Source organism: Dendrobium catenatum, unplaced genomic scaffold, assembly GCF_001605985.2.
Source record: "Dendrobium catenatum unplaced genomic scaffold, ASM160598v2 fragScaff_scaffold_178, whole genome shotgun sequence".
Taxonomy (NCBI): domain Eukaryota; kingdom Viridiplantae; phylum Streptophyta; class Magnoliopsida; order Asparagales; family Orchidaceae; genus Dendrobium; species Dendrobium catenatum.
The window spans coordinates 235,294-307,382 of NW_021318640.1; the positions used below are offsets into that span (position 1 = coordinate 235,294).

The 72,089-nt window shown below is 36.5% G+C and overlaps 3 protein-coding genes across 5 annotated transcripts in view; 2 read left to right on the plus strand and 1 right to left on the minus strand.

The window, feature by feature from the left end:
- Positions 1–3,063: 3,063 nt before the first annotated feature.
- Positions 3,064–11,536, plus strand: LOC110112168 (GDSL esterase/lipase EXL3). Its single transcript, XM_020844278.2, has 5 exons — positions 3,064–3,413; positions 4,645–4,775; positions 5,917–6,150; positions 8,993–9,248; positions 11,176–11,536. The coding sequence occupies exons 1-5, from the start codon at positions 3,122–3,124 to the stop codon at positions 11,364–11,366; spliced, it is 1,104 nt and encodes a 367-aa protein (XP_020699937.1). The 5' UTR covers positions 3,064–3,121; the 3' UTR covers positions 11,367–11,536.
- A 5,194-nt stretch (positions 11,537–16,730) lies between these two features.
- On the minus strand, positions 16,731–35,835 carry LOC110112196. The gene is made up of 2 exons (XM_020844332.2): positions 35,369–35,835; positions 16,731–18,004 (listed from the first exon to the last, which is right to left on the minus strand). Exons 1-2 carry the CDS (start codon positions 35,696–35,698, stop codon positions 17,186–17,188), a joined length of 1,149 nt encoding a protein of 382 aa, XP_020699991.1. The 5' UTR covers positions 35,699–35,835; the 3' UTR covers positions 16,731–17,185.
- Positions 35,836–54,691: 18,856 nt separating this feature from the next.
- Positions 54,692–72,089, plus strand: part of LOC110112195 (cell number regulator 13) — a 42,828-nt gene continuing 25,430 nt past the window's right edge. The window contains exons 1-4 of one of the 3 annotated variants that reach the window (XM_028692873.1): positions 54,692–55,870; positions 58,981–59,390; positions 60,632–60,639; positions 70,679–70,690. In XM_028692873.1, coding sequence (XP_028548706.1) covers positions 55,463–55,870; positions 58,981–59,390; positions 60,632–60,639; positions 70,679–70,690 — 838 coding nt within the window. In that variant the 5' untranslated portion in view covers positions 54,692–55,462. Of the gene's footprint in view, positions 55,871–58,980; positions 59,391–60,631; positions 60,640–64,645; positions 64,756–70,678; positions 70,691–72,089 lie in introns of all 3 variants that reach the window. The other 2 variants (XM_028692872.1, XM_020844329.2) reach the window with 2 other exon arrangements.

Here is a 72,089-nt window from a genome sequence, read left to right on the forward strand (position 1 = left end):
ATATTTATAATCTTCACTACAATATCACAAATGTGTTAGGTGCGTAATGCCGGCCACTTTTCTTAATATTTTATGGCTCTTTCTTCACATGCACTAGTCACTGGCCAACCTGGAAGATAAATAAACCAGATCCAATACACAATTTTTTTGATTATTCTCTCTCTCTCTCTCTCTCTCTCTCTCTCTCTCTCTCTCTCTTTTATTACAATTTGTCATATCCTCTTTCTTATTTATTCGCAACTATCTCATCAATATTAATATCACATTGTCAGCTGCAAGAATCAATACAAACTCCATTATTCAAAGCATTTCAAGCAGTACTTGACCTGTAAAAATCTTCCTGTGTATTCCTATTTGATCATATATACAGCTTGTGAAGATCAATTAGAAATTAGAATGCTGAAATTAAAAGAATATATAGGTGAGGTCCACTTGCTCATGCAGTAATTGCAGAACACAGGATTGGAAAACCACTCGATTGTCTAGCTTACAGTGTGCATAACTAGCTACAGGTCACTCGTTGAGAAGGCTTTAATGGATGGCTCATTTAAAGCGTGTGAAACTTTGGTGGCTAGCAAGCTCTATGTCCATCTTCCTCTTTAAATAGGCAAATATATAGTTTGCTATGAAGTTTAATATATTTTTGTGATGTGTTGTGACCTACTTCACTCACGTGTTTTTTTTTTTTTAATTTAAAACAAAATTTAGGGTTTACGAGTTTTATATATTTAAATTTCTATTTTTTTTTTTGGGAAATTAAATTTCTATTGAGAGTTTGATAATTTTGTATTCAATCATTCTTTCAGGACTTGAATAGGGGTGGAACCAACTTTAATTTTAAAGGGGGGCAAATTTATAAGTAAGTGCAGTGATTTTTTATTATTTTTTCATAAATATTCTTTCATCCAAAATTTGTTCTGAAGGTGCTACCTCTCGATCACTATTTGTTCATATCTTTGATCGTTGTATGGTTCGCAAATATGTCGGGGGTCCAAGGGTGCAGCGCCCCATGGCGGGGTTCGACCTAAGGGGGTTTCCGGATGCAGCGCCTCCGAAACAAATTTTGGTTGTAAGGATATTTTTTAATTCTCTTTACTATTTTTCTTTGTATTTGGTTCATTGTTCCCTAACAATAACATCTATATACATTGTGTTAATTTAATTATGTTGGAGCAATTGCCTGAAGTTTAGTATTTTATAACTTTTAGGGGTGGGGAGGGCAATTGACTAAAAATCTTTATAATAAAGACTAAAAAATAATAGAGGAGGACAAATTACGCAAAGAATCGAAATTTTTTTTTTTTTTTTTTTTTTTTTGCTCCCCCTGGGCAGAAGGTGGATCTGCCCTGAACATAAAACTAAAATCAAATAATATCACACGAGTCAAGGTATTTTTGTTTCGATCTATCCAATTTGTTCTTATTTGCAAATGGAAAACATTTTCATTATTGAAATAAAAATATAAAATAAGGTGATTTTTGTCTAAGGAAAATGAAAAAATTCCCACTTAAAAGGGCTGCTATACCAGCCAAACGGCCATTTGAAAGTTTTGAGGGAAATGAAGGTTCTTCTCGTAATGTTTCTTTTTTGCTTCTGCCACTTTAAATAAATAATTTCATGAAAAAGACCAAAGCTTTCAGGGCTTATCATCTTCTGCTATGATTACCCCCCCAAAAAAAAACTTCTGCTATGATATTTTCATCATTGAGTGCTAATCTTCTATGAGATACCTATAAATAGAAGAGAACTTAGAGGTCATACCCAATCAATGATGGGAATATGATGTGTGCTAGCTAGGTGTAGTTAATGTAGAAAAGAGGACAAACTTCAAATAGAAACTTTCATGAAAAAAAGAGTTTACCTAGGTTTGAAGTATTGGGCGCATCTCTATCAACTTCCATAATTTGATAGGGGATCACAATGCCAATATTAACTCTAAAAACTTCTATACTCCATACGGGTGGTATACAACGGTGAAAATTATTGCATATATAAATCTATAGTTGCGGTTTACAAACCACTGCTATAGAAACGTTATATTTTTGTTATGTATGTGATATATCCGATGATTGAACCACAGAAGCGATAAAGTTCGTTGGAACTTCTCAAGATGTGTGACTGGATAGTGCTAAAGAGAGACTCAGGTTTCGTTTGGGACAGCTTTCTTGATACTTCTTAAAGTAGTTTTTTAGTAGACAAGTTTTAATTTTTAAATTAGAATGTTATTTTAAGAAGCAATAAACAAAACCGTCTCAAATGAAGCCTAAATGTATAAGTGAATCTGAGGTTTGGCTGACTTTAGAACTTCGACATAAAATAATCTCGATCATATCCAGATAAGCTCTTTAAGATATTCTATGTTTTTTAGTTTAAGATGATTACTTAACATATTTTTATAAAATTAATGGCTAAGGGCATCTTCAATCGAAAAATCTATTTTCCACTCTAAAATGCATGTAGTAAAACTTCATAATATCGTAATTCATCTCCAATTAAACTGCATATCTTTCTTCTTTCGCACACTTCCTACGAAGATAACCACCTTTCTCCTCTTTCACGCTCTTATCTCCTCTTTCGTGCTCTCCTTCTGCAAATTCTGCAACTCAATTTTTTTTGCTTAGGTGAACAGTTCGATGCCAATATTGGTGTCGGACTGTTCACCTACCAAATTTTGGCGAGAGATTTGGAGTTCGAATTCAGCGAACCACGAACGGCATATAGTGGCATGCAGTTCGGTTGGACATGATCTAAAGAACATCATCAATTATTTTAAAAGAAAAAAAACAACAACATATGTAGTCACGTTTATCAAAAAACGACTATCAATGAGTTTATCCAACTTTAAAAGAAAGACTAATTTAGCCCCTACATATGAATCCGGTGATTTTAAAATCTATGCATATTTTTTTCTTGGATTGGACAAGTGGCGTACTTCTGTAGTTCTCCTAACAGAAGTTAGAATCCTGTCAACTATCAATTTCGCTTTCAATGCAATAAATTCCTCTACTTTTATTGTTAAACTTGCTCTGCTTTTCTCCCGCTTATAAAATGACTCTTTGCCTTGCCATCTTCAGCAACTCAGTGAAAAAATAAACAGATAGATAGATAGAGAGAGAGAGTAATGGAGAGCAGAAGCATTTTGCCTGGCGCTAAACAGTTAGCCACACTTCATCTTTTAGTGGTGATTTTGAGCTTCTGCTTCTGCTCTCAAATCCAAGCCTTTGCTGTCAACCGAACGTCGAAGCCTATAGTTCCTGCTGTAATTTTGTTTGGTGACTCAATAGTTGATCCTGGAAATAACAATGCGATTAAAACTATTGTGAAGTGTAATTTTCCTCCATATGGGAAGGATTTCATCGGCCATGTACCTACTGGCAGATTTTGCAATGGCAAGATACCTGGTGACCTTATAGGTACTTTCCTCACGCACCTTATTCATATATATTTATTGAGTACTCATAAGATTCTTATATATATGTGCTACTTAGGGTATATACGAGATTTTTTTTTGCAGATGATTTTGTTTTATTACAGAGAATGAGCCTTTTACAGTAAAATTATTTTCATTGGTTGGAGTAGTTTCAGTAAGAGATAAGATTAGAAAGAGTTGCTGTAGATGATTTTGTCAAATAAAATATCAATCTTCTAATGACCTGATTAGTAGAATAGATATGTCATATCTTACTTATATATGTTAGCAACAGTAGAGATAGACCTAAAAAGATTTGGTTATAAAGTATTAGAAATATCGGTTCATGTTAGATTTAAATGATAATTTTATTCTACATAAGAAACATTGAAGAAAATTGATTTATGTAGCCGACTTTGTTTTTCTGAAGTGAGGGATTTAGTTTATCTCATTAGCTCAAATGCTTATGAAAAAGAGAGATTATTATGATTTACGCGCAGTCACTGGACCGTTCGGATGTCAATTAGGACGTGCCATTTCACCTCATACACAATGATAACGCAGCGTATTTGTGTCGTAATGCGTCTTAATTGGCCTCCGGATGATGTAGAGTTACTGCACGTAATAATTTTGTCTTAAAAAATAGAGGGAGTGAGGCCCACCGATCCCATTGATACAGTTGATTTTTTTTTTTAATTATCAATTTCGAATTTTGATGGCAATTAACTGCACTAACAAAATGTCAGTGCGATCAAAAGTTTTGCAAAAAAAAGGGTGTTCCTCTTTAATGAAGCAGAGGTGGCCGCTTCTGTAAATATTGTGCGCCAGCTGTGTACGATAATGAGCTAAATGACGAACATGTCGGTGTGAGCAGAGAAGGGACAGGAGCACACCGCTCAATTAAATTTGCAAATTTTTTTTTTTAATAATAAAGAGGAGCTGCATGGCTAGCTAAATTAGTTATTATTTTTATTCCCATGCCTCATAACTCAATGGTACTGAATCTACTTGATTTATGATTTATAGCTGAAGAAACAAAACTACTACGTGACATGTAGCGTTAATCAGGATATTTTGAATGTATTAAATTTCGTTATGAACAGTTTTCTAATTTTTTAATTAGAATTTTTTTTTATAAAATAATAAAAAAACTGTGCAGGTTTAATATTTTTGAAAAAAAAAAAGTTTATTTGGTTTATTGATCAGTTTTATTAATTTGTCTGAAATTTCATCAGCCTCAAGTCTGGGAGTGAAGGATACAGTGCCAGCTTATGTCGGCCAAAAGCTAGGAGCTGAAGACCTACTCACTGGAGTCAGCTTCGCTTCCGGAGCCACTGGCTACGATCCCTTGACCCCTGTTATTGCAGTACCTTCTCTCTCTCTCCCTCCTCATCCACTTCAATGCTAGCTTTTAATTCTCTATCTAACAAAAATTAAGCATATCAATGGTGATTGAGAATCTTCAACCTATGTTTGAATTTTTTTTCATGCGGTACAATCTCTTAAGTGGGCAAAATTATTAGGTACAGAGTGCGGACGGGAGAACCGTCTGCACACTAGTATAAAACAGTGTTCGGTACCGTTCGGTACCACTCGGTACCGCTGGGTACCGCTCGGTACTCTGTGTCTGTGCAGACGGTTCTTACCCCGTCTGCACTCCGCACCTAATAATTTTTCCTTAAGTGGAAAGAAAATAACTGCGAGTCTTGTACCTGTCAGACTAATTGCTCGTAGGCCAAGCATCTCCTAATGGAGAGATTATTCCATGCGGACACCGGACGGGAGAACCGTCCGGTTATGTTTGGTACTGAGCTCGGTACCGAGCTCTGTACAGAGCGCGATACATTTTAGGGCGACATGACGCATTTTTATTAGTCTCCGGACTCCGCATAGAATAATTTGCCCTCCTAATTAATGGGGTGGCAGCGGATAGATACTCCGCCCCCAAAAAGAATTAAAAAAAAAACACACAATTATATTGGGGCATCAATGTTATCTGAATTTTGTTATTTATTTGTTGGAGTTAATATTAAAATCATTAAAATTTATTTAGATTATGCTATGTTTAGAAATATGTTAAGAAAGGTAGGGATAGGCCTAAAAAGAATTGATTAGAAAATATTACGAATGACCTTTTTTTATTAGATTTAAACAAGAATTTGACTTTTAATAGAACACAATGGAGAAAAAGGATTCATGTTGCCAACCCCACGTAGTGAGATAAAGGCTTGTTGTTGTTGTATGCTATCTTTGGAAAAGTTTTCTTGCTATCAGTTTTTCAGAAATCAGAGTTAATTTCATATTTTTATCACCGTTTATATTTTCTTCTCATATAATTAAAGAGATGTTCATAAAAAAAATTGCATAAATTCAGCAATATAAGAAACCAAGAACATTTCACTAATATTGTTAAAGAAATAATTTTGATTTTATTTTATTTATTGGCTTTGTTAATTATATATCGATGATGAAGTAACAATTATATGGTAATTAATAAATGAATGCAGTCGGCGATATCGATGCCGGATCAGCTAAAACTATTCGCAGAATACAAAGAGAAGATAAAGGAGATCGCCGGAGAAGAGAGGGCTAATAGCATAATAGCGGAGAGTCTCTACGTAGTGTGCTCCGGCTCCGACGATCTCGCCAACACCTATTTCATCACCCCGTTCCGCCAGGCCCATTACGACGTGCCCTCCTATGTCAATTTGCTCATCGGCTACTCTTCCCAATTCATCCAGGTAAATTAAACACACTTCTCTCTCTCTCTCTGAGATTTTACGGGAATATTATTTTTTAAATATTATAAGTTGTTATACAAAAAAAAAAATTAATGTCACTTTGACCTATCCGAGAAGCCAAGAGTCGAAGTCTTTGAAACTATCATCTACAAATCATGTTGCATGTAAATCTGAATGCTTTAAATGAATATAAAATTATTGTTTAATAGTTTGGCAATATATTAGACTACCATTTTTCTACAAAGCAGAAAAGTGGATTATATATATATATATATAAAGAAAGGTCAAATGCTTTCTTAAAGATATCACTCATTAATCGCTTAATCGCTCTTGTTAAATATAATTTCAAAATATATAAATTTTTAGAAAGCAGTATTCAAATAAAATTGTTATTATAGTCTGAAAAATAAAACAGTGAGAAAGTTGTCCTAAACAACCCTTACAATCTCTTGAGAGGACGACTGAAATGTTTTATAAAGTTTATTGAAAAATTACTTTGAGAAAAATTAATTTAGCAATTATGGTCATAAGAAGTAGTGCTCCATCACAGAAATTTTTAAAAAAATAATAAGAAATCAATAGCCAAAATAAAATTATTATTATTGTCTGAAAAATAAAATAATAAGAAACATGTCTCAAATAGAAGAAATTATTCTATGTGGAGTCCGGACGAAAAGTTTTCATTCGAACTGTGAGTGTACACAATATTTATACACACTGTGTACAAAAAAAATCAAATTGTGTACAAATTAAATTATACAGTGTACTGTGTATACACATAGTAAAGATGGGAACTTCCCGCTCAAACTCTACACAAAATAATTTCTTCTCAAATAGACCCTTAATGACATCGACATAGCAATAGGAAAATTTAAAAATTGCACATGTATATCATCGTGCAAAACAGTAAAAAGTAGCTTAGGCCTACATGTTAGCTAGAGATTGCACCATAAACAACAAGAAGATATTTCAACTTCCATAAATGTGAGCAATAACCAATATTTAGTACAATTTTCTCATCAAATTTTAATAGAGATATTTAGTACCCTTTCTGTTCTATCTTTACAAAATCTTTTAGTAAATTAGAAAATTTAGTGATGTACGTATCAATGCTCTTTCCCTTTCTCTCTCACATCAATTACTTATTAATTTAGTTGATGCATTATAAATATGGTTGGTTTCTTCTTTAATCTATGACCGAAACAGACCATTTTCATTAAATAAAAAGAGAGAACGGACAATAATTGATAGCTGGTTTATATAAATCTTTCTCCCAACTTCCAACAAACAACAATAATGTTAGCTAACGCTAATGCTTAAGTGTGGATAAATCATATATCATAAATTATTTATAATTCATTTTATATTAATTGTTTAAACTTTGATAGTTTTAAATTAATTAAGAACTCATTTGGTTGCTTGTAAATGAATTATATATTTTAGAGATTAATAATTTTATTTTTAATTTGTTTAACATATTCAGCATTTAAATTTTTTTAATAATTTAAAACACATTTATTAAAAAATTTTAAATATTCAAATAAATTTAAGGAAAAACATATTAACAGAAAAATCAGAGAAATTTTGTTTCTTGCTAGTTGCTAGGAGTATAATCTAATAATTTTAAAATTTTCTCCCTTTTTATTTTTTGGAATTTGCATTGGCAGTTTATTTTTTTATTATAGCTTTAATATAAAAAAATTGCAACAGAGATTTAACTCAATATTATATTAATTGAGTTGAAGGTAGGTAATAAATCAGAAATATTAAAATAGCATGTTCTAGTAATATTATTTTATCAGTATTCTTATTAAAATATATAATTAAATCATAATTTTATGATATTTTTATGTATTTCAAAATATAAATTTATAATATTTAAAAACAGCATCAGTCAGAGAAAATTAAAATAATAATTAAAAATTTATGTCAAACAAACCAGTATTTGTAATAATAAATTATATTAAACATACATTGTAATCAAGCCAATTAGAAAAAAATAATAATGTAAAGAAATAATAAAACATAAAATATGCTCTGGCTGACAGAGATTAGAGTGAAAAGCACAGGAGGTGGTAGGTGAAATAATTATTCAGTAACTTTCATACATAATAATTATCAGCATTAGATTAAAAAAATAAATAGTGATATTTGGGATCCTTTCAAGCAAGTTATGTCCATTCATTTTAAATCAAATCCAACACATAGCATCTGTTTGTGATGACTTCAAACTTTCTATAAAGTTGATTATAAAATTGTTGTTAGAAAAATAATTTAAGCTTTAAAATAACTTTTGAATTTTTTTTTTGAAATTGTTGTTGAAAAAGAGCGTTTAAAACCAAAAATAATAAAGCTTATGGCTTCGTTTGAGACGGCTTTCTTAATGCCTCATAAAATAGCTTTTTAGTATAAATTTTTTAATTTTTTTACTAAAATGCTGCTTTATGAAGCAATAAGAAAGCCATCTCAAATCAAGCCTAAATTACCACAAGTAAAACTTTAGGCTTCATTTGGGAAGAATTTTTTTATTACTTCTTACGCAGAATTTTCATACAAAATTTTAAATTTTTGTACTAGAACTCTCTTTTAAAAAGCAATAAAAAAAGTCATCCCAAACGAAGACTTAATTATTTTGATTATAAAAAATAACTTTCAATGACAGTAACTTTAACAGAAAAAGTGAGAAAATAGGAAAAAAACTGTTAAACAAAAAAAAATATTTTTATTTAAAAATAAAATAATGAAAAAATTATCTCTAGCAGACTCTTAATTAAAAATTAAATCATAATATTCTGAGCTAATTTTTTTTCCCAGATCCTAATACTACTTTTTTTCTTCCCAGAAATTATACCAAATGGGGGCGCGTAAAATAGCGTATGTGGGGCTTCCTCCTATAGGCTGCCTACCTTCACAGAGAACTCTTGGAGGAGGTCCTTTAAGAGAATGTGTGCCAATTCGGAATGAGGCAGCGATGCTTTATAATTCGAAAATTAACGCAGAGATCAACAGACTTGGCAGGATTTTCAAAGGCACTAAACTGATCTATCTGGATATCTACACTATAATTCTGGACCTTGTTCAGAGACCCTCAGTTTATGGTAACTACACTTTTAACTCTTTCTCAATGCTTCTAAAACTTTTTAGTTATCATTTTAATTATGCTCTCTTATAGACATAGGTTTTTGTTGTGACGATTTTTTTATTACTTCTTAAAGTAAATTTTTAGTAAAAAAATTATTTTTTTATATTAAAAAATTGCTTTAAGAAAAAAAAAACCGTTCCAAACGAAGACATAGTCATTCAAATCCTTTTCAACTAAATGCTAACATAAAATAGAATGTAACATTTAACATCTTTTTTAGCATTTATTTAAAATAGTTTTTTTGACTATTTTCTGGTAAGAAAATAATTTGTGAAAAATAATGTATGTTTGGTAGATAACTTTTAATTTCAATCTTTTTTTTTTTTAATTTTGCCTTTAAAAACTATTTTTGAAGAACCATTTTTGAAACTGTATATTGGTTTGATACGACTTTTTACTACTTCTTCAAACAGTTTTTTAATACAAAAAAAGCTCTTAAAAACTATTTTAAGAAGCAGTAAAAAAGCTATCTCAAACAAAGCCTTCAGCTAAGAGATGAGCATGCAGAAGTAAAGTAAAATAAAAAAAGACAAACAGCCCAAATGAAACATTAAGCTCTCAGTTTAATGGAATTTCCATTGTTTTATTTTTCTTCTTCCACTCATTGAAAGAGAAAATTCACAATATCTACTTTGGTATGTATAATGTCCTATTTGCTAAAATAAGATACTCCCCCATAAAATTTTGAAAGTTTCTGATTTTTCTTTAGAAGGCAAAAGTGATACCATGTGACCAATTTTTTCTTATTGCAAACTCCAGAAAGAGCAAATTCATGAAGTAAAATACAACAGTGCGATATCACTTTGTTCGCCTGGCCACATACACTAAATGCTTGGCTCCATTCACGTATATTAATGGTGGCAACTAATTCCTTACTTTCCTGATTTGAAAGTTAAACCAACTGAGCCTATGCTTCTGCTGTGCTTTAAATGCAGTTGCAGGTTCTTAGAATCCATAGCCATACACCATTCAATATTGCAACCTTTAAAATAAAAAAATATATTATAGCTATCATGTTCACGATGGCATTTATACCATATGTCCATTTCATAAATAGAATACTAACTCTTTCAATAAAAAAATGTATATCTTCTCTAAGCCTTTTGCTGTTAGGAAAATAGAAAACCTTAATGAAAGTATTAAAACAAGTTGAATATTCTTTTTATTTAGAGGTAGTATAAACTTTTATATAGGGTATTTAATCATATATTATACTATTTTTATTCTGATTCAATTTTCTCTTTTTATATGCAACCACACTTCTCTCTTAGTAAAAGGCATGATTAAATCCACCGATGTTTAGTTTGGTTGGTAGGCGAGTACGGTTGGGAACAACCCAACCCATGCTCGATTCCCCTCGAGAGGCAGCGCTTCTTAAGTGGGGTTCAATGAAGTGAGGGTCAGGAGGCTTCAGGGGTGGGTGCCTATTCTAGGTCAATCGAGGATTAGTCACGCCGTCAATCGCTCTTTTGAGGGTGGCAGCTTGCTATGGTGCATAACCCGTTCCAAAAAAAAAAGGCATGATTATATTTTTAGTAAATAAGTTCGACTTTTATCATAGTCCAATTAACCCAAATTTGACCTATTCATTTATTAAACAAGTTAAGCAGGTCGATTTGAACTTTTTTGAATTAGATATATAGATTGGGTCATTTATTGACATCCCTAGCTGCAGGTTCCCTACCTGTATGGGGATGGAGGCATTCTGATAAGCATTTAAAGTAATCACACTTCAGTAATAAAGTAGTGGAGGTTCGCCAACATAAGAAAAACAAAATGCTTCATAGCTTCAAAATTTAGCTTTCACATTTATTTTAGTTTTTTTCTACAAAGCAGTTCTGTTCCTTTTCTAAATAGTTTTTTAATGGCTATTATGATTGCAGGATTTGAGGTCTCAAATAAAGGTTGCTGTGGCACGGGAGCTATAGAGGTTTCAGTACTGTGCAATCCGAAGCTACCAACATGCCCAGACGATTCCAAATACGTATTTTGGGATAGCTATCACCCCACAGAAGGAGCTTATAGAATCATAGTAGATTATCTTATTCAACGGTACCTTAAATATTTGAACTAAATAATATATATGTAAATACATCATAAATATTATTTTTATGATGTAAAGTAGGAAGGAGGATTGAATGATCTTTGAATGTATTTTCGCAAATTTTTATTTTGGTATGGATGGAATAAATAATATGTTATTTTGTCAATGTGATATGGGGAAAAAGTGGTTAATTAGTTTGATAATGAAGATCATTTAAGCGCTTAAGTAGGCTTATTAATTATTCTCCCTACGCTAAGTAGTTTTATAATGGTGTTGTGTCTCCATTTTGATCTCCTTTGATTTGCTTGTTTGTTACTTTGCCTATCTGTGGGATTCTCTGCTTTTTGTTCTATTATTATTGTTATTTTATTTATTTGCTCCTACTTCTTCCTTGTGAATTACACAAGGACATTAATTGCATTCTTATTGTTTTTTTTTTATTATTATTCTTATTGCTTAGCTTTTTAGTATAAAAATTTTAATTTTTGTATGAAAAAATTACTTTAAGAAGCAGTGAGAAAGCCGGACCAAACAAAGCCTCTAAAGTAGCTTTTTTGTGCAAATAATTCTTATACTAAAAATTTTTGTAATAAAAATATGCTATAAAAAGCAGTAAAAAAGCTGTTCCAAACAAAGCCTAAGACATTCTTAAGCTAGGTGATTCATCATGTTAGTTTTCTACTCTTATGACCAACTGATAAGAACAAGTGATAAGTAGCTACAGTTATGGATAAGTCAGCTCATTGCTTGAAGTGCCTTGCTCCATATGAATTGTTCCACTTTCTTTGTGTTGCGTCATATTCTCTTCTTGCAGTCGTTGGATCCCTACATTTATCATCCTCGCCATTCATTCATAACTAACTTAATTATCTTATATAGTTTTTCAGATATATACATATATGTGTTCAGTTTTTCCAGCATTGGGAAAATTAATGAATATCCATAGTAATAATACCTTTGCATTCCAATTCTTCTATTTGCATTTTCAATTTTGTTTTCACTGCAAATTATGAAGTTCTTCATGGTAGCAGAGCACTCAAGGGGTTTTTTTTTTCTGCTCCGTTATGGCTGATTCTCCAACAACTTCCTCCTCTCTCAATATTCTCATCACCATTAGTGAAGTCTCTACACCTCAACTCAAGTTCTTCATGTATATTGTTAAGAACTTGGTTAATGTTCAATTAACTGTTAAAAATAATCCTGTTTGGAAGGCTCAACTGCTCAAACTATTTACAGCAAACAGATTTAAAGATTGTCTCACTGGTTCCAGTTCCAACCCTCCTAAACATATGTTCTTGTCTGATAGTTCAGTAGCCCTTAATGTAATATCAAAATCTGCTCCAGGATCGTCCAGGACGATCTGGGATCGTCCTGAGACGATCAGTTGAGAATTTGCTCCAGAATTTACCCAGATTTGCTCAAGGTGATTTTGCATTTGATGATTCATAGTAGCTCTGGTTTGTTCTGTGTGTTGGTGTTTGAGTTGAAATAATTTGGAAGATTTAGTTCAGTAAGCAAATTCCAAAGCCAGATCCTGGTCAGTCAGTCTGTTCGTTTCCGTGTCGAGACCCGATGCGAGCGGGATCCGTCCCGGGTCGGGTCGTAACACTTAACCCCTTATATCAATCATGAATGCTAATTGATCATAATCTTGTTGCCACTATTTACTCCACCATTTCACAGACTCTTCTAAAAGATTTGCAAATCAACAAACTACATTCTACTTCTTTTGATTGCTTAGCTTGTTCTCGTGCTAAATGTACTTGTTTACTATTTTCTTTGTCTACCACTATAACTAGTCAATGTTTAGAGCTCGTGTACACTGATGTATGGGGTCCATCCACAATTTTATCAAGGCAATCATACAAATTTTGGGTAGACATCTTTCAGATGGAGGTGATGAATATGTCAAAAAAAAAATCAAGCTAAATTGCTTCAATTTGGTATTCTCCATTAAACCACTTTTCCACATACTATTCACCAAAATGGAGTTTTCGAACACAAACATAGACATTTACTTGAAAGAATATGTTCCTTACTCTTTCATGCCAATGTTCCCTCCCAATTTTGGGTGGACACTCTTCTTACTTCTGCTTATTTAATTAATTGTCTACCATCTAAAACCTCACAAAGCAAATTGCCACATGAATGCTTGTACAATTAAAGTCTCACCTATTCTCATCTAAGGACATTTAGTTGTCTTTGCTATCCATGATTGTCACAAAAACTAACCCACAAATTAGCACCTAGTTCCAAACCATGTGTCTTTCTTGGTTATGCTACTCATGCCAAGGTTATAACTATCTTCACATACGTACTGGCAGGTTATATATCTCAAGGCATGTTATGTTTCATCAAACAAACTTTCCTTTTCAAAATGTTTCTTTTGTCACAACTCCCTCCCCAAGTTTAGTAAATATTCCTCCTTCTACCTTATCCCAACTTCTTCTATTCCCCCACCAAATCTTTTCAATCAAAATTCTGCATCTACTTCCCATACATGCTTCCCAACTGCCTCCCCCAACAATCACCTTCCATACCTGTTATGCCCAACACAAATACATCAATTTCTTCTCTTCCCACATAGTCAACTTCTATATCCTTAAAGCATCACATGGTTACATGATCCCAATTAGGCAATCTAAAACATACACCAGTCTTTGACTTACATCATTCCATCACTCCTACCAACCCTTTATGTTATTGTCATGCTATCAAATTTCTTGTTTGGAAAGGGGCTATGAGTGCTAAATTTGAAGCTTTGCAAAATCAAGGGACATGCACTCTTGTTCCCTCTTCCCCTCATCAAAATGGCTTTTTAAAACCAAATTCAATTCAGATAGCACCATTGCTCACTACAAAGCATGATTGGTAGCCCAAGATTTTAAACAAGAGCTTGACTTAGACCATCATGATTCCTTTAGTCATGTTGTCACATTTCCTATATAATTTTTCTTACAGTTGTTGTTACTCACAAGTGAACTATTATTCAATTAGATGTTTCAAATACATTTTTCCACGATAAGTTTGATGAAATTTTCTATATACAACAGCCACCTGGCTTTGTGGACTTGCAATATCCAAAACATGTTTGTCTACTTAAGAAAGCAATTTATGGTCTTAAAAAAGCTCTGAGGCAATGGTTTGCTACATTCTCTTCCTATTTAACCAATCATGGCTTTGTTGTGAGTTCTGTTGATCCTTCCTTTCTATTGTCTCAGCAATTTTATCATGGATTGGTCCACATCTACATCCTTGTCTATGTAGATGATACTTTGCTTCTTGGAAGTGATCAAAGTAATTGTTGAAATGTTCTTCGCTCTTTAGTCACGTTTTCATATGAGAAATATTGTTCAAGTGACTTAATTTCTTGGTTTGCAAGTCATATATCATTTCACAGGCCTTTATCTCAACCAATCAAGATATGTGGTGGATCTCCTAACAAAAGCATGATTGTCGGATTGCAAGATTGTCGGATTGCAAACTAGTCAGCATGCCTTTACCTACCAAATGTATATCCTCCATTCCTCCTCATCACTTCCAACCTTACCACCAACCTAAATTCTATCAAACTATAGTTGGTTCATTGCAGTATTTAACGATTACTCATCCCGGCATTGTGTTTTTTATTAATCATTTGTGCCAGCATATGCACAATTCTTAGATTATTCACTTTCATTTGTTGAAACAAGTAGTTTGTTCCATTAATGACACTATACACTTTGGTTTACCAATTCCCAAATCATCACTTATCCTTCAAGCATTTTTTGACTCTGTTTGGGCTACAGACTTCATAGATTGTTGCTCTATAATAGGCTATTGTGCATTCCTTGGTTCAACATTAATATACTGGTATGTTAAGAAACAAACCTTAGTAGCTAGATCCTCAACTGAGGCCAAATATAGGACTTTGGATACAACTGTTTGTGATATTATTTGGCTTCAATGTCTCTTGCTGGATTTTTACATTTCTTCCTCTCTAACTAAGCTCTTTTGTGATAATGTATCGGCCCATGCCTTGGCCAATAATCCTGTCTTGTATGCTAGCACAAAGCATATCGAAATCGATTATCAATTTATCAGAGATTGTATAAAATGACAACAACTTTCAATTCATCACATAGCATCACAAGACCAATTGTCTCTTAACTCTGGTCATTTTTCACTACTTCGTAACAATTTAATAATTCAAGCACCAACTGTCAACTTGAGGAGGGTTGATAATAACAAGTGATAAGCACCTACAAAACTATGGATAAGTCAGCTCACTACTCCATGTGCCCTGCTCCATATGAACTGCTCCACTTCTCTATGTTGCTTCAAATTCTCTTCTTGCAGTCATTGGATCCCTACATTTATCATCTTCACCATTCATACATAACTAACTTGATTATATTGTTTCCAGCATGGGGAAAATTAATGAATATCCATAATAATAACTTTGCATAGTAATATCTTTGCATAAAAAAATAAAGAAACAAATGCGATTGAGATAATCTGTAGCTCAAAAATGAGTAGTTAGGAGTTGATTGTCCATTTCTTAGCCATTAACAACATATTGGGCAACTTGATTACGGCGAGCTAATATTTGCAACTACTGAAGGCCATGTCTTGGAGATCATTAATAGCAAATGCTATTATAATCAAATTCCTTAACAATTCATATGGAACCATAAGAGAGATTGAAATTAAAGTTTCAAATTTGGATTGAACAACTCTAACCTATTATTGAACTGAGGTTAGAAACTCTTCTAGAATTAGTAATGTTGTCATCATTGAGTGCACCATGTTTGTGCTCACCTGAGCTTCCACTAAACTCGGTGTCCCCTCCATGGATTCAAAATTCACAATCTCCTTCTCAAATCGAGGTTTTTTGGGCTGAAGTTAAAGTAAGTTTCTTTAGACTTTGTTGGTCCCTGCACAACTATGTAGTGAATCGATGATGCCTTGCGCCTCCTCATAGATTGGTAAAATTATTCTATGCGAATACGGACGCCGTCCGGAGGCGAATCAGAAAGCATCACGTCACTTTTTTGCTGTGTACCGCAGCTATGTACCGGATGACATGACGAGTTCTGATTTTCCTCCAGACGATCCAGTGTCCGCACAGAATAATTTCTCCGAAGATTGTGGTTAATTTTGAGCTGTGGTATCTCTAAGTTGACAATAATAAATATAGATCGAACAATCCAAAAAAAATAAACACAAAGTTCGAAGAAGAGCGTTTCCATATGTTGGTGGTCCACATCGGACTCCAACACATACACAACCCTCCAGCCTTGTTTAAGAACATGTCATTTAACTCATTTGTATATAAAAAAAATATATAGCTTTAAGAACTAAATCAACACAAAGGAGTCCTGCAGGCTGCAGCAAAGATTGAAATACTACATATTCAGTGAAGGAACCACAAATATCATTTTCATGAACAGTCCAGTACAGATTTAAATAACAAAAAAATTTATCCCTGAGCAAAGTACTCAACATATAAATTATGGTTTATTCAAAGCTGGTTCTATCAAATCAAAAACAAATATGAAAAGAAGCCGTTCTGGAATTACTTGCTCAATATTCCAAATCATGAAAAAAAGAACAAAAAGCCTGTAAATCAGCAGAGAGGACTAAACTTCACCTACTAAAAACTTTTGAGAGCTGGTTGACTTGCCCAGAACATATTGCTTGAATATGATTCTTCCAGTACTTGAATGCTAAAAGGTAATGGAAAACTACAAATGCAGCTTGAAAGAGATCCCTGAAAGAAATTTCTTGCGCATAGATCTCTAATGGAGTAATCCTAATGTGTAACTCTGAAAGGATGGTAATAAATTGCTAACAGAAGAAACAGACAATCAATACAGGCTAAAACCAAATAACTGGCTTATGAGAATGGCAAGTCCCATAAATATTGCCAAAAGAGAAGCAGCCCATGTTAGTTTCTCTGTTATCCTAGGAACCCTTCCTTTCAAGGCTTGACTACACGAACCAATAAAAACTGTGTAGGTACCCATAGCAAAAACAGTCCCAACCAGAAACATACCGAGAAATGCCGCACCGGCTAACCGCGAAGGAAGAGCAAGTGCTGGCAAAATCATCATAAGAGCATCTGGTTGCAAGCCATGCACAATGCCTGTAGCAAAAGTTGCAAAACCCATCTTCTTCTTCCTAGCACTGGAAGTAGACTCTAAGGTCTCAACTATGCTAACATCACAGTCCCCATTTTCATGAGCAACACAAGGAGTTGCCACCTCAGAAGCTTCTTTGATTCCCATTGCACCTATGATGAGCAAGGTTATACCAACAACTCTTGTCCCCCATGTCCGAATGACCTCTATGCGTAAACGATCTTTAAGAAGTAAGAAAAGCAATCCAAATATCACTTGCCCGGCGTCATGGCCGCAGCCCCAGAGGGCACCGACAATAGCACTCTCTATTCTTGTTCGTCCAATTGATAATGGAGCAAGGGCAGCCAAATGATCAGGGCCTGATAATGTGTGAAGGCAACCTGCAAAAAATCCTGTCCAGGCGCTACCAAGAAACTCAGTTCTAAAAAGTTTACTACCAGTTTGGGCGGCTGCTTGCACTGTTGCATAAACTGGCCGGGCCAAAATTGTCTGTATTACGGTCACGGTGACCACAGAAAGTAAGACGGAAAAAGCAGTGGAAGCAACCTGACAAGGCAATGTGAAAAAAAAATATGGGAAAAGGAGTGAGCAAGCACAAGTAAATAACATATTTATAAAAATTCAAAGTAGGAAATTAAAGAATATACGCTACTGTCACTACAATGTAGATGAACGGAAAATTTTTTATGCAATAAACAAAGAATTCATTCAAAACTCAAGAACAAGTTTCAAGAGTTACACTGAAGTATGGTGATTCATCGCCGGGAATATCAGAGCAGAAAGGTTGTGCATCTTATATTTGAATTTCCTTCTAATATCTATCTAGGATCAATTCAATTTTCATTTGGCCCTTGATCTTTAGAAGGGAAGTCATTAACACCAAGAAGGTAAGGCTAACTGACGTAACTATTATATCATTAGGTGGTTGGTGATTTATTGTGTTGAGTGTAGCCTTGTATTACTCAATAGCTGTACATATAAACAGCTACTAATTATAATGAAAAGAGAGAATAATGAGAAGTGTTCTCTTTTGTCCGATTTCTTTCAGGTTCTATATCCTGAATCATTTCAAGTGGTGGTTTTCTGCCCAAGAAACCTGCTCTTTGGGCCTGTTATGCTCACTGTTTCCAACAGATCGATGTCCGCCCCCTCTCCATCTAAGCCGCGCCCCTTTTCCTTACCCAATCCAGCGTCATTTTGGTATCAACCAGACACAAGCAGCCTCCAAGAACCATGGTTTCTTCCCACACTAGCCTGCTTGCTCCTGCTCGCGTTCAACAACCCAATCCGACGATCCCAACAGGCCTATTCCGTGATCCTGGCGCCCCGAACCCTCGACCAAGTGCCTCGTGTCAGCACGTCGCACACCCACCTGTTGCAGTCCATGACCCCTAGCCTGAGATTTTGATGATGACAAATAATAACAATTTGAATTATTTCATTATTCATTGAATATTTTGATTTTTAGTCTTGTCTATGAGTACTAATATTTCAGGGAGATTACATATTACTCAAGACAACAAGAAGACTCAAAACTGGGTAGAGTAGGATGTGAAGTCTGAACTCTGTAATTTTCATTTTTAATTATTATTTTTTTCTTGAGTCTGGTCACAAAGTGTATACAAACTGAGCTACCATGTACACACAGGGAGAGTTTTTTAAATAAGATTTTTTTTTAGATCGTACTGTACGATTGTCATTCGTACTGTATGACCTGCTGTGGCTCAACGGCTATATGTGAACAAATCGTACTATACGATCATTATCGTACTATATGATGTGTTTTTTAATTAAAAACTCTAATAGCCAGATTAATTTAAGTTTTTAAATTGCAAATTTTGAACTGATTGTACTGTACGATCAGGATCGTACAGTATAAAAATTTAAATACTTAAATTAACCCCGTGATTAGTCAGTAAATCAATGATTATTTTTTGATTGGTTATCGTACTGTATTACATGGATCGTACTATACGATCAATCGAGGCTGTTTTCGATCATCCCAAACATCATACCGGACGATTCTTTGATTTTTGAACTAATCGTATTGGACGATGTGAACATCGTACCGAACGACCTGAAGCTTTTGACAGATCGTACTATACGAAGTGGATCGTACCAGACAATGAACAGAGACGAGTTTTCATCGTCCCAGCATTCGTCCTGTACAAACAGAAGGAATATAACATATTGTACTGGACGATACTTAAATAGTATTGTACGATGTTGTGCAGAAAAATTGCCTGTTTGTACTCCGTACCAAGACGAAGGCTGTTTTGAACTGATCGTACTGTACGATCTTGGATCGTACTGTACGAACAATAACGACTAAAGTGAAAATTTAGGGTTTCTTGGAGCCTGATTTATATATGAAAGTTCTGTCTTTTTGAATATATGTGTGAGAGAGGAATGTGACAAGAAGGGGACTTCTTGAGAGAGAGTTACTTAAGAAGATTTTGTGTTTGTGAGTGGAAGGAGAATGAGAGTTTGTGAGGGGAATCACACGGTTGCTCCAAGCTAGCTGCATGCTTGATCCTCCTGTGGCCCGAGAAGATCTTGTGAGAAGCTTTCTAAGGGGGAGATCCTTCAAGGTCCGTGTCCTCTAAGGTACTCTGCCTTCTTCAGGAGGGAGGAAAACAAGAAGGTTCGCTGCCGTCACCAGGAGGGTGATATAGCATTTGCTACTCCACCACACTAGGGAAGGTGAAAGTGAGGGTTGGTAAAGGCTTCTCCGCCTTACTGTAGGGGCAAAAGGAGAATTACTTTCGAGTAGTGAAATTCCCTGAGTGGAGGACTCCGAGGAGTGGACATAGGTCAAGTGACCGAACCACTATAAATCTTCTGGTGTGATTTTTCCGTTTACTGCATTTTATTTCTATTTTGCATTTTTCATTTGGTATAACTGTTTGGTGAAAAATCCTATTCTAGATCTTTGTTGTGTAAGTTAAAATTTCACCACCTATAGTTGTAATCGTATTTTAATCATTCGCTTCCGCATCAAGTTAGTTTTTTATTTAAAATTTATAAACAAAAAAAATAAAACTCATATTTAGGATTGTTATTTTATCACAAAAATTTTCAATTCACCCCCCCCCCCTCTTGACGCATCTCGTACTTTCATCACCTGCAAGTGCAACCTGACCTACATCAGCCTTTGGCGCCCACCGACACGCCTCCGACCAGCTTCCGCTCTGCTTGTGGTCCGAGCCGCGCCCCATTGCCTGCATTGGTCTGACTGATCCCGTACCCCGCCCTCAGCTCGTTTCCACATCTTGCCCAACCACGCGTACCATGCCTAGCCTGCGGTACGATCGTGCCGCCAAACCGATCGATTTAGAATCCCTTCCAAGGAAGCCTGGGGGTTGTCGTTCTTCTTTCGGCTGTCAAGACACCTACTGCCAACCTGTTCAGCCACATTGGCTTGGTGCAAAAATCAGCAACTAAATAGGGAAAGATGTTGCCTTGATGGAATCCACAAAGACTAATTCAAGAATCAGTGATCGAAGATTTACAGCAAGAAATTACCTAACTCCAATAGCGACTAGCAAGACTCGAACAAAGGAAGGACATGGAACCCATCACCCGGAACTTTGCTAGCATCCGACCCCAAAGAAAATTTGCTCCCATTGAGGCTTCTAGATACTTTATTCCGGATGGATCATTATGAACTGATGGTGGAGAGGGTATTTGGACCGTTCGGATCCATTCTTCCGACGAAGACATGTTTGAAAGGCTACCTTGTAAGTCTTCCTCTGCACCCTTGATTGAGTTCTATTCGAGGGTTTTAAAGATCCGTTACCGAAATATTCAACTTTTCCTATATATGATGAGCCCATTTATGATGATGGCATATTCTTTGGAGTTCATGTTGTTGATAAGCCTATGTCTGATAATGACAAGAGCAAGTTGGATGCCCAACAAGAACTATGCAGTCATAGCATTCCGAATAAGGCAACAAATATGCTTGTCAAGTTAGGTAAGTGATGGGGACATCAGATTACGACACATGTACCTTCAGGAGATGCCGGAGATCGACGGCCGCGATCATGATCTTTATTTTCATCATTTTATGTAGTAGTTTAATTTTATTTTATGTTTTTCCGTTTTTGCCCTTATGGGTATTTGGTAGCTATTGTAGCCCAAGGGGCATTTTAATTCTTTTGTTTTTTCTGTTTTCTATTGTGAGGAGCTATTTATATGGCCCTATCTCTGTAATATGGAGTATTGATGAAGAAATAAAATTTTTATATTGTTTGTTCTCTTTGTGAGTTCTCAAAAGATCTCCTTAGTTGAGTTCTTCAGATGAGATTTCTTGTGAGTTCTCTTAAGTATTACATCCATTGATCTTCTCCTCGTCCAACAAACGCCACATCCACATCAACAAGTGGGAAGAAAGCCGCCTCCTCGCCACACTTCCGTCACCTTGGAGGCCCAACCGTCGGCGCACCACAATCGCCGGCCGGCCTCCCTCCCGCCTGCCCACCACTTCGGCTCCCCTCCCACCACCACCCCTCACTCCCCTAACCCCTTTAGTAATTTGAATTTCAAATGTCAAAATTATTTCCAATATTTGATGTTCCAAATTATGAAAGTTTAAGATTTTTGAATTCAATGTTCAATCCAAAATGAACTTAGATTCATGAAGAAATTCTTTCCTAGTCAATCATCCCCATTTGGAAAACTCCTCCTCATTCTCTATCTCCTCCCCATCACCATGATGTCGCCGCCCCCCCCCCCCCCCATGCCATATTGGGCTTCCCATTAATTGCTCAATTAATACCCCTCCCTTATTTGAAGTTCAAATTCTAATTTCAAAATAATTCCCGTCCAATTTCACTAAAACTAAACTCCTTCAGTTTTCCACAAAACCTAGCCCCTTATTGATGCCGCCGGCCCTCCTATTGGCTCTTCCGATGAATGACAATAATTCCCCTCTTTAATTTGGGATGTCCAAATTTTAAATATTCCTAATTTTCCCTTCCTAAATCCTTTAAACTGAAACAATTTCAGTTTCTCGACCTAATCCCCCTCCTCTCCCCTAGATCCACCGCCGGCCCCTTCCTCCTCTCCAAACCGGCCCCTCTCTTCTCTCTTGGTTCAGTGAGGGGATTGCTCGTCTTCAAGTTCATGGTGCATGGCGGATCCCGCCGTTGACTACGGAATCGAACTCGACACCTATGGCCACATTCACGTCCTTAGATCGCTTTTCTTTGACGTGGTTTTGGCTTCGACAATACCGTCGAAGATTACTTGGATCGGATCTTACCGACACTAGTGGACGCCTTCGACGACCAATTCTCCGACTACACGTGGATCATCGAAAGTCATCCGCCCGCTTCTGCAACTCCCACTTCCTTCCCGGCGAGGAGTCCTCTTGGCATCACATGTGTCTTAGTGGTATCGCTAAGTTTTCTTTCAACCCTCTTCCGCTAACCTCCACTTCAAAGAGAGATTGTCGGACTCAAGGTGAATGGTCTAAACTTTAAACGTGTGGCTTTAGTGAAAGCTATTTGCGTTATTTAGTTATCTTTTGGTTATCTTTTGCAAGACTCTTGTAACTCTCAAGTGTAGTCAATGCCTAACGCTTAATCTCTCACGAATTTTCTTGAATCCTAATTGAGTAAGCTAAATTTTATTGTTAATGTTGCAAAATTAAAGTTTTCACTTATCTCTGAATTGCAATTCATGTTTCCCCATGTTGGTTTCACATCAGTAAGAGTGGCTGCATTCATGTTGCCAATTCCTTTCTCAATATTTATAGAAAATGTGGTGATGCATTAATGGCAAAGGTGGTTGTTGATAAGATGAGAGTGGAAGCATGTCGAGTTGGAATATGTTGCTCTCAGTGTACTCACAATCAGGGCATATGGACATTGCTCGATCCCCCTTTGAAGATATGAGTGAGTGAAGCATCGTGCCCTAGAATGCGATGATTGTAGGCTATAATCACATAAGGCTGAAAGAGACGCAAATTGCCCCAGATGATTTCACAATCACAATTATCCCATCTGCTTTTGCTAATCTTGAGAGGTTGAAGATTGGTAGGCAAATTAAAACTGTGTAACAGAATTTTTTTTTAGTTCATACAGTTGAAGTTTTAATTCGTTATGATTTCTATTTTCAAAATGTAAAACAAGAAAGATCAAAGAAAATCCTAGTAAGCAAAAGAAAGATCTAAAAACTTACTAGTAAGAAATTTTAGTTCAGCAACTAACTCCAAACACAGTTAAGATACAGAATGGCTTCGCATTAGTTAGATGCTTCTCATTATGCGGAAAGGATGAACAATGAGATTTTCATTTTAAATGCCTCACCTTTTTAGTTTTTCATTCTTAAATTTCTCATCATAAAGCGATAATCCATTTGCAGTGAAGTTTAGAGACGGTAATGCTTAATAGCCACCAATAACAGCAGGACATTAGTTTCCAGAAGTTTATATTCCACTATTTTCTGAAAAGAGGGAAACTGGGCATATGAACTTTTAGAAGTGTTTACGTAACTTCACATCATATATAACTATGACAAAAGGTAATTTCCAGATACTCATTTACATGATATATTTTCACATCATAAATACCTGTTCATAGCTACTTTTTATTATGTAAAATGTGTTAGGGTTTAGGATTTTTTTAAAGCAATTATATGATGTAAAGTACAAATTCACACACAAAAACCCAAAATTCAAAGTTCATAGAGCTTCAATCTAAATAAATGTTAATCTATTTTGGTGAAAACCAAAAAACTTTAATAGGACACAATGGAGAAAAAGGATTCATGTAGCCGACCCCACGTAGTGGGATAAAGGCTTGGTGTTGTTGTTGTTGTTGGTGGTGAAAACCAAAAAACACAAATGCGCACACATGATAATTTAATGGATACCTGATAGCAGCTTCACATATAAAATTCAAGATCGTGAACACATCAATCATAACTCAAAACCATAATAAAAAAAATCTAGATTATATTAGTTATGCCCAAATTCACTCATGCTGTTAGAACAACAACAAAAAAATTATAGAATACAACAACAACAACATCAAGCCTGTCCCACTACGTGGGGTCGGCTACATGAATCTTTTTTCTCCATTGTGTTATGTTAAAAGTCAAATTCACATTTAAATAAATTCTCGTCTAAAAAAAATTATAGGATAAGAAAAGAGAAAAAAAATCACCAAAATGAAATACATAATTTGCATGGGTACAAAGAGACATACTCCCTAAAAATTTAGCCTTTGATTGAACCATAGTAGAAAAAATAATATCTAATCCTAGCCAAACTAGTAGGAAAACAAAATAACTTAAAACATTGTCTTTTAAGAAAATATTATTGCAATTTGATTATTATTCCTTTGTTATGCCCTGCCTAGCCTAATTTTCATTCAAAATTTTTGCAGCATGACAAGAAGACCCGAGTGACCTTTCCATTTATACATGTATCCAGAATCACATATAAACAGTATGTCTCAATTTATTAACATTTTTATACTCACTACAAATAAAATCTAAAAACATTAAATCCAAACACAATACAGTACATTTCCACCAAAACAAGAAGAGAAATATCTATAGCATGCATTCATTACAAAAGGCTCTAGGTTACATAAATACATGATTTCTAAATAAAAAATATAACACAAAACGATCATTCTCTTAGCTTAGTTACCCATCACTTATTGGCCTTTCAAAGCTTAGCAATTGCAAAAGAACACCTTGGCTCGAAAATATCAACATATATAGCACGAGTTTCCAACACGAATCATGATATAGCTCTTAGAAGCCAAATCAAATCGAATTATGCATATCAATAGATATAACATTCCTTATAAGTGAAAACATGTATTGAATGATATATTTGTGAGATATATATATCACAAATAGATCAATCACAAAAAGTAACATACCGGACTGAACATATGTGAATTTTCATGTGCATGCAAGTCAAAAACAAATGAAGCAAATAAAATCAACAAACTCAAATAAATCTGATACAAATCATCATATTCAGAGACTCAACCCGCATCAAAACTTCACCTTCACCTATTCTAGCAAGTTCAGCACTGCCTATGTCGACAAATCCATTGTTTTCCATGCAGTCTCTATTTTTGTGCTACTTTGGCCTCACTTTATTGTGAAAAGGTCATGTGGGACTTGTAACCACACATGGATAAATGCTTGAACACATCCCCACCCAATGAATTTATGGTATGAAGGTCCCTAATTGGCCTAAGTTGGATTCAATTTTGTTCAAATTATTCATCTTAGTTTAACTATTTATTACTAGTTATCTCCTTATTTATAATCACAGAACAAACAATCAACTAATAAAAAAAATCAAAATAAAATCGGCAAACTAGATCCAACTAAAACTTCAGCAACCAAAGCATGTTGAAAATGACAGAAATGATTCATGCAAAAATAAAAATTGCAAGACCAATGTATGCATAGATAAACAAAATTTATAGTAGAGACCAACAAAAAAAAGGTATCGACTATGAGAGCCAGAGCCTGTACATGAAGACTACAAAGAAGACGTCAAAGGCACAAGCTCTTGGTCGCAAACGAACCAATCTAGTGATTATGAAGCAAACCGACATCTACACCAGAATAGTAGCCTAACATAGAGAATTAATTCAAGCTAATAATAGGGACTAAAACATGACCAAAATAGAACAAGCATTAGAGAACATAAACCACTCTCAATAATGATCAACATGATGGGCATATTTTAATTTTTAAATAAAACTAAAACAAAAATTCCTAACAAAGAAAAAATCAACTAAAAAATTAAATTAAAATCAACACTTTAATTATCAATTCGCTTATCCTTCCGCGTACAACTTAAATTTTTTTACAAGTATATATTTGATGTTGCATTAAACGTGTCTGAATTAAAATGAGCATTATTGTTGTGCTTTTTGTGATTCATGAATTATCACAAATTTCTTACACCAATGCACAAAGTACTTTTGACATCAACCATCAATAGCGAATAAAATCTTAAAATCCAATATTGTTTATGTAATAAGACGCATGAAAAAGTATGGTAAATATTGTATTAGAATGCTCAAAAAGGCCAAAAAAGAGAACAAATCATGGAATTAATGTTCGGTTCATAATATAAAATTAAATCAGATAAGGACTATAATAATACAAGAAGTTCATATTAAATATGTCCCAACTTCTTCAAAATATCTATAAGATTTAAATGAATCATTGTCTTATAATGTGAATTGAAATTTTGCATATCTTTTATTTATAGTTATAAAAATTAACAAATCAATTTTTATTAATATATGCATACAAGTCATGCATATTTAGTGTAAATGATTGTTCAAATTCATTTGGTCTAGACTAAATAGGAAACCCAATAAGATCTATATGCTTCCTGAATTGAAAATTTGTCACTATTTCAAATGAACTCATAATTGTAAGCTAATTAGCAAGTGAAATGTATGCAAAGTTGCAAACTAAGCCATAAATAATATCAAATCCCAGCCAAATGTATGCTCTTTAATCAAGTGTCATAACAAATGACTCAAACTAAAAAAAATTACTTACATTTTCCCATCTATTTGTGGACAGTAAAGAATTAAAAATTTTGGTTTTTTCTATCTTATTTTAGATAGTTCTCCAAAATAACTAGCAAATTCCACATCTTTGTCTGACACAACAAAATTAGGCAATTCATGCAATATAACTAATTAAAATCTAATTTGGTAATGTGAGATGCATCATTAATATTATTTAATGAAATAAAATATGCCATTCTAGAAAAATCATCCACTAGAATAAAAATAAAGCAATGTTTAATGTGAAACAGTAAAAGCGTTTGAATCACCAAAGATTTTGACAAAAGCTTGTCACGGCTTCTTGAAGAAAAGGAAAAAATCGAAAAAACTTTGCAGAACAGAGAAAGAGTAATTTCTTAATATGACATCGAACTAATACAACCCAAAGGGCTTATTTAAAGAAAAAACAAGGTTATAGGAAAAGCCACACACAAACTAACAAACTAAAGAAAATGCTAAAGAAACAAAACTGATAAAATCTGGAATATTTATCTAACAATCACCCCCTTAGTCCAGATTTTACAAAACATCATAATCAGTCCAACCGTCTCCCAAATCTGCTGCTATTGCCAAGCTGACTTCTGGTTCAACTCCTTGTAACAAATTTGGACAATACCTCTTAATGTGCCTTTCTTTGTTACAATGAAAGCACTTTCTGTTGGAATTGATTCTACGCGATTCTGATCTTCTTCTAGCGATCAGAATGTTGTCATTCTTATCTTCTTTCTTATCGGTTTTCCTTTGAACATCTTTTGACATTAAGACGGACTTAATCTCTGTCAATGTCAAAGTTTGTTTTCCATACAACATAGTGTCAACTATGTTTTCATACGTCTTCAGTAGAGAGCTAAGGAGTATGATCCCTTGATCTTCTTCGTCTATTTTCACATCCACATTTCTGGGGTCAAGAATCAATTTATCGAAATCGTCCAAATGCTTTCTGAGTTCTTGGTTTTCTTCCATTTGGAGCGTATACAGTTGTTTCTTCAACAACAGTTGATTTGTAAGAGCTATTTTCATGTAAATTGATTCAAGCTTCCTCCATACCTTTAATGTCGTATCTTCTTCAGCAACCTCTCTTAAAACTTCGTCATCGATAGAGAGAAGGATAATGCTGTGAGCTTTCAATTGAATTTCTCTCGCCTTGGCCCTGTCGGTGTTTGCAGCGAAATTCTCTTCAAAGATTGAGTCGGAAAGGCCTTGATGAACCAATAGAGCCTTCATCTTGATCCTCCAAAGGCTGAAATCATTCTCCCCCTTGAACTTGTCGATCTCGAACCTTTGCATCGACATGACAAAGAAATCAAGATCTTGAAATCCTCTGTGCGATTTGCTCCTCACCACTTACAGATCCATTAGGCGTGCTTCTTGCGTGCGGCTTAACGGTTCAAAAAACCGTTAACGCAGACACGTCTCACCTCCGACGAACTCCCGAGCAGCCTCCTCCCGTGCGGTCTCTGCGCCCAGCCACTCCACGCACTGTTCCATAACGATTTTTTGAACCGTTAAGCCGCACGCAAGAAGCACGCCGAAGGGATCTGTAAGTGGTGAGGAGCAAATCGCATAGAGGATTTCAAGATCTTGATTTCTTTTTCATGTCGATGCAAAAGCTCGAGATCGACAAGTTCAAGGGGGAGAACGATTTCAACCTTTGGAGGATCAAGATGAAGGCTCTATTGGTTCATCAAGGCCTTTCTGATGCAATCTTTGAAAAGAATTTCACTGCAATCACCGACAGGGCCAAGGCGAGAGAAATTCAATTGAAAGCTCACAGTATTATCATTCTCTCTATCGGTGACGAAGTTTTAAGAGAGGTTGCTGAAGAAGATACGGCATTAAAGGTATGGAGGAAGCTTGAATCAATTTACATGAAAAAATCTCTTACAAATCGACTGTTGTTGAAGAAACAACTGTATGCGCTCCAAATGGAAGAAAATCAAGAACTCATAAAGCATTTGGACGATTTCAATAAATTGATTCTTGACCTCAGGAATGTAGATGTGAAAATAGACGAAGAAGATCAAGGGATCATACTCCTCAGCTCTCTACCGAAGACATATGAAAACATAGTTGACACTATGTTGTATGGAAAGCAAACTTTGACATTGACGGAGGTTAAGTGCGTCTTAATGTCAAAAGATGTTCAAAGGAAAACCGATCAGAAAGAAGATAATAATTGCAACATTCTAATCGCTAGAGGAAGATCAGAATCGCGTAGAATCAATTCCAACAGGAAGTGCTTTCATTGTAACAAAGAAGGGCACATTAAGAGGTATTGTCCAAATTTGTCACAAAGAGTTGAACCAGAAGTCAGCTTGGCAATAGTAGCAGATTTGGGAGACGGTTGGACTGATTCTGATGTTTTGTAAAATCTGGACTAAGGGGGTGATTGTTAGATAAATATTCCAGATTTTATTAGTTTTGTTTATTTAGCATTTTATTTAGTTTGTTAGTTTGTGTGTGGCTTATTCTATAGCCTTATTTTTTCTTTAAATAAGCCCTTTGGGTTGTATTAGTTCGATGCCATATTAAGAAATTATTCTTTCTCTGTTCTGCAAAGTTTTTTCAATTTTTTCCTTTTCTTCAAGAAGCCGTGACAAGCTTCTGTCAAAAGCTCTAGTGATTCAAACGCTTTTACTGTTTCACAGTTTCCAAAAAGGTTTGGGTAATCCTACTATAAAATTCATACTATTATCTTCAAAAGGCTTGTCAGGATTACGTAAAGGTCTGCACAGTCCACTGTTATTTTTTTACATTTAGTCATTTGATGATTCTTGCACGGGAAACAATTCATGCTGCTACGGCTGTTAAAAATGCCCCAAGCTAGCTCAAAATTTGGTTCAACTCATTTAAGTTTATTTCAAACTATATGACTCATGGTCCATAAAAATTAAGTTGAAATTATCTGGAACCTTAGCTAAGCAAACTAGAAGCAATAGTATTCCTAACTCCTGGTAAAGCAGCTTGCCTTCTTTTTTTTTTTTTTTCTTTTTTTTTAGCTTGCCTTCAGTACACCTTTCTTCTTCGGCTATTGATCCCAAGAACTGAAGTTTTTTTCTATAATATCTGGTTTATAAAGACTATAACAATCAGCAGCCTTTTACTAGCATTGTAGCTTCAGTGACTTTCTTTCCCGAAGTTACCTTCTTCGGCTCTATTTTTCCAAAGACTACAGTAGACTAAGCAGCACATTCCTATTGCAACTTTCTTTCCTTGGTTCCTTCCGTTAACATTATAGTACATGCAACTTTTATTTTTACCATCTTAGGAAAATCAAAGCTGATTTGCCTAAGAAATTTTGAAAACTTGTAGTTTCTTTACTAGAACAATAAGAATTTTGAAGAATTTTTATTCGGGGTTGTTCATGAACCATACATAGGACTGCTAAAGCATGTAATATTCATTCAATGGTTCAATCAAAATTTAAATTTTCCCTCGATACTTATATGTGTTGTTTGCTATGGATTCTTCTGAGTGCTTCACAGTTATCTATGACTACTTTTGAGGGGTTAGTCTCGTTGTAAAGGCACGACACCTAGATCTTATTTTGGGTGAATTCTATCCTCACTTTTCTACTAAACTATTTTAGTGACTTATTTGTGTGTGTAATTAATTTTTTGTCAAGTGTGATATATGTCATATTCCTTTCTAGTGTGAATCTTGATTGTCGTTGAAATTTAAGAGTTACAAGATTTTGGCAACTATTACATTATCTGATGATCACTTGAAATGAAAGAAGTTTTTTTCTTCTTTTTTTTCATCAAAAGAACCTAACTTTAGTAAAGACTCAATGTTAGTAGACTGCATATTATATTTTCTAGTGTTTTTGGTGTGCATCTAATCCTATACTAGTAAACACTAGACCCTTAAGCATCATCTATTAATGGCTTAAATGGTTCCACTAAAATTTCATCTTTTCCATGGTATGTTAATTGCACTTGATTCTTGATGTTATGTCCTACATCTACTAGAGATTGTGAAACAAACTTAATCATTAATTTTATACAACGTAGAAAATAATACAGCAAACATAAATATCATGGGGCACGAGCTAGCAATCGTGAACACTTATTCACTATCTTTGAATAAAATAATTTTTTTTTCATGATTTATAAAGAAATTTTAATGGCAATTTATTGTTAAATCTCAACCTTACGATCCCGAAGACATCCACGGCTGTGAACAGTAATCCGTGGGAGGACTACAAGGATTGCATTAATTCCTCCCATTGATTTAGGAATAATTATATTCATATTATTATAAGAGTTATTTGTTTCCTTATTGATATACCTTGTATAGATCTATAAATAGGGAGTAGATTGCTTAATAAAATTCAATCTTTTCCCTCTCGTTCCTCTCAATTTAACATTTATAAAATCAAGAAATTAAATCACAAAATTCATGTCAATCAACTAAAAAAAAAAATGTTGCATTGTAGCAAATCTGACTAACAAAATCTCCCTTTTACATCAATAACAAAATACATAGAAGAAGAACAAAGAAAAGCAAAGAAAATTAGAAAGAATTCACAGATAAAAAAAAAAATCATCCTCAAAATTGTAGAAGGAGATAACCACTAAAAGAATTCTTCAAGCCTCACTTTACCAAGGAACTAAATCTCGAAAGAAGAAGAAATTGTACATCAAATAATTTTTTTTATAAAATAGCCAATAAGTTGTGTGCATGCATCTAGCCACCATTTAAAATTGAAAACCCTTTTCATTGACTTAGGATTGTAGTTAGATCATAAAAATCTCACACACATCCTCAGATAAAGTGCCTCCAAAGCCTGGAAGCCTCTAAAACCCATAAGGGGCGTAGAAAATAGAATTAAATGCCTCAAAAAATAGGGGAGTTGTAGGTCAACAATAGATAAAGCAAAATCATCCAAGAATTAAACAATAGTAAAGAGGTCATAGTACAATAGTTGAAACTGAGAAACAACCATAGAACAAAGGATTAGATTAATTAACATGCATGAGGGGCTAAAGACTAGCATAGACCCCGAAAAAATCACGAAGTACAACCCAAAAGACTTTAAGATAGTGTAAAAATCCTAAAATGCAAATATAAAATCCTACTGGAATTATAAATTCAAAATTGAAATGTAAATTTTTTTAAGTTTATATATCAAACTCATCATCATAACACAAAAATTTGCATTGATGATGACTTTGGGCATTAAGATTCACATGATCATGGATTATGTATTAGAGTTCATGTCATAGTTCTTTTAGTATTATTGTTACGTCCTTACTTATTTCATCTTTATTTGTTGTTACGTAACATCCTTAGTTGACCTTATTTTATATGCCAAGGGGCATAGGGACATATTTCAACTTAGGATATTTTTAGCAGTATGACAAATGATTAATAGTATGTCTTCTTATCTTGAAGGGTCATCATATAGATAGAGGCCTAATGGTCATATAATAATCATGATATTTTGAAGAAAAAAAATATGTGTGATGCTTTGCATAGCCTCTTCCCCTACTAGCTATTGAGCCCTACTCTCTTCCTTTCCCTCCTCCACACTTCTCTCTTCTTTTTCTATGTTCAATTCTTCTCCTCCTTCCTCAACTTAGTAAGAATTTCCCACGTTCGGCAGGAAATAATTTGTCAATTTATAAAATCTGCGCAGTCAAGGTAAATGGATTAGCTAACATCCAGGTCAATCCCTAAATGGATTCTGTAGATTGTCCAAGTAAAAAAATGTGAGCTCTCATCAATTTTTAACCAACGGTGCAATTTTACAATCCTTGGTATAAGGGCCTGACATTTGACGTTCGAAAGTTCAACATATACAACAACTAAGGAAAGCAAAGCCGGCAAAAAATGAGCTTAATGAGGCCACAAAAGTGACCCACAAGTATCAAATTTACATACAAACTATGCATGGTTTGGATCCGCTCATTCCCAACAATTAATTCCCCCTTCACATCTTTAATGAAAGCTTGGTTTTTTTTTTCCTGGGGTTTGCTCCGAAGCAAAAAATGTCTGAATATACTAAGTTTGATAAGTTTTCTGAAAGAGACTATGCTTATCAGAAAGCATCAATATATGCAAGGATTTCATGGTAAATTAGTCGTCAATGGATAACTAGAATATCGGCATCTCTAACTGGATGTTTTTCACTTGAAATGAAAGATGTTTTTTTTTTTTTTCATCAAAAGCAACTAACTTTAGCAAAGGCTCAATGTTAGTAGACTGCATATTATATTTTCTAGTGTTTTTGGTGTGCATCTAATCCTATACTAGTAAACCCTAGACCCTAAAGCATCATCTATTAATGGCTTAAATGGTTCCACTAAAATTTCATCTTTTCCATCGTAATTAAACTTGATTATTGATATTATGTCCTACATCTACTAGAGATTGTGAAACAAACTTAATCATTAATTTTATGCAACGTAGAAAATAATACAGCTAACATAAATATCATGGGACATGAGCTAGTAATCGTGAACACTTATTCACTATCTTTGAATAAAATAAAATTTATTTCATGATTTATAAAGAAACTTTAATGGCATTATATAAAATTAAGAAATTAAATCACAAAAATCATGTCAGTCAACTAAAAAAAATGTTACATTGTAGCAAATCTGACTAAAAAAATCTCCCTTTTACATCAATAACAAAATACATAGAAGAAGAACAAAGAAAAGCAAATAAAATGTGAAAGAATTCACCGATAAAAAAATAATCCTTGAAATTGTAGAAGTAGATAACCACTAAAAGAATTCTTCAAGCCTCACTTTATCAAGGAACTAAATCTCGAAAGAAGAAGAAATTGTATGTCAAATAAAAAATTTTATAAAATAGAAAATAAGTTGTGTGCATGCATCTAGCCCCCATTTAAAATTGAAAACCCTTTTCATTGACTTAGGATTGTAGTTAGAATGTTAGATCATAAAAATCTCACGCACATCCCCAGCTAAAGTGCCTACAAAGCCTGGAAGCCTCTAAAACCCACAAGGGTCGTAGAAAATAGAATTAAATGCCTCAAAAAATAGGGGAGTTGTAGGTCAACAATAGATAAAGCAAAATCATCCAAGAATTAAACAATAGTAAAGAAGTCATAGTACGACAGTTGAAACTGAGAAACAACCATAGAACGAACTACGAAGGAGTAGAAGAATTAATATAAGGGGCTGAAGACTAGCATAGACCCCAAAAAAATCACGAAGTACAACCCAAAAGACTTTATGATAGGGCAAAATCCTAGAATGCAAATATAAACTCCTATTGAAATTATAAATTCAAAATTTAAATGCAAATTTGTTAAAGTTTATATATTAAACTCATCATCATAACACAAAATTTGCCTTGATGACAACTTTGGGCATTAAGATTCACATGATCATGGATTATGTATTAGATTTCATGTCATAGGTCTTTTGGTATGATTGTTATGTCCTTACTTATTTCATCTTTATTTGTTGTTATGTAACATCCTTAGTTGACCTTATTTACAAGCCAAGGGGAAATAGGTACATATTTCAACTTAGGATATTTTTCGTAGTATGACAAATGATTAACAAAAGTGTAATGCTATGCATTGCCTCTTCCCCTCCTAGCTAGTGAGCCCTACTATCTTCCTTTCCCTCCTCTTCTCTCTTCTTTTTCTATGTTCAATTCTTCTCCTCCTTCCTCAACTTCGTTCAGCAGCAAATAATTTGTCAACTTATAAAATCTGTGTAGTCAAGGTAAATGGATTCTGTGGATTGTCAAACAAACAAAAAAATGTGGGCTCTCGTCAATCTTTAACCAACTGTGCAATTTTACAATCCATGGTATAAGGGCCTGACATTTGACGTCCGAAAGTTCAACATATACAACAACTAAGGAAAGCAAAGCCGGCAAAAAATGAGTTTAATGAGGCCACAAAAGTGACCCACAAGTATCAAATTTACATACAAAATATGCATGGTTTGGATCTGCTCATTCCCAACAATTAATTCCCCCTTCACATCTTTAATGAAAGCTTGGTTTTTTTTTCCTGGGGTTTGCTCCGAAGCAAAAAAATGTCTGAATATACTAAGTTTGATAAGTTTTCTGAAAGAGACTATGCTTATCAGAAAGCATCAATATATGCAAGGATTTCATGGTAAATTAGTCGTCAATGGATAACTAGAATATCGGCATCTCTAACTGGATGTTTTATAGCTTTCCAACTTCATCTCTGATTCCATAATAATAGAATAGATCATTAAACTATAAGAATAACTCCTCGAAAGACAAAATAAATAACAATATCCAGGACCATAAACGATAGTCCCTATATCAACAATAAGCGCAAAACGGCACAAAAACAAAATAATTCAAATCAAAAGAGCACCTTTCGAAGAAACACGCCCGTCAAATCTCTTCCTGTTTCAGACTGAGCATCTAGCGAGTTCTGCTCAACCTTCCCTTCCAAAACCGGAACCGCGTAATTCCCAATACAGGACAAAGAACGAAATACGCGGGGGCGATGCGGTTCATCATAATTAGACAAGACCGCACCCACCGGCTTGAATCCTGATCTGCGGAGAAATAACTGACCGGATCTAGCCGCCGAGATGCCGGCGAGGTGGGCGGAAGAAGAGGAGCCGGGAACAAGAGAGCGATGCTTTGATATTGAAGCTCCGGAAGAAAGGGAGCTGGGAGAGGAGATAAGCCTCTCCATTGGGGTTTTGGGAGAGGAGAGAGGGTGAGCGGAGAGGTATTGGCGGTCTGCAAACAGTCCACCTTGCTAAATGGCTAAATGCCAGGGGAGATATCTACTCCACAGATACCGGCGAACGGGAACACCGTGCAGAGGTCGTTATACTGGATTAAGTGCCGAACACGACCAGTCCAAGAAATTGCGGCCTTTTTTTTTTAACGCGGGCTGAAAGTCATGATAAAAAAATCCGGCTAGAGTCAGATCCGAAAATTTAAAATTAAGGTGAACTCGGATCTGAAATGAATTAGATTCGGGTTCGACAAATTAACCAATTTTAAAAATCAGGTCAGATTTGAATTAGCCCAATAACTCGAAATTGACATGTTTTGATTCTTTTTTATCCGGAAAATCTAAATTGACCCTTTTTTTATCCAAAAACAGCAATTTTTTGTCAGTTTCAGATCATTCGGGTCGTATCGGATTGACCCGGATTGGAAGCGGGTCTGATTTGAGTTGACTTTTTTAGGAGAGTGAATGTATTGGATCCAACATATGTTAAAAAAGTTGGAGAAATAAATCTAAAAAGATTTAGCTAAAAAGTATTAAAAATATTTTTTTATTAAACCTAAAAATAATGATATTTAGTTGCCTAATCACATCTCTTTCATTAATGGAAGATCCAAAAGATTTTAATGAAGCACCTTTATTTTACATCGCAACCCCTCTTCATCAAGGTGAGGTAATGGCTTCCTTTTATTAATATTATAATAATTGGTTAATGGTACTAAATAAATTTATTAATAATTTAAAATAAGCCTTCAAAAAGTAATGGTTTTCTTTTATTTATATTATAATGATGGAGTTAATGCTACTTAAAAAAAATATTGACAAATAATATATAGCCTTCTTTTATTTAATTCCATTCATTTTCCTTTTAATATTTAATTAAAATTTTCATTAGTTTGAATTTTTTTAATTATTAATTCATTTTGTGAATATTTTAATAAAATTTTAATTAATTTTCTATAGATATTTAATTTCATAATATCAATAATCTTAAAACTTATCTATCATACACAAAATTTAAACTTGATATTTTTATTTTATATTTTTTAATGATATAATAAAATATCAAAACACGTTGCTAACATAAAAATATAAAATAAAAGTGGCTTATCTTATCTCTTTTATTTTAATTTATCATATAAAAAATAAAAACTTATCAAATAAATTCAAATGGCTAATCACGGAATTTAGTTTTGGAGCGTTCCATTACACTTACAAGCATTGATAATTTATTGTGTAGTGGAAGAAAAATCAAAACGGTCCGAAGGGCATGGTCGTTGTCCACGTCACCCACGTCCGTCCTATCAAAAGCAAAAGTTAGTAGACGTGGAAATAATTATCATCAAATAGAGGTTTTAGTCATAATGTTACAGCTAACTAGCCAAGTCAACCTATAAAGAATAAATTCACCATGTTAGCTTGCAATTATGATATATTATAAAAGTCCATGAGGACGCCTGCCAACTATTGTGGACTGCTGCGGATGAATATGAACATTTAAAATTTATGATTTGTTTAGGATGTTTTTTTATTATTTTATAAAATTACCATAGAAAATTAATTTTTAAAATTATTGTAAAAAATATTATATTAGTGTTGCGTCAAGGAATATTCACGGCAGTAGAGAAATATAAAGTTTAGTGTCTCAGCATTGTACGAAGATCCAGCACGCATACAAATAAAAAGAGTGCGAAATTCACAAGAGACGCTTAGATTTTTATGTGGAAAACCACTGAAAAAGGGAAAAACTATGGGGCCTAGCCTAGTTTGAATGAATCCACTATTGTTTGCAGTCGATTACTATTGAGGCTTTTCCTTAGGGAGAAGGTCTTGTCTTGATGTACATCATATAAAGTACATTATATGGTGGGAATACAAAGAGTCACTGTTGACATATTTGGTTGGTCGGAAGGGCTATTGTCGGTGGGCGACAGAGGTCGGAATGATTGTAGTCGATGGGTGACGTAAGTCAGAAGGACCGTAGTTGGCTGGTGACGGGCAGAACTCCGGTGTCGAATAGGAATCCGGCGATAGGTGCAAGTCCTGTGTTGAGTAGAAGTCTGTTGATGGACAGAAGTCTTGCGTCGGATAGAAGTCCGACGAAAGTTCGGCAATGGGCAGAAGTCTAGCGTCTGGAAGAATTTTGGTGTAGGGTAGAAATCCGGCGACGAGCGGAGGTCCGACGTCGGGTAGGAGTCTAACGTCAGTCGGCGACCGGGCAGAACTCCGGCATTACGTAGAAGTCAGACGTCGGGTAGAAATCTGACGACGAGCGTGTCACGCCCCAAGATCTAACTTGGAAAGAATGTCAATTTATTTCTCAAACAATTTACCAGAGTTATCTAAAACCTTCAATTAAACAGTCTATCAACATCTATATAAAATTTAAAACTTCAATATACAAGTCAATTCATATCTCAAAAGGTCATGTACAATACTCAGGAAATACACTACAATCACCAGTACTGAAATCTATCCTGAACAGCACACAAATAGATAAGAGAGATGGAACAATATTTATAAGAGAACCCAAGATTTTTACGTGGAAAATCATGAAAAGGAGAAAATCCACGGGCCTAGCCTAATTTGAATGAATCCATTAGTATTGTACTCTATTACAAATGAGGCCCTTTCTTGGGGGGAAGGTCTGGGCTTGATGTACATTATATGAAGTAGATTACATGTTGGAAATACAAAGAGCCAATGTTGATGTGTTCGTTTGGTCGGGAGGACCATAGTCAGGGGACGGAGGTCAGAAGAATGTAGTCTGCGGATGACGTAAGTAAGGAGGACCGTAGTCAACTGGCGACGGAGGTCGGAAGGTCCATGTCTGACAATGAAGGTCAGAAGGACGACGTTAGGTAGAAGTCCAACAATGGAAATAAATCCATCTTCGGATATACGTCCAGCGAAAGTCCGATAACCGATAGAAGTCCAGTGTCGAGTAGAAACTTGGCGAAGAGTGAAGGTCCGACGTTGGGTAGAAGTCCGACGTTTGTTGGTGGCCGAGGAGAACTACAACATCACTTGGGCGGAGTTTCGGCGTCGGGAGGGAACTCTGTTGTAAATTAGAAAGAATTTTAGCATCCCGTGGAAGTTGGGTAGAATTCTGGCGTCCCGTGGAAGTTGGGTAGAATTCTGGCGTCCCGTGGAAGTCTGGTAGAATTCCGGCATCATTTGGAGTTCGGGCGGAACTCCAACGGTGATCGAGGAGGAGTCTCTTCCCTCCTATTCTTCTCTTCTTCTTGCTTCGGTCCCACTCACTGATGTGGCGTATCATGGTACCAGAATATTCCGGTGATATCATTACCTTACTTATATCTCCACTACCTCTTGCAGCTTTAGTTAGTTATTGCTTCTCTGCCAATTAGTGGCCAGCTCAGCATTTAGCATTTCTTTTAATACTTTTCTTTATTAGAATCAGCTATGTAATGCCTGGAGATAGCAGGTTTAGAGCAGACTTTTGAATACAACTACACTGGAATTACCTACACTTCCTCTCATTCTTCTCCTTCGTCTCCCTTTTGCTTGCTCTGCCTCTTCTTTCTTCTCTTTGTTTTTGCAGGTTCACTCGGTTTTCACACCAATTGGTATCAGAGCTCGGCTGTGAATCCAATGGCCGAAGGAAGCAAACGGAATGTGGAGGACGACCGAAGTCTGGAAGCTTTATGGACTGCCCAGAACAGTATGGCTCGATAGATGGAGGCGTTAACCACAGAGTTCTTTCGATTTTCAGCGAAAATGAGGACGGAGATTCGCTCCCTACGGACGAATCAACCACCGGCTGCAATGAGGAGGACACTCGCGCCGGCAACCACACCGGTGTTGCTCCCACATCGTGGCCGAATGTTTCATACCGTTGTTCCAGTAGTATCAGGATCTGATGATGAAGAAGGCGTCCAGCCACAGTTGGAAGTATCGGACTCAGCAGAGGAAGATGAACCAAATTTTTATGAACAGCCTCGCCGATACCCTCCACCACAGCGACAGAACTGAGAGTTTCGCATTAAACTGGACATCCCCTTCTTCGACGGGCGCTTACACATCGAAGACTACTTGGATTGGGAATGTGCTGTTGAAGCATTCTTTGATTACATGGAGATCGCGCCGGAGAAACAAGTCAAGTACGTCGCGTGCCGTCTTAAGGGCGGAGCGGGGGCATGGTGGATGCAACTCCTACAGTCCCGAAGGCGAGAAGGAAAGGGGAATGTCTCCAGCTGGTATCGGATGAAACGATTGCTGAGGGGGCATTTCTTACCCACTGATTTCGAGCAGATGTTATACATGCAGTATCAACATTGCAACCAAGGTGTTCGGACTGTTAGCGAGTATACAGAGGAGTTCTACCGATTAAGCGCCAGGAATAACTTGAATGAATCTGAAATGCAACTAGTCACACGATACATTGGGGGCCTTAAAGAAGCTATTCAGGATAAGCTTGAAATGAATTCGGTATGGACGCTTTCCCAGGCGGTTAACTACGCCCTTAAGGCTGAAATTCATCTCAACCGACAGCCGCGAGGAAATACTGCTCGGAAGATTACTGCAGAATCGAGTGGGGAGGCACATAAATCATCAGCAGTGGGCGGACACAAACCCACAATCCCATCCTCTGGAGGACCTGGCATTTTGGGGGCTGAACCTAAGCCGCCGTTGTATAACCGTCAGAAGACCCCCGTGCGGGATAACAATCCATATGCGAAGCCAGTAACGCTGAAGTGTTATCGCTGCTTTCAGCCGGGACATAAGTCCAATGACTGTCCTAATCGGCAGCAAGTGCAATTACTTGAAGGGGAACAAGGTGAGGAAGATTACATTGCAGAGCAAGTGAATGAGCAGAATTTTGAGGATCTTCAAGCTGATGATGGTGAACCACTCGCCTGCGTTATGGAGAAGTTACTAATAGCACCTCGTCAGGCAGGTGCGTCTCAGAGGCATGCTATCTTCCGAACCCGATGCACCATTGGCGGTAGCGTCTGTGATTTACTCGTCGACAGTGGGTGCACCGAGAATATCATTTCTCGGTCAGTGGTGCAGAAGCTTCACCTTAAGACGACGCGCAATCCCCATCCTTACAAGATCAGCTGGGTGAAGAAAGGTGTCGATATAGCTGTATTCAAAATATGTCGAGTCACTTTTTCCATAGGCAAAAGCTATGTCTGTGAAGTTCTATGTGACGTTTTAGATATGGATATCTGCCATATCATATTAGGACGGCCGTGGCAATTCGACATGGGAGCGGTGTATGACGGGCGTGCAAACACTTATACATTTGAATGGAAGCAACGCAAAATTCGGCTGTTACCCAGATCAGTTGTGGACGGAGACAAAGAATCGCCTGACAAATCCACCATGTTTGTGGTTAGTGGGCAAAGCCTTTTAAGCTCCTGGAAGGAATCATCTTGAATGTTAGCTTTGGTTGCATCTACCAATCAGGCAAATGCAGGACCCGCAGATCTTCCTACAGCCATCCACGACATCCTTCAGAATTACAAAGACGTGTGGCCGGCAGCATTACCGAATGAGCTTCCCCCGTTACGAAACTTACAACATCAGATTGATCTACAACCCGGTGCCAATCTTCCGAACTTGTCGCACTACAAAATGAGCCCGCATGAATACGAAGTACTCCGAGGCATTGTTGAAGAATTGCTTCAAAAGCAGCTGATTCAGCCCAGTTTCAGCCCTTGTGCCGTTCCCGCCCTGCTTGTACCCAAGAAGGATGGAAGTTGGCGAATGTGCGTTGATAGCCGAGCTATCAACAAAAATCACTACAAAATACCGCTTTCAAGTGCCTCGTCTTGAAGATATGTTGGATAAACTCGCCGGTGCCACACTGTTTTCAAAGCTAGATCTTCGAAGCGGCTATCACCAAATCCATATCCGACCCGGGGATGAATGGAAGACTGCATTCAAAACTCGAGATGGGTTGTTCGAGTGGCGGGTCATGCCATTTGGACTGTGCAATGCTCCGGCGACGTTCATGCGACTCATTAATGAGATACTCAGACCCGCTCTGGGGAGGTATTGTGTCGTTTATTTTGATGACATCCTTGTTTTTAGTCGTTCGCTGGAAGACCACTGCACTCACATTTCTCAAGTACTTGACATTTTAAGAGAACATAAACTGTATCTTAATTTAACTAAGTGTGAATTCGCCAAGAGTGCCGTCCATTTCTTGGGCTTCATTATCTCTAGCCAGGGCGTACACGTGGATCCTCAGAAGATTTGTGCTATTACTGACTGGCCAACTCCACGTTCCGTGACCGAGGTTCGCAGTTTCATTGGCCACGCCAACTTCTACCGTCGCTTCATCCACGGATTTAGCATCATAGCTGCACCACTTACTGAATGCCTCAAAGACAAGACCCTGCAATGGACGATGGATCAAGAGCGGAGCTTCAACACCCTCAAGACTGCATTAACAACAGCTCATGTATTGGCTATGTATGACTTCAACAAACCATTCCATGTCGACACCGACGCCTCATCTATAGGCGTGGGTGCAGTGCTCGCACAGGATGACAAACCTCTGGAATTTTTCAGTGAGAAGCTCAGCCCAGCTCGTCAAAATTGGTCGGCATACGAGCAGGAATTCTACGCCGTCGTCCGGGCCTTGAAGCAGTGGGAACATTACCTGTTACACCAGGACTTCGTCCTATGCAGTGACAACCATGCCCTTCAATTCATTAATAGTCAAAAGACTATGAACAAGATGCATACGAGATGGCTGACATTCCTCCAACGCTTCAGCTTTGTACTTGAACACAAATCTGGGACACAAAATGGGGTCGTCGACGCCCTCAGTCGCCGCACTGCGTTGATCACTCAGTTACAAGTTGACACACCCGGATTGGAAGCTCTGCAGGAGTTATATGGGTTAGACAGGGATTTCTCTGCTGCCTGGAACAGTTTGATAAGCAACCCGCCTATACCATTTGCTGACTTCTCCATTCGACATAACTTCTTATTCAAAGGGAATCAACTGTGTATTCCAGCATCCTCTTGGCGGGAACATTTGACCAAAGAATTGCACAGCGGTGGCCTAGCGGCACATCTCGGCCGAACAAAAACATTGGAACAAATGCAGAGCAGATTTTATTGGCCGCATCTCCGTCGGGACGTCACACGATTTGTGGAGCGGTGTCCTATTTGTCAATTGTATAAAGGAAATGCTCAGAATACTGGATTTTATACACCATTGCCGGTTCCGAATTCGATTTGGGAGGATGTCAGCATGGATTTCGTGTTGGTTTTGTCGAAAACCAAACGGGGAGCTGATTCGATTATGGTGATTGTCGACCGCTTCTCCAAAATGGCCCACTTTATAGCTTGTAAGAAGACTTTCGACGCCCTCAACGTTGCCATCCTCTTCTTCAAAGAAATCTTCCGTCTCCATGGAGTCCCATGCAGCATTACATCGGACCGCGATGTAAAGTTCGTCAGTCATTTCTGGCGAGAATTATGGAAAAGGCTCCGGACTGAAATCAAACTGAGCTCCGCGTATCACCCTCAGACGGATGGGCAAACTGAGGTTGTGAATCGCACATTAGGTAACATGCTGCGCTGCTTATCTCATGAACACCCAAAGCAATGGGATGACTACCTTGGCCAAGCCGAATTTGCGTATAATGCCATGTCAAACCGATCCACTGGACAATGTCCGTTCAGCATAGTCTATACGAAGTGCCCAAATCATGTGGTGGATATAGCAGTTATACCGCAATGCAAGAGTAAGGCAGCAACCCATACTACCGAGGCTTACACGAAATTGTTGCAAGACATAAGAAACAAGCTAGAAGCTGCCAATAGGACTTACAAGCAGCAAGCAGATCTCAGCCGGCGTGAAAAGATATTCCATCCAGGCGACCTCGTGATGGTTCGCCTTCGCAAGGAGAGATTTACACCCGGAACCTATTCAAAACTCAATCCTAGGAAGATAGGACCAGTTCCCATCGTGCGGCGAATCAACGATAATGCATACGTTGTGGACCTCCCACCTACAGTCCTTACACCATCGACGTTCAACGTATCTGACATTTTTGCTTATAAACCACCAGACACAGATATAATTCAAGATCTTTCCTCAGGCGAGGAATCTCCCACGGCGGGGGAGAACTGATGTGGCGTATCATGGTACCAGAATATTCCGGTGATATCATTACCTTACTTATATCTCCACTACCTCTTGCAGCTTTAGTTAGTTATTGCTTCTCTGCCAATTAGTGGCCAGCTCAACATTTAGCATTTCTTTTAATACTTTTCTTTATTAGAATCAGCTATGTAATGCCTGGAGATAGCAGGTTTAGAGCAGACTTTTGAATACAACTATACTGGAATTACCTACACTTCCTGTCATTCTTCTCCTTCGTCTCCCTTTTGCTTGCTCTGCCTCTTCTTTTTTCTCTCTGTTTTTGTAGGTTCACTCGGTTTTCACACCACTCACAAGAGAAATGAGTGGTCTATTTATAGATTTCCTTGAGTGGCATAGCTTGTAAATAGACGTGAGACCAGGGGCAGATAGGGAGTGATTGAATGGACGACTGATATTGAATCCCTTGATCGTGCACCGTTCATCAGGCATTTGAAGGCCTTAATGATGTCAAAATTCGGCGATCTTGGGCTCGTTGGATTCGTCTCGTCGAGCCGCTCGATTCGAGTATAAGCTTGTCAAATTCAGAAACTGTTTGGTAACTCAAATTGTGGTACGCACTTTCCAACAGCGCTTCGGGTCCTTGGTTTCGACTCATTTGAGCTCGGATTGAGTTGAATTTAATGTCATTTGGTTTGCCTTTCCGAGACGCTCAGTTTGACTATAAGCTTGCTGAAATCGGAGTTCAGATGCTCCCAGATTTAATTTTTGAAGTTTTCGGCTTGATTTTTGCCTCGAGATTTGTGCCCGATCAAGATAATTTTATGTTGACGTATCAAGGTATCTAATTTTAAATTATTTATTTATTTACCTATATTGATTTATGCTTCTTACACATAAAATTAATATATATGTTTTGTGGAGATTTTGAAAAATTTAATCGTCTATATATATTGTCACAAACGCAAGACCATTTGGTTGAAAGTTTAAGTTTTCAATAAAAAAACTAAGGTTAGCTGCATAAATTAATATTTTTTAATAATTTAATTCCGATGACATATAAATCATATGTGTTGAGTGTTAGAATATTCGTGGCAAGTTAAAGTCATAGCTTTGGACAAAGATCAAATACATACAAATAAAAGAATGGCATGAGAGACATCTAAGTTTTGTCTAAAATTTTTTGAGAAGGAAAAAAATCATGTCATTTGATCTAGTTGAAATAATTATATTAGTGTTTATCAAATGCTATAAATTATAATATTCCTTTTATTTTCGAACGTATTTACACAGTATAGTAATTAAACATGAACAATTAAGAATAGATTTCATGGCGGAAGAAGATTTTGAAGGTCAAAGGATATTTTTAAGGGTCGGGGAGATCTGATGAAAGCCAATGGAGACACATGAAGGCCAATTAAGTATCTAAAGGTAAGAGCTGATATGTGAATAATATTAGAGATCTATGAAAGCCATAAATAGAGGACGAGCAACGTATTGGTTCTGAAGCAGGCCATTAAACGAGGAAGTAGTTGGCATTACACTTCAAGACAATGTAGTAGATTTGCTTGAGGGCTTACGGAGTTACGGGTGTCAAAAAATTACCTGACTTGATAACTCGATGCAACTCAACCTAAAAAATTTATGTTATGGCCGACTCAACTAATTTTTTCATCTGGTTCGAGCGTAAAATCCTGATTTGTTTAATTATTATTTCAAGTTAGGGTTGATCAAAAAAACATAATATAAGCCAAATTTAACCCAAATATGTGCCATAAATATCGTGATTTTGTTTTAGGTATTGGTGTCTTCCCAATTTCGGCTTAAAATTAATTCAATAAAATAAGATAAAAAATAAATCAAACTCAAATTAGTGTCGATTTGAGTTGAATCGAGCTCGACGAGACTCGATCAACTCGCTCGAACATGCTCGAGGGAAAATCAAGACAAAAACGAGGTCAACACCTTATTACAAGAATCAAGCGTTCCAGATCGGTTTTGGAGTGAAGCTGTCTCCACGGCAATCCATCTAATTAATCGTCTTGCATCTCTAACAGGGAGATCTAATGAAAGCCAATGGAGACAGATGAATGCCAATTGAGTATCTTAAGGTAAGAGGTGATTTGTGAGTAATATTAGAGATATATGAAAGCCATAAATAGAGGATGAGCAACGTATTGGTTCTGAAGCAACTATTAGATGAAGAAATAGTTGGCATTACACTTAATACGATAGAAATTTTGGCATTACACTTAAGCTATTAAACTCACTAGGGGGAAAATGTGAAATTACGATAGAAATTTTGGCGAACTAATTGCCCACAGAAATTATTCATTAAAAAAAACTTTTAAAAAATTAATAGACGAATTTTCCACAATAAATGTGGTTGTGATCATTTATAAGCAACATAATTGTTAATGATATTATAACATAATAACCGTTAGCAAAATCCGTCTGAAAAAGCCACCGATAAAGGAACAATTATTACGTCCTCTGACCGGACGTAGAGCTACGTTCGGCCGCCAATAACATGTCGCCACGTACTCTTACTCTTTACCGCGCGGCCCGACGACCTCACCAGGACCGGAACCCGGGAATGCTATGTTCGCGTATTGCGAGGTATTACTCGGTATTGCTCGGTATTGCTTGGCAATAACGAGAAATACCGCTTTGTGAAGACCAATACCGAGTTGTACCGAGATTAGAAAAACTCGGTATTGCTCAGTATTTGCTCGGCATTTGCTCGGGTATTGGTTGTTGCCGAGCAAAATCGACCAATACCTAGCAATACTGAGCAATACCGAGCAATGCTGTCTAGGAAAAACTCGGTATTTTTTTGTATTGCTCGGTATAACTCGGTATTGGTTTCACATGATGATATTCCTCGTTATTATCAAATAATACCTAGCAATACCGAGCAAAAACCGAGTTTTTTGGCGGTGAGAGGACGTATCTCTACGTCAGGTGAGAGGATGCAATAAAAATTCCTTATTTGGACCATAGGCCTCAGTCTGCCATTTCCCTCTCTTTCATGTTCTCGGCCTTGTTGGTGCCTCCCTCTCTAATTTTTTGTCACAACTCTATTTTCCTTTATTTATTCAAAAATCTAAAGGTAAATCTTCATATCTTTCATCCTTGTGAATTAAAATTTGATATCGTATCTTATATTTAGTTTAGAATTGATTTAAATATTTCCGATCTGTGTACTCCTTTTTAAAATTTTTCATTAGATATGGGGTTTAAAAAATAGATATTATGCTGTATAAACAACATTTTGATGTAGATTCTTAAGTTAAGATAGGTTTAGACACTCTTACTTTATCATTTTATAATAATTTTTCATTTCAAATTAATTCATATAATTAAATTGCTCATATTAGCAATGGTTGGGCGAGGTTCGACTCGCATGAAAAAGATGTTTACATATATTATAAAATTAAGCGAGCGACCTCTTTGGATAGGTGAGGGTGTATGGGCAGAGTTGAGCAGAGAGTCTAGCATCCCATAGTAGACATAGTAGACAAAGCAGGACTTCTAACGTTGGGGGCATGGGCATCTCCATCCATACTAGTGGCTCAACTCCACACAGTGAGCATATGAGACATATGTTATGAACTTATAAGTCATGCAATTTTTTAGATACATATATTTTAAAATTTTTAAGCTAACTTATCATATTTTATCGCAAAAAGAAGTTTTTGGTAGAGAGCCTACTATTGTGTAGCTACATACTTGCACCCACCATCACCAAAAGGATTAGTCTTGAGTAGATCGACGAGATAATCCTGTATTAATAGTTGAAACTTATGAGACTAATGCTTCATTTGAGACATCTTTCTTATTGCTTTATGAAACAACTTTCTAGTATAAAAATTGTACTAATAAATTGCTTTATAAAGTAGTAAGAAAGTCATCCCAAACTAAGCCTAAAACTTCATTTGAGATAGATTTTTTTATTGTTTTTTAAACATTATTTTAGCACAAAAATTTTAATTTAAAAAATTTATAAAACAAATTATTTTAAAAAATAATAAAAATCTGTTCCAAACAAGCAGCCTAAAACACTCATCTATGAGTGGCTTCCCTTCTTCTCATGGCAATTCTCTCACAAATACCATACTCCTAAAAAAAATGGAGAGATTATTAGGTGCGGAGTGCGGACGGGGAGCAACAAGCATTGGCGGGGGGTCGGGATCGGTACCGAGCTCCCCCCAATGCTTGTGCGGACGGTGCGTACTCCGCACCTAATAATTTTTTTCAAAAAATGTGGTCCAATCTGTCCATATTTTGTTTTATCGCTTCTTTGCATCTTAGCCCTTCATCATGTGTCCATTTCTCCGCTGTTCTTTTATTAATTTGTAGTTGTTTGATCCCATCGCGTGCTTTATTCTATTGATTGGCTCAGTTAGACTCCACGAGAGCGAGAGCGGGAGTGGGATTCGCCGCGAGAGCGGGAGCGGGCCTCGCCACGAGAGCAGGAGCTCGACGAGCCGCTCGGCTCGACTCGTTTCATGAGACGAGTCTAGCTCGAGCTCATATTTAGAGCTACATCTGTGGCTTTCTTAATATAAACCATATCTAATACATCTGTTTTCCTAACCAAATCATCGAAAATCGATGCCTTATGTGACCAAATCATCTCCGGCAACTCTCTAAATAGTAGAATTGATATGCACCTATTAAGGTCAAAAAACTAAATGCTCTCTCTTTGCAAACAAACAACAAAACATTGGAAAGTTGCCAACAATTTCAAAGCCTAGGTTGTTTCAAAAAATTTTGCATGAAATGAGATCTCCAGTTTTTCATATTAAATGCAAGTAAACATCACTGCAACTCTTCCATAAAAAAAACTTTTTTTTTAGGGGGGCACGTGCCCCCCCCTGTGGTTAAACTGGATGCTCAGAGTGGAAGGACAATTTTTTTTATTGATTTTTTTTATAAAGGGATATGTAAGCCAAAATGATAACTTCAAAATTTTTTTCTTCTTTTTTACTAAACTTGGTTGGATAATTGTTAGTTAAATAATACATTTATTTATATTTTTCATTAATTTCTTAGGTTGTTTGGTTGCCTTGCAAAGGGAGTGTCAATTATTCCAAACACAAGAGTTTTGAGAATATTGATGTTTGATTTGAAATAAAATAAATGCAATGTAAAATTTTGATGCATTTGAAATTCACCATATAGTTCATTTTTTCTATATTTTGGAATACCCCTTAGTTGGACTAGTTCCAAATATAACATAATCTCATTGCAATTATGGCCCGTTGCTGCCATATGCATGCCGCTGACCACCGTCTCTGCCCACCACTAACAACCACCGCCACCTGCTATTGTTGCCCGCATTCGCTGGCCATACTAAGTTTTGTACTATATTCCTTTACACTTCGCTCATTTTAGACCGCATTCCTTTTTTCAGCAAATCAAACAACTAAATATAAAAATAAAGCTTATTTGAAGGAAAAAATTCTAGTGGGACATCTTATTGCGAAAAATATATTTCCATGTGACATGGCTTTTAAAAAATTAAAAATATGTAAACGTTTGACTTATTTTTGCCTTCCAGTTTTAACTTTTTAAGTCCAAAAATTAAAATAAATTTTTTTTATCAAATATCTTTCAATATTTTATTTACAGAAAACTTACTAAAAATTAAACCCATTCTATTTTTGTTGGCATCAAGAGGACTAGGCACCAATATTTTTTCTACTTCAAAGAACAAATATTTTTAGTTAATTAAATTATCTGTCAATTCATCTGCTTAATGTCAATTAGTCTTATATGTATTACTCATTAATAGTGGTGTAAGTGAGGCTCAAATTCAACTCATTAATGAGCTCACCAGTCAGGCAATCAAGCTTATAGAGTCACGAGTTTGAGCTCAAATTACAACTTATATATTATACGAGTTCAAGTTCATACAAAGGCTTCGTTTGGGACGGCTTTTTTATTACTTCTGAAAACAGAGTTTTAGAACAAAAATAAAAAAAATTGTACTATAACTCCGTTTTAAAAAGCAATAAAAAAGTCGTCCCAAACGAAGCCTTAATGAGGTTATGCTTATTGGATTGAGAGATAGCTTGAATTAAGTAATCTAAACTACGATTCTTCTCCATTTTATGTTAAATCATGAGAGCTCACGATGACTCAATTTAGGGCAGCTTATGGTGAAATTAAAAACCTCTGGTTGCATTACGAGTCTTGCCACTTAGTCTTCTTCTTCTTTAATAGTCTAGGTCACGTCATGACTTCATATTCTTTTATTTCAAATGCATGTGCCCATCACAACTTCTACATTTTCTTCAAACTTCGTTGGTACCATAATGCCCTCCAATATGCTTCTATCATGACTTCCTCGATACTTGAAGATACCTGTAAAACAATGGTTAGTGAAACAGGAAAACATAGGAAGGAATATGATAGCGATGAAGCTTCTTCATTTCATTGTGTTATACTACAGCTCTTTGCATACACATATATATTATAGTAAAGGTATAAAGTTTGTTATAGGTCAGAGGAAACAGGTTGTTGCTGTGGCAGAACATAGTGGACGGCGACTGTTGCAGGGCAGAGGAACGTGTCCACTTGCTGTGATGACTCTCGGTTGTATAAGCAGATGTGCTATATAAGAGCTGTATGATAACAATACCATCTCACCTCCTAGCTCCCATTGCGATGCTTCTCCAATTACCTTGATCTCATGAGTCAAGCATAAGATTGTCACTAGACCAATGAGCTGTCTTCAAGCACTAAACTTGACTCATTTACACCATTAAACCGACGAACCGAGCCCTTATTAGTTATTGAATCATTTACACCTTTATCCACTACAAAGAATATCTATTTTCAATAATCTGCAGTGCCACTTGTGCAAACAAAATTTCATAAATGATAAATATTTTATTAAAAAAAATAATATATTGATTACTTGGCTGGACTGTTTTTCCACGTGGAACGTGGAATATTCATTTGGATGGGCTGGAACAGAAATGTCGATGATGAATGCGTTGGATCTTTATAATTATTTATCGTATAACTTTTGTCTGACAACTAATTATTTTTAAGCTTCAAACGAGGTTGGAATCTTAACGACCTGACTTAAGATGAACTCAAAATGCTATGGTTACCCCACTCATTATCTCAAATCGCAAGTGGGGGGCAACGTAGCTACCACTTACTCAACATTTGATGACCACATTTTTAGTGGCTGTCATATGGTTTGAAGATAAAGAATTTTCTTAATATGATTTGCATTAGGGGTGTCAAGTTTTGACCGATCGAAACACCGCCCGAACCGCCCAAAAAAAAATATGGGTTGGGTCAACCCCGTTTACTAAAGGGTCGGGTCCGGGTTCAGTTTTTTGACATGTTTGAAAAAACGGGTCGGGTTGGGTTGACCGACAACCTGGCAGTCCCCGAATTGACCCGTTTCGCGTGCTGCGTCAAGTCTCGCGAACTCGCGCATCGTCCACTGTCAGCAGCTCGCCCGGCTGCGGCGGCGAGCCAGCACAGCTGCGGAGCGCGGAGCAGCGGATCCCGATTACCGCATCCAGCAGTCAAGCCGGACCTGCCCGCACCCGCGTCCAGCCAGACCGGCGTCCCGACTCCCGCGTCCTCTTGCACTCCTGGGTCCGCGTGCAGCCGACCGGCGTCCCAACTCCTGCGTCCGCGTGCAGCCTGACCGGCGTGACGGCGTCCCGCGACGGTGCGACCTCGCGAACTCACCCACTGCCGGGTCGCGGGTCGGGTCGGGTCAACTCGGCAACCCGGCCGGGTTGGGTCCGGGTTGAAATGTCCGACCCGTTTACAAAAATGGGTCGGCTTCGACCCGAATTGACACCCCTAATTTGCATCATGCGTAATTTTAATAAAATATTTATATTTTGTGTGTTCAAAATTAATGCTGATAAATGATTTAGTTTTGTTTATAAGTAATATATATTATTGTTGAGGATTACAAAATATGCAGCAATAGAGTGAAAGATTTGTGCCTTAATTTTGCTCGAATATTTAACACACAAACAAACAAATGAAAGAATATGAATAATACTTGATATATTCTCATAAAATTATCTTGACCGGGCACGAATCTCGAGACAAAATTAACTCTAAAATTTCAAAAATTAAATATGGGAGCATCTAAACTCCGATTTCAGCAAACTTACATTCAAAATGTGTGTCTCGGAAATAAGAACTCAACGACACCAAATTCAACTTAATCCGAGCCCAAATCAAGTACCCGAAGTGCTGTTAGAAAGCTCGAACCACAATTTGATTTACCAAACGGTCACCGATTTTAACGAGCTTATAGTCGAATCGAACGGCTCGACGACACAAATCCAATGAGCCCAAGATCGCTGAAATCCGACATTACTAAGACTTCAAATGTCTGACGAATGGTTCACGATCAAAGGATTCAATATCAGCTGTCCATTCAGTCACTTCCTATTTGCCCCTGATCTCATACCTATTTACGCGCCATGCCACTCCAGAAAAATTATAAATAGATCCCTCATTTCTCATAAGAGGGACCCCCAAGTAAGAAGAAGAGAAGAAGAGAAGAGAAGGGGAAGAGAGAACTGCTCCTCCTCGACCACCGCCGGAGTTCTTTCTGTCGTCAGAACGACGCCAGAATCCCGCCGGACGCTTGAGTGACTCCGAAACTCTACTCGACTTTGTAACTGAATTTCAATTCAGAAGAATTATTTAACTATATAAATGTTGATTACAATGGTTTGCTCGTCCTTTAGCTTCAAGATGATAAGATATCAGGAATTTAGAGAATTGGACAAAATCAATACGGGTTGAAATTCATTCGGATGTTGTGGCTAACTGATACCTATTTGAAAGTCTTGGTCGGGCAATAATGATTTGATGATAACAGTCGGGCGAGTATCTTAGTCATGTGTCGGAAAAGAGAACCTTCCAACCCTAATGTGTTTTAACTGCGCTTTCTTGCTGGAGGAAATACAATGAATTTTGGTAAAAATCTTGTTAGCTACAGTATTGATACATCGTCAAAAAATTATCTTGATCGGGCACGAATCTCGATGCAAAATCAAATTAGAAACTTCAAAAATTAATTCGGAGACAATCTGAACTCCAATTTCAGCAAACTTATAGTCGAACTGAGCGTCTCGGAAATACGAATCCAACGACTCCAAATTCGACTCAATCTGAGCCCAAATGAGTCCAAATCAAGGACCCGAAGCGCTGTTAGAAGCTTCATAACACTGTTTGAGTTACCAAACGGTCTCTGATTTTTACGAGCTTATACTCGAATCGAACGGCTCGACGAGACAAATCCAACGAACCCAAGATCACCGAATTCCGACATCTCTAAAACCTTCAAATGTCCAACGAACGGTGCACGATCGTAGGATTCGATATCGGCTGTCCATTCGACCACTCCCTATTCGCCCCTGATCTCATGCCTATTTACGAGCTATGCCACTCCAGAAAATTTATAAATAGAGCCCTCATTCTTTACAAAAGGAGATCCAAGCAAGAAGAGAAGAAAGGAAGAGAAGGAAGAAGCTCCTCCTCGACCACCGCCGGGACATCGCCGGACCACCGCAGGGACATCACCGAACCACCGCAGGAACCTCGCCGGACCACCATAGGAACCTCGCCGGACTACCGCCGAAGCCTCGTCGGACCACCGTCGGAGCCTCGTTGCACCACCACCTCAAGGCCCGACGTTCTGGCCCGACATTCTGGCCCGATGTTCTGTTGAAGGCCCGACGCTCTGCTAAAGGCCCGACGCTATGCTCAAGGCCCGACATACTGCTCAAGACTCTACTTTCTTCTGAAGGCCTAACGCTCTGGCACGACATTCTGACCCGAAGTTCTTCTGAAGGTCCGACGCTCTGCTCAAGACCAGACTACTAGCTAACACTCAAACTTTCAGGTGACGCCAGGGTACTGTCAGACTATCAATTGACACAGGGTCTAACGCCAGACTTCTATCAAACAATTGCTAATTGTAATCTGATCGCCCTTGGAGGTGGGTCAGCCCTTTGTAACCGACTCAAATTATAGTTGAATCATTATCAACAGGGCTTGGCCCTATGGTTTTTCCCCTTTTCAAGAGTTTTCCACGTAGAAATCTTATGTTCTCTGTGTGTGAGCTAGCTATCCGTACAACGCTAAGACGCAAAATAATAACTCTATCGCCGCGTATATTCTAGCCCGCAACAAGTATCAATTTTGATGCTTTCTTTTATGCTCTTATGATCAAGCAATCCCATAATTTCAATCAGTAAATCAACATAGAAGGTTATTGTTGACAGTATTCAGTTTGTCACTAAACTATGAAATGCTTTAGTTTGTTGTTGTATCCCTGATTGAAATTTTATTACTTCTTAAAATAACTCTTATACTAAAAAAATTATTTTAAAAAACAATAAAAAATCTTCTAATAACGAAGCTTACTTAACTCGGGTAGCAGGCTCCTTCGTAAAACCGCAAAGCGCGGATGACTTTCCAACAGCCGTTTATCTCCGTCGCAATCTCAGTGGCTCCATCCAACGGTGATGCAACATGCCACCGAACTGCATCTCTGTAGACCGTCTGATCTTCCATAAACTTACCATCACCGTTCATTGATCAGGAAGATTTAGGGACCCTCCCAACACACGCGCAAAAGGTCAGATCATCCTTGTAGCCTTCTGCGTAGCGTGGGCCAAATTGCCAGGCAGGCGTCAAGAGACGGCTTTGTTTGTGGGACCCATATCATTTGCCCGTGACGCTGCACAGATGGCTACACAGACATTAAGAAGCCCACAAGCGGTTAGGTTTCGCGGAGGTGAGGTCCATGTGATGTGCCAGCCACATGGAGTGCCTTCCTCAATCTACGCAATTATTACAGAAGTTACCCATATCGAGCAAGACGACCGGGTTGAGCATAATTCTTGAGGGTAATATTGGTATCTGGTGTTCACCAGAGTCTGGGGAGCGTGCGCAGTGAGATACAGTGAGCTAACGCCAAGCAATTCCAGCGAATGGACCATTATAAACCGTAGTAAAGTAGAATGGGAAATGAAGTATAATAAGTGCAGCCTGTGCAGCCTGCTTTAATGGGCAAAGGCCTTCTTCTTCTCTTATGGGATGAACCTCTGTTTCCCGCATTGCGTCGGGCAGAGCTATTAGGGCAGCATTTTCATTCTCTTATAGTTTTCCGGCGATTTGTCTGTTGGTTCTTCTCTTTCCCTTAATTATCGGAATTCTTTGGTCCTGCATGCATCGTCTGCCAATGAGTGTTGTCAATGCTGAAGATGTGAGCTTGAGAGAAGCTGCAGAGGTCTTCAATAGACTCCGTCTTTTTAGTTTCAACGCGAGGAACCTTGCGTTACGAGGAAGTTAAAGTTTTCTTAGATCTGGAAAGATTGAGTGGTGTTGGAAAAGATCGAAAGAAGTTGGCGGCTTTTGATCCCCGTTTCTAAAGCTAGACCTCAGTGCTGTTTACGGAGCGAGAGTGCCAAATAGAAGAATTGGAGTCGTTTTTCGTTTTTTTTCCCTGGAGCAACTGCCTTGTGCCACCTCTTCAGTCTCGAAGAGGTAATATGTGGATCCTGCTTTGATGCTGGTCGAGGTTTAGAGGACACTTCTTTTTGATTGGCTTTGAAATGGCGTCTTGGGATCAACTGGGAGAGCTCGCCAATGTCGGTCAGCTTGTGGGATTCGGAGCATCGCAACTGATAGGTATGATTGTGCAGGCTGCAGCCACAGCTCGAACGCATAAGAAGAACTGCCGGCAATTTGCTCAGCACCTGAGGCTGATCGGTAATCTATTGGAGCAGCTTAAGATCTCGGAGCTCAAGAAGTATCCGGAGACAAGGGAGCCCCTTGAGCAACTTGAGGATGCGCTGCGGAGATCCTATATTCTTGTGAGTAGCTGCCAGGAACGCAGCTATCTCTACCTCTTGGCCATGGGCTGGAACATCGTGTACCAGTTTAGGAAGGCCCAAAGTGAGATCGATCGCTATTTGAAGATCATCCCCCTCATCACTCTTGTTGACAATGCCAGGGTTCGGGTGAGGATCTTGCATCTTTTCTCAAAATTTTTCATTAAAACTCCAGGAGCTTTCCTGCAATTCATGCCTAAAGGTCCTTTTCTAATTCTAAAATAATATTGAAGAGATTAGAAGATAGTTGCCGTTCTGCTTTGGAAATCTCTCGTCAGACCTTTTTACTTAATTTTTTTTTATTTTTTAACTAACGATGTAGGGAAAACTCTTGACATCAAGCTTGATATTCATAGCATGATTGTAATATCCATCCATCATTTGTTATTAATTTGGATAGATGATTGTGAACATTTCTCATACATTTTCTGTTTTTCTCAGCTGTCATTATCAACAGAACTGTGCTATTTAATTAAAAAAAAAGCAACTACCTTGAATAATACAATTACTAATCTTTAGTACTACCAATAATTGCACATATTAAAATATAATAAAGCTATGGGATGAGCATATTCTTGTTGCTTGATTTTGGCATTTACTTACGCTAACATTTTATACTTTTTAGTCGTGTAAGCATTGGATTCATCATTGAGAATTTGAGATAGGGAGGGTTTTAATTAAATGGGTACCTCAACATGGAGAGATTATTCTATGCGGTCACCGGACATAGCTTACCGTCCAGAGACAAATCAGGTGCAGCCATGTCATCCAGTACCGAGCAATACCAAGTAGGGGTGATGTGGCGTATTTCATTGGGCACTGGACGGCGTTCGGCGTCCGCACAGAATAATTCATCCTCAACATGTGTCAAGTGGGTTATGGTAGGGCACGATGGCATGTGTTCAACCCAATATAACTCCCACTATTGGAAATGGAAGCTAGTTTTTGCAAGATCTTTGGTTTAACGGGAAAAGTCTTTTCGTATTATTTGGGGAGCAAGTTTACAATGGGATTCCTGTGCATGTGCCATGTGGATAGCCCACTGATCCCATCATCATTGGCTATTTTTGGAATCTTGTCTCTCTTCCAATTACTCCACTCTTCTTAATGCTATCTGTATTTGTAATAATATTATCCTTGGGGAAATTCTATTCTCGTGGGACATTACTAAAACTTCACCTTCAGAATCCTAAAAGATTATTTCAATTCTTATCTTCTGATTGTTGATTGGACCACCTAGTTATGATGGCTGATAAGCTTACTCGTAGAGGTATCATAGGTAGAACAGCTTGCTCTCGTTGCAATAATGAGAATGAGAGCTATATCCAACTATTATTCAAATATTTCTGTTTTATGCTCACAAACTGATTATGAAATGAAGGTTTTTAATTATCTTTCCTTCTTAGCCATATTTGCTTAAAGTTTTGGAACAATGGAAGGTTGGCTCATGATCAAATTATTACATTTTGTATGTTCTTATTATTTTGCGCATTGTCTATAACCCTCGGAGGGAAATTATTCACGCAATGAATGACAAAAAGAATTGTAACCTTTCCTCATTAAATCAGAAGATCTAGTATCTGTTCAAAATCAAATTCAATAGCTGCACTGGCATTGCCTGTCACCCTTGCACTTAACTAAGTTTTTGCATGCATGGAGATAACATTGAAGGTTGCTTCTCTCTTGACCAGCTATTTGGTTGCTTTATCTGTCTGATATTGTTTTTGTGGAGAATGATGAATTCTAGACGTGGTAGTAGTGATATTTTCTTCGGGATATTCCTTGGTATCCTTGGTGGCTGTCATCTTGAACTTACGCTCTTTTTTCTGTGCCAGGGATCCAATTTTTCTATTTTTGCTTGCTTATTTGGTCCCAATCTTTTTATAGCCTCTGGGATCCTATGGTTTGGCGGAGTCATGCCTCTTTGTTACCTTCTAGTAAGGGGCATCCATCCTCTTATTGATTGCCTACCTTTTATAAATTAGGCTGCAGGCTCTTTTTTATCCCACTTTTGTTCTTCTGCTGCACATATATTATTTTCATTTTTATTTTTTGTTTGGTGTTCAGTTTAATTTGGGTTGCAACATGTTTTTTATATTATAGCCTCACCCTCTTTTTATTTTTTGGTGTTATACGCTTGCTATATCTACTTTTTAAATTTTATTAATTTAAGCTGAGGCTCTTAAATTTTCCATACAATGAAAGTAGGGGTCAATTGCTATTTTAATGCCAATTGGCAAACAACTACAAACTTAAAATTAATTAGCTCGTGCTAACCATTTAGTGAAACATATTTTGTTTTTTTAATGATTGCCATGTTTATTGTGTCTATTGTTCTTCATAAATGATTTTATCATACAGCACTATTTCAAAATGGAAAAGGGATTTTGATGAATTGAATGCAGTATTGTGCACTTGGGAATATATACTTTCGTGATGACTATGCTTGCTAGTGTATTACTAGATGGCCTGAATATTTATGTCACATAATGGATACTCCACAAAAAATTTCAACTCTTTCACAGTTTACTGCGGAAGAGAAAGCCTCTAGTTACTAGAATGGCTGCTAAAAAGCTCGAAATTTGCTTGAAAATTGCAAATTATATACCTCTTGAAAATGAACAATTCAATTTTGAGCTCCTCTCCAAAATAGAAACAAGTTAATTTTGAGTTTGCTTTAACTTGTATAAATACTTAGTTTGGGTAGACTTTAAATAAACATTTATATGGAGTATATAACATATACATAACATAATATATCTCTAAGACATGGTGTAATATTGATATGAATGTATATTTTAAATTAAAAACTAACTTCATGTCTACTTAAAATAGATCTCGAGTTGAGTATTTTGAGTTCCATTTCAACCTTACTGCTTAAATCTCACTCGGTGTCACCCCTAGTCTCCAGTAATGTAGGCATCTTATGTAGAATTCATAAATAAGACTCAGCTTACAACTTTTTATCCCCAGTATTTTTATCTTTGCCTGACAAGTTCATCTATTGTGTAGGCAACTTTAAGAAATAAGTTAAATGAGAGAAATATGATTAATTATTATTATAAATGTTAAATCGGTGCTGCAAATTTAGTTCCAATTGCACCTCGGCAACTGTTATTGTCATTGATAATCATACTAGCTCGTTTATAAGTTGCCTGTGTGGCTAGCAATCATTTTGATTGTCGTACATGTTGCCTTTTTAAAATTATAAAATCATTTCATTTATCTTCATGCATCAGGAAAGACTGGAGCATATTGATAGGGACGACAGAGAATATACATTTGACGATGAGGACAAGAAAGTGCAAGATGTTATATTGAATCCTGACCCTTGTAGCAGTCATAAAATGATTCTTAAAAAGACCCTTTCTTGTTCATACCCAAACTTGAGATTTGATGAGGCCCTTCAGGAGGAAAATGAGAAACTTCAGCTCGAACTTCAAAGATCTCAAAGTAGCATGGATATTGGGCAGTGTGAAGTCATACAGCATTTGCTTGAAGTTACAGAAGCTGTTGCTAGTTCTTTAAATGAGAAATGTGCACATCACAATAATTTGAAAAAGGAAGAAAATAATCATCTGGATGCGAGCGATGATCAGGGATATCCCTATGATGGAAGTTATCAATATGAAAGCAATGCAGGGTCAAGGTGGGATTTCTCATTTTGTTGTTCCCCAATGATATAAACATGACGCATATATCTACTTCTATTTTGGCCTTATTTCTTAAATATTATGAAGAAAATAGCTCTGCTTTGCATGCTCTCTTAGTCATGTGACAGAAAACAGAACCTTCCAACCCTAATGTGTTTTAACTGCGCTTTCTTGCTGGAAATAAATTGAATTTTGGTAAAAATCTTGTTAGCTATAGTATCAGCATAATGTCTAATCGCCTTACCTTATAAAGGAAAAAGAATCAATTTTAGTACTTTCTATTGCTGTTATGATCAAGCAATCCCATAATTTCAATGAAGGTATTTATGGATGTTTGAATATACTTAAAATTTAGTTTAATAAGTTTAAAAAAGCTCTCTCATTGATCCAATTATGTTTGGCGGATTAGGTCTTAATATTGGTCTAGTAAGAAATAATTGCAAAAGATTTATTGGTCTAACTAGAGTCTATGTGCATGACCAACACTTCTAAAACTAACTCTATCATAAACAAATATTTTATTTGCTTTGCATTTCAAAAGATGGTCCCGTTAAATTATATGAGCTCAATTATATTATTCAATATTTAATAAATATTGATGTAATTGTTGATGATGAGGATCAAACTCTATTATTATTATGCTATTTACCTTCTTACAAGAATTTTTATGACATCATGTTGTATTATTGATACCTTCAATTTTGAGGATGTGTGAGAATGTAGGAGATGATATGTTTTATGCATCCGTGATAAACAATATCATGGGCGGAACCATGTATTTCTTAGGGGGGCAATTGCCCCCCCTCAAAAAAAAAATTTTTTTTGATAGGAGTAAAAATAATTTTTTTTATATAGGAGAATAAAAAAAAAGTTTTGCCCCTCCTAAAAAATTATTTTTGCCCCCCCTAAAAAGATTTTTTGTCCTAACTTGCCCTAAAATATCTATATATTTCTTCACAATTAGCTCTAATTTTTTTTTTTCATGCTTTTCATGATAGTTTAATTACACATTTTTTTCTTTATTTTTTCTTTTAAAATTTTTTTAAAAAAACTTTTCGTAATATATAGATATATAATATTATTTTTTTAGTATTTAATTATTTTTGTGCTGTATTTGCCCCCCTCAAAATTGAGGCTGGTTCCGCCCCTGAACAATATTAACACCAATTTAAATGGCATTGGTAATGTCCGCTTGATGAGTGGGATTATTATAAGAAAAATCAAATTTTGATATAAGTCCACGAAGTCAATAATATGTAAACATGCAACTTACATTGTGCAGTATTCAGACTTGGTATGTGATTTAGACGTACATGACTACTGTTTACCCTTCATTGAGATTAAATAATCACCAAAAAAACATAGACTAGCTTGTGACCGGTCATTGGGTATTAGGGTAGTGATCCCTATCAACATCATTATACGCCATAAGATGAAGAGAATAGCTAGTTGGAATAAACAAATCACAGTTTTGTGTCCCAGTAAGATATTAAATGATTTGACGAACTACAACTATGTATGAATGATGAGGTGATGTAGGACCACAGTGAATGTAATGAAATTATGAAAAGTTGAACAGCTTAGTGATTAGAGAAATAACAAAAATAAACTACTAGCAAACAAAACGATGAGTTAAAACATGAGAGCGGTTACATTCGCTTAGGCCAAGCTACATGTCAAAGAGATTTAAACCACCAAAACATTTTAGAAAATAAACAATAATTTGCAAAGTAATAGTTTTTAACGAGAATCCCTAATCTGACAATGAGAATTAGAAAGCAAAGAGGTATACTCAATTTCCTACATTTACTAAGCTCGACAGAGTGGGATAAACACGCCCTTCATGACTACAATCAAATCACAAGAAAGATTAGTCTTAAGAAATACAAGAAAAGGCAATTAGGAAAACCTTCATCAAGGACCCGGGGCGATCCTCCACTCGACGATCTCTAACTGTTCTTCATTAGCTTCGACTAGGGTGTCCAAAATACGTTCAAGATAATCTTCAACCGTATGATCGATCCGCGGGTTGACGTCGAAGAAGGTTGAATGGAGAACGTGTACGAAGCCATGTTCGTCGTAAGCAATTCTGTAGTCAGTTTCGGGATCGGCCATGCATTGGATTGTTGTGTGTAGTGGTAGTAGCAGCGACGTCCTTCAAGGCTCCAAGATCTCTTGAGAAAGAGATGATCTTCACATGAGACAAGGGAGGAGGGGAAGAGGGTTCGGCCAAGCTAAGAACCAAACATGAAATCAGGATTTTGGTTTCTCACCAAGTCCCCTTCCAAAATCTGAAATAAATTTCAGATTTTGAAATTAGAGAATAGAAAAGTGAGAGGGAAATTTAATTCCTAAAATCCAGGAGGGGAATTAATGTGAGAGAGAAGAGAGAGTAAAATTCAAATGAATTTAAATTAATTACTTTCCTAAAATAGATAGATTAAATTAGGAAAGAAATTTGAATTTCAAATTTAGATGATTTGAATTTTAAATTGATTCCAAATTGTAATCACCCCAAATAAGGAAACCCAAGGATGAAGTAGGAATTGGTGAGGCCGGCGGCTAAGGAGCTAGGGTCGGCGGTTGTGGGGGATTTGCTTGGGGGGTTTGGGTGGTGGGAGGAAGGTTTGGGTGGGGGAAGGGTGGCGGCTAGGTGGATGGAGGGGTAGTGTCGCCGGTGATGGTAGGGGAAAGAAAAAGAAGACGAGGTAGCGGATGAAACCACGAACCCGACTGATCTAGGTTGGTGGGTGTTGCACAAATATCCCTCTCCTAGGAATTTCACTCCAAACTCTCAAGCTCTCATGAGAAGTCAAACAAGAGAAACAAAAATTTTCTTTGATCATTCATTCCCTTGCAAAGAAGAACAAGGGGCTATAAATAGCCTTTTACAATGACTCAAACATAAAGGATGACAATGCCCCTAGGGCTTATATACGACATCCCTAATAACAGGGGTACAACGAAAAACTAAATAAAACAAATACAAATGACATCATAAATAAGAAAAATACATAAAACAAACGACATCATAAAAATAAATCAAAAGTACAATGACTCAATCGTGGCCGTAGATCGGCGGCCGCGTGTAAACCTTCCATGATATGATGTCCCCATCATGAGGATTTTGCACAAATTGACTAGCTTGCTAAACCACAAAGGAAATATCCCGTGGAGTAATTTCCAAAGAATTTAAACTGTCTACCAATTGTCTAAATACTTTGTTTTCAGAGAGAAGATCACCCTTCTCACTTTGATTTACTTATAATGGAGTATCCTCCAGGAAAGCATTTTGGAGGCTAGCTAAAATAATCAGATCTTATGCATACTTATTGATGTGGAACATCACTAGCTAAACAATCCCTTTGGAATAGCCTATCTAAGTTTGTTACATGTTTGTTATATGCATTCTAGAATATTCTCCCTAGCTTATAAATATAGTTATTGTAGTAGGAAAAAGGCATTGATAAATATTATATGAATTGAAGCCTTTGAGCTTGGTTTGTCCTCTTGTTCTTTGAAATCCTTCAAGCATCAACTTCTTCCAAATCTTCTTCCAACGAACCAACGACGATCCCCCCACATCACTTATGTTGATTAAGAAAAATACCATAGAGATCAATGCTAACTTTCAAACGGAAGAAGAGCACTTAGATTCTTCATATGAAATATGTCCTGAAGTAGTTGCAGATGGCTAATCAATATGTCCCGGTAATTATAGTTTTATTAATATAAACTTGAAGGTGAACAATCCCACTGGATGTCTTGCAAAGAAATAATGAGTCATAGCTGCTCTATTTAAAGGAGAAATGGCATAGGGTTGAACAAAATTTATTCACCAATGAATATGGGGCATATTTTAATCTATACGGAGAACTTTGGAAGTTTAATGTGAAGCCCTCGACTGATAGGAGGCCCAGTGAAACGAGATGAGCGCCTTACCTAGATGGTGGGAGTCAAGCACTTAAGCAGAAGAGGTAGAGACGATATGAGCTTGAAACTCCTGTAAATGGGAAACATTGAGACAGTCGGATGCCATGGGTTAAACAACAATATTGTGATTTGCATGAATGCTTTTCTTTAGTCATTAGCTTTGATTTTTCCTAGTACTTGTTGTTGTAGTTGGCTGAAAGTGGGAGCTTTGAAAGAAAATAGAGAATTGAGTTTTAGAAATTGAGAAGAGACGAGGAAATTAATGAAACTTAGTTTCTATGACAATATTGAGTCATCCCAAAAACCAAAATATCATTGTACTATAAATTTTGAGAAAATTCCATAGAAGGATGTGTTGTACCCTTTTGAGGACCGTTTGTAGTGGGTAATTTTTAGTCTTAATTTAATTTCCTTTCATTATAAAATATTTTAAGTTATTTTATCTCTTATTTGTTTTTAGAGAAGTTGAGAAATTTCTAGTCTTTATTTGTAGTGGGTTTTGCTATTCTGTATTGAGAGTGGGAGCATTTTAGTTTTGATAATGATTGGTGGGTTTCTTTATTTTGTACAACATCGTGGCTTCTATTTAGTGGATTAGTGGTCAATCTTGATGTTCTTGTAGTATTTGATTTTTTTTTTCTGATTATATTGTTGTTCATCATATTCACTTCTTGTTAATTCTTCTTACGGGAAGTAGTTGCTTCTCTAGACAAGTATGAACTGATCAAATTTTAAGAAACTTTCAACCATCAACATATTGTCCATTTTGACCTAATGGTCTTACAGTTTTATTCCCTTGTTGTAACTTTCCAGTTGGTCAAACCCAAATGCTTTTTGTTATGGGCTGATTGTTCTCGTCATCCTTGCTTTTTTGGTAATTTATTTTAATTAATATAAGATAAATGTATTCTTTATTTTCAACTTGTACTAAAAAAATGATCTAAACTGAATACCATTTTATCAAATTCTCTTATTATCTTAGGCTAATTGTTCATCTATGTGCTTGCAATTTTTCATTTAATCAATTATCCTTGAGCGTGGATTTTCCTTCATATGAGAAAAGTGAATAACCCGTGCGTGGTCATGAGGTATGGGCTCGTCATCATCCTAAATACTACTGAAGTAAGAGAGATTTCTTAAACTGGGTTATCTACTTTTTTTAATGTGGAACTATATATGGAATTTTCAGATCTTCTTTTATTAAGCCTCACTTTGTTGTCATTCCTACTCTGAATCATTATATCTTGTCATCTATCCAGTTTTGCATGTAAAAATTGAATTTACAAGCTCTCATACAATTTATTCGAAACTTATGCAGAAGCATATCCACAGTATCATCTGGTCATGACTTGATCTCTAGGAAAGGATCACACAAAGATGAGAAATGGCATTCTGATTTACTGGGCTGCTGTTCAGAACCTTATTTGTGTGAGTTATAGGGATCTGCATCTCTTTGATGTGGCAATGAATTCTAGTTTTCTATGCGCTTAGCTATCGTTGATTTTAATTAAATTATGTGCAATTTTGCCTTGTTTCCATATCTTTCCTATTTTTCAATAATCTTATTCAATTTTACATTCCTCTATACATGATTGCTGTGACATACATCCCTTTAGATCATTTATTAATAGAGAGAGATCTCTGGTACATGGATTTGTTTTCTCTTCAAGTAATTTACCTAAGTACCTTTAATGATTTTAACTGAAAAATAATGCAACAAAATTATGTATTTTGTCCGAGTTTCAATTGGGACAATTTATATGCAGAATGCATGGCAGGGATAAGGAAGCCTTAGATTTCTTCAAAGAGATGGAGGCCAAAGTCAAGCCCAATCATGTTACTTTTACCAACATCCTTAGCACCAGCAGCAATGTCGAGCTGGTGGAAGACAGGCAAAATGCAGGAGGCCAAATGCTTCCTTTATGTGGGATTGCACCAAATATTGAGCACTATAGTTGCATGGTTGACATCCTCGGTCCTGCAGGGCATTTAGAAGAAGCAATGAAGTTATTGAAGAAATCATTCAAGCACTACATTTGCATTGGTCGGGCAGGTCAACTTGTTGATGCTGAATCATGATCAAATCCATGATTGTGCAGCATATGGAGATATATGGAAAAACCTTTTGTCTGCATTTAAAATCTTCAACCTAGGAGGACTGATTTTGATGTCTACATCTACCTCCCTACCAATGGAGAGCCTCGACGGAGTCGAGCTCTTTTGACACAAGGGAAGTATGATGTGGAACATCCTAGTTAAAGTATACCTTAAGAATAGTTTATCAAGTTTGTTACATGTGTTCTAGAAAGTTCCAGGAGGTTCTACGTAATACCCCACGATGCTCCTTAACAGTAATATAGAGTGGCATAGAAATGAACATAGCATTCAGTCTTTATCTTTTATCATTCCTCACACAATTTCATACCTGAATAAAAAACATCCAACCATAATATCGTTTATATAATAAACGAAAGCATTTAATTAATCCAAATTTTATAACATAAATATTTACTGAGACACTAAGAAATCTAAAATAGTACAACACTGAACAATCTACAAACCTCAAATGTAGACTTACAAACAATGTTAAATAGTAGAACATAAAATGAAATAAACTTGAATCTATTCTGCATCAAGTTTTTCCTTTTCTTTTCTTGTAATTGTTAGGGAATGTGCCCTAAAGAAATATTATTGTAATATATTTTCTATGGAAATAAATATTTTTTAAAGACAAGTTTAGCATGTTTTGATATTATCATTTGATATAATAATTTTTTTCCATGATTATTTATGTAACCATAATTCAATATATAATTATATACAAGAGGATTGAATTATGGATAATAATCAAAACAAGTTCATAATTATTAATTCTAGTTGGAATCTATAATTAAATATTATTAGTACGGTCCATCAACATTAAGAATGGAATAATCTTATCCGAAGTATTCGATATGGAGATATTAAGGATGGATGTACTTTATATAATATGATTATGTAGAACTGGACTAGATAAGTTTTGAATTCTCTAATAAATTCTATTTTAATTATAGAGAATTTAAAATTAATCATAAAGATGATCATATATAAAACAATCTTAATCCTGAGTTATTAATAAACTCCTATTTGTGACATTTAGTTTTTTGATTTACTCGTAAAAAGTTTGAAAAGAAATAAACTCAATCATTGTATTTCAGAAACACAATGAAACAAATGGCTGGAAATGTTAATATACAGATATGGAATCCATTCCTTTTAATTTTGAAAGTTAGAAAATTAGTTCCCTTGAATAATTAATTCAGAACTTGAACAATTGAGCGCTCAAATTTTGTGACTAGGTCATAAAGTTTATTGTTCATTAGAGAATTAATTGGAATTCAAGGATTAAGATATAATTAGTGAGGTGACAGAATTACCTAGCTCTAATTATGAACTTTTTATGGAGGATTATTTTATATGTAATGATTAAATCAATGGACAATTCAATTTTTGTAAAGCGGATTGACGACAGCAAGAAATTGTAAATATTTTTATAGGTTGGTGTTGACCTCGTTTTTATTCTAATGCCTATCGAGCCTTTGATCGATTTAATTACAGGCTTGCAGTCGACCAATGATGAACTCTATTTTCTAAATGGAATATAAGTTAAGTCTTCTTTTTGGGAATCTTCAAATCATTTATAAGAACTCTCGGGTTGTTTAATTATTGGCTATTTATGACTATACAAAGTCAATGGGGAAATTTTGCGGACCTTGCTGAAATTTGACAGTTATAGTAGAATTCACAGATCTTATATACTCTGGTCCTCTGTCAAGCTGCTATCCAAGCTTACATAATTTTTAGTTATGCTAATAATATTCTACGTATACGGAATGATACCAACAATATCTTAAGTAAAATATACCTGCAAAAATTATTTTTAGACCAAGTCTAGACCTACCAAAGAGTATTTTCTTAGATAAAATTTCGCTTATGATAAAAAAAACACTCACTATCTCATCGGGACAATCACTACTGGTCCTCTAAACTTATTGAGTGCAAAGCCAAACTTATATCTATGGAGATCATACCATATTATGGTAACCAAAGAATACTAGACATGACCGATACAATATCAAAATGGTTAGATTTTTCTGTTGCTACTTCAGTTGTCATTGATTCATTGCTGGAATGTTAGTCCGAAAACATGCATAATATTGAACAGGCATTTAGAAGTGATGAGTGAATTCTCAGTATTATCCAAAAATCATCCTAGAAATGAATTTATATAAACTGGAAACTTCATTTTGGTATACGTTGATGTTGAATTTGATGAGCTGTTGAAGACATAACTACTTGTATGTTATCAAAAAATTATTTGATCGGCCATGTGATTCATGAAATCAGTTGAAACTTCCAATTAAAATGGGAGCCATCCGACTCCTTTCAGGCAAACTTACAATCGACTGAAAGTCTTCTAGGAAATTACGAACCATAACCAATTCGCTCATCGAGTCCATCAGGGACCCGGAGCGCTGTTGGGAAGGTTCGAACCAACAATTTGGCAGTACAACAGTTTCCAAACAGTTAACATGCTTATAGGAAATCGAGCGGTCGACGAGACGAATCCAACGAGCCCAAGACATCTCCAATTCGAATCCTTAAGCTTCAATTGCCAATGAACTGACGAAAGGTCCAATGATCAGGGATGTCAATGATTGGTCAATCATCCGAACTCCCCCTTTCCCTTGATCTCTTCGACTATTGTACGGGCCATGCCACTCCAATATATCTATAAATGACCCCTCTTTCTCTTGAAAGGAGAGATGCGATGCGAAGAAGGACAGGGAAGAAGTCCTATCGACCACACCGGAGTTTCGCGCCACATTGAGGCCCTCCATCTCCGCCGGCTCACGCGCGAACCACGCCTGACGTCGTTGCTCCGCCGGGACCCACCACCTGAGGCCCTTGAGCTCACGCGGATCATCACTTGGGGCCCTTCCTCCGCCGACCAAAACCTGAGGCCTGAGCATTCGCTGGACACCACTTGAGGCCCTACTCCGCACGGACCACCGCCTATCGTCGTTGCTCCGGACCACCACCTGAGGCCCTAAGCTTTGCCGGACCAACCACTAGAGGCGTACCTCCGCGGAAACTATGCCTTGAGTCGTTAGCTCGCCGGACTCACCTGAGGCTCTGGTCCGTCTGGCACGACCATACTTGAGCCAACAACTTGCGTCGGAGCCACCGATCTGAATGTTGTGCTCAGCCGAACCACCAACTGAGGCCCTGCCAGCTTGCGCGGACCGCACTTGAAGGCCCATCACCTTCGCGGACCACCACCCTGAACTGTAATTGCTCGCGGCACCACCTGAGCCCTTGTAGCCCACCAACCACCATTGAGGCACATTCCTGCCGTACCACGTGCTGATTGTCTTTCTCCGCCGACCACCAACTGAGGCCCTAGAGCTCCACCAGGACACCACTTGAGGCCCTCGCTCCGCCGGACCGCACGCACTGAAGTCGTTGCTCCGCCGGCCACGTTGACGTCGTGCTCTGCGGAACCACTGAAGCCCTGAGCTCCGCCGGACCATCACTTGAGTCCTAACCTCGCGGAACACCAACTGACGTCGTTGTCCGCGTGAACCACCACCTGAGCCTGAGTCCCGTCGGACCCACCACCTGAAGGTCCTCTCATCCGCGACACCTATTGACGCACCAGAGTTCTACGTGAGTAACGCCTTACAACTATCCTCGTAGTCTTTTAGACCACTAGGTTTCATAGCCAACTTTAGCGGTCTTTCATAACCTGTCTCGTGCCGACTATGGCACTTCAACAAACAAATAGTTATATTGAATTATTGTAATCCAACATGTAAAGGCATTCTATATGGATTGTACCGATTCGTACCGTCAAGCTTAGGCTTTCATCCTAGAAGGGCATATTTATAATCGACTGCACATTAATGGAATTATTCAACTTGGGCCATGGACGTGATTTTTCCTTTTTCAGGGTTTCAACATAAATCTGGTGTTCTTGATGCAACCTACACTTCTCTCCTTTATCTGCTTGTGTGTTGGATCTTCGTCGAATACTAAGACGTTAAAACTAGTATATTTCTTCTACTGATGCGATATTTCAGGAGCAACATACTATTGAATTTTCTTTTACTTTAGTGACCCTAGTCACTTTAAAACAGTAAAAAATGGCATTTTGTGTATGTCTGGTGTGAGGTGACTACAGAAATATTGACAATTCCACTGTGAAATTGTGCAGGTGAATACTTTTTAGGAGATTTGTTTCTCCATATTATCAGCCTATGTTGTTTCTGTGAACACATCACTATGCAGGCATGCATTAACCTTCCCATGACAGTGAATGAGTATATTTTGAAGTTATTATCTTTCATTTATAGATACATGTTTTACTCTTATATTCAGTTTAATAGGGCATATATCTTTCACCGTGGCATTAAGAATCTTACCAATTTCTGGTTACAGGCACTCAGAGAATCTACCACTTGCTAACGTATCTCCAAATTAAGGATTTTTTTTTCTAATTTGATTTGATGTTCTAAGAAGTGATGAAATAGGCAAAGGAGATACAGAAGAACTTAAGAATTTAAAATAATTCGGCTGTTTATTAACTACATCCATTGTTGTAATTTTGAGAGAAATATTCTTATAATCTTGAATGAGACACATTAAGTAAGGTGTTTGAGGAAATATTGGATCTGTGCTTCTCAAATTGGCATTATTATGGCTTTCTTCATGGATAATGTTATTGGGCATTAGCAAAGGGATATAATGAACCATTGTTTTCATTAATAAACCAAGTGTTTATTTTTGATGGGATATGAGTAGAAATGATCGAGTCAGATTAAGTGAACAACAACTAGAAATGAATTGTGACATTTGATATATGTTCTGAATTGAAATTGTTGAAGAATGTGAGTTATATAAGTAATATGAACTCAAGTGAATATGACTCGTGCAGAATATTTTGTATGACACAATCTTTTATTTGTGTGCTGGACCAATTGAACCATTTTTGATTTCATTAATAATTAAATTTTTATTTGGTTTACATTCTACTTTTATGGAATTTGTTTCAAAATTTTTTATGGAGCCAACAGTTAAACTATTCAGCTGTTTCCAAATCATGATGCACATAGATAGAGGCTAAGAATAATACATGCATCGAGTTGCCAACTTGTAATTAATAAGGCTCAATAATCAAACTTCTCATTATAATACACAATTACAATCATAGACATAGATTTCTTAAAAATTGACTGTGATCGACTAGAGACTCTAAGATATTAGATTCAACTCAAATTATATCATTTCAAGCTCCTAACCATGTCTTTAGTCACACCACCATGTATTTATAATCTCACTCGTGCAAAAACTAAACAATTATGCATGCGTCGTTACGTTATACATTATAAAAATGTTAAAGATTGCGAGTATTAATTTTATTGCACGGAATCTAAGAAGTAATTGCATCAGGTAATTTGGTGGATGATTTTTCATATTCGTTGTTTAGAAGGTTGCGTATTTAAATAATTGGCTTTATTTTTCTGCATTAGAAAAAGGAAGCTTAAATGGCTCTTGCATTCGAATAGGAGGTTTTCCTTTCATGCATATTCATGAAGAAGAAAGGTTTATGCCACATAGATTGAGCTGGTTGGGCAGGTAATTTTTTTTAGATATACTCAGCCAACGGTTGCCCTTTTTTGGATTGATGAGGGCTTGTTTCTTGTTTGTAGTTGTAATGACTGAGGTTGGTTGCCGTCTTGATTTTGCCAAGTAAGAAGGGATTGGGTTCTCTCCCACAATAAAAAATAGACACTATGGCTATATTTCAAGCATGTTAATGTGTGTGATCTGGAAATATACAATAGGAACCATGTAAGTCAAGGCTTAAAGATTTTAATATTTATTCCCTTCTTACTACACAGTATATTATATATGAAGCTAGCTTATAAATTCACTCATGATACATCTTAATTAATATTATTTGTGTGCCGACAGAATGAAATAAATTTCGGTCTTTATCTTTTAATAATTCCCACACACCAATTTCATACTATGGAATAAAATCCACCTGCTACAATGTCGTTTTATATAAATAAATGTAGGTGATGGGCTTATTCAATTTCAGAAATAATATTTCGGAGCACTAAGAAATTCAGTAAGTAACATTATTACTGAACAGTTTACATATGTTAAAACGTAGATCTAAACAAAAATGACTAACATAGAACTTAAGTTAGATAACGAAATTTCTTTACATAAGTGTTTTCCTCCTTCAGTTCTTCTCTGTAATAAACAGTTATAAACATAACTAGGTGGACGCTTGAGCTCATAAGTTATGCTATTAAATAACAGTTAATTGCTGATTAAAAACTCACACATGATCATAATTAAACAAACTTGATAATTTATTAAACATCTATAAATGATATTTAGCTTTAAGCGCTTTACTTTTAATTCTTTTTTGAATTTTATATATGAATATATCTATAGTTTTTAATTAGCTAACTTTCATCGCTATTCAATGGATTCCCGGTAACCGACTTATCGCCAATGGAACAACATAGAAGTCTCTTTTGGCCTTTTTAGGGGTTCATTATGCCCCACTGCCTAGTGCAGTATCATGGCTTGAGTCATTTCTGTCCACCTGTAATACATATATCTATCGGATGGTCACTTTGCACCCCACTGAATTACAGTGATAATCATATCATTTTTACAGTCTTATTAATATAATTTTTATA

Coding starts and splice junctions, on each gene's coding strand:
- LOC110112196 (XM_020844332.2), bottom strand. CDS start 35,698: ATGGAGAGGCTTATCTCCTCTCCCAGCTCCCTTTCTTCCGGAGCTTCA. Junction 18,005..35,368: donor CGGGCGTGTTTCTTCGAAAG/GTGCTCTTTTGA, acceptor TTGCCTTGTCAG/GTTGCTTCCACTGCTTTTTC.
- LOC110112168 (XM_020844278.2), top strand. CDS start 3,122: ATGGAGAGCAGAAGCATTTTGCCTGGCGCTAAACAGTTAGCCACACTT. Junction 3,414..4,644: donor GATACCTGGTGACCTTATAG/GTACTTTCCTCA, acceptor AAATTTCATCAG/CCTCAAGTCTGGGAGTGAAG. Junction 6,151..8,992: donor ACTCTTCCCAATTCATCCAG/GTAAATTAAACA, acceptor TTTTCTTCCCAG/AAATTATACCAAATGGGGGC.